The sequence below is a fragment of the Babylonia areolata genome, chromosome 27, assembly GCF_041734735.1.
Source record: "Babylonia areolata isolate BAREFJ2019XMU chromosome 27, ASM4173473v1, whole genome shotgun sequence".
Lineage (NCBI taxonomy): Eukaryota > Metazoa > Mollusca > Gastropoda > Neogastropoda > Buccinidae > Babylonia > Babylonia areolata.
The window spans coordinates 1023111-1095029 of NC_134902.1; the positions used below are offsets into that span (position 1 = coordinate 1023111).

The 71919-nt window shown below is 45.7% G+C and overlaps 2 protein-coding genes across 2 annotated transcripts; one reads left to right on the forward strand and one right to left on the reverse strand.

Annotated features, from left to right (window-relative positions):
* Window positions 1–7018: 7018 nt before the first annotated feature.
* On the reverse strand, window positions 7019–52523 carry LOC143301455 (elongator complex protein 4-like). The gene is made up of 10 exons (XM_076615756.1): window positions 52338–52523; window positions 50236–50271; window positions 49022–49143; window positions 48385–48522; window positions 47009–47133; window positions 45373–45497; window positions 44349–44512; window positions 10795–10903; window positions 9708–9814; window positions 7019–7157 (listed from the first exon to the last, which is right to left on the reverse strand). The coding sequence occupies exons 1-10, from the start codon at window positions 52465–52467 to the stop codon at window positions 7050–7052; spliced, it is 1164 nt and encodes a 387-aa protein (XP_076471871.1). The 5' UTR covers window positions 52468–52523; the 3' UTR covers window positions 7019–7049.
* Window positions 52524–57592: 5069 nt separating this feature from the next.
* LOC143301625 (F-box only protein 47-like) lies at window positions 57593–67396 on the forward strand. The gene is made up of 9 exons (XM_076616041.1): window positions 57593–57761; window positions 58047–58214; window positions 58735–58811; window positions 60838–61024; window positions 61498–61668; window positions 62918–63073; window positions 64983–65125; window positions 65968–66127; window positions 67299–67396. The coding sequence occupies exons 1-9, from the start codon at window positions 57593–57595 to the stop codon at window positions 67394–67396; spliced, it is 1329 nt and encodes a 442-aa protein (XP_076472156.1).
* Window positions 67397–71919: the final 4523 nt, after the last annotated feature.

Sequence of the window (71919 nt, forward strand, 5' to 3'; positions counted from 1 at the left end):
CATAGATCTGTAGTAAGTGCATGGAATGATTTACCTGGGGTAGTAGGTAGAGGTCTGTAGTGACACCTGGAATGATTTACCTGGGGCAGGTAGAGGTCTGATGTGGATGCTGCACAGTTTGTGACATGAATTATGTTAATATCACTCAGAGTTAACTAGCAGAAAAGTGTAGATGTTTGATCCGCTCAGAGCTAACTAGCAGAAAAAAGTGTAAATGTTTGATCCACTCACAGTTAACTAGCAGAAAAGTGTAGATGTTTGATCTGCTCAGAGCTAACTAGCAGAAAAATGTGTAGATGTTTGATCCACTCAGTTAACTAGCAGAAAAGTGTAGATGTTTGATCTGCTCAGAGTTAACTAGCAGAAAAGTGTAGATGTTTGATCCACTCACAGCTAACCAGCAGAAAAATGTTGATGTTTGATCCACTCAGAGTTAACTAGCAGAAAAGAGTGTAGTTGATTATTATAGAAATTGCATTGCAAACCAGAAAGCTGGCCATTACTTTAATTGTGATAGGTGTGGTGTCATTAGATCTGTTAAAAACCTCACTGGTGTCCAATTCTCAGAGACTCCCCCCTCATGTTATTGAAGTGGTTTTGGAAATGCTGGATCTGAATCTTTCTGTTTCAACAACTTGTGTGACCTGACACACCCGGCCCCTGTGGGTCAGTGTGTACTTTTGACACGCGTCATTTTCAGCTTGTGTCATGATCTGATTAATCAGTATTCGCCGTGGTCCTGTGTTTGTCATGGACTGGGACACACCCCTACTGCAGAATTCAGACTGATCTAGTTCAACATGAACAGTGACACACCCCACTGCAGAATTCAGACTGATCTAGTTCAACATGGACAGTGACACCCCCCCACTGCAGAATTCAGACTGATCTAGTTCAACATGAACAGTGACACCCCCCCACTGCAGAATTCAGACTGATCTAGTTCAACATGAACAGTGACACACCCCCACTGCAGAGAGAATTCAGACTGATCTAGTTCAACATGAACAGTGACACACCCCCACTGCAGAGAGAATTCAGACTGATCTAGTTCAACATGAACAGTGACACCCCCCCCACTGCAGAGAGAATTCAGACTGATCGAGTTCAACATGGACAGTGACACCCCCCCACTGCAGAGAGAATTCAGACTGATCGAGTTCAACATGGACAGTGACACCCCCCCACTGCAGAGAGAATTCAGACTGATCTAGTTCAACATGAACAGTGACACCCCCCCACTGCAGAATTCAGACTGATCCAGTTCAACATGAACAGTGACACACCCCCACTGCAGAGAGAATTCAAACGAACACAACAGTTATCTGTAGCTCCATCAGGTGATGACAGTAATCCATAACTCAGGGTGGGGGGGGGATGTTCTATGGCTGTGGGGTATGCAGACCTCATTCTCAGGAAAGGATGCACCAAGCATCATTTCACCTAGTCTCTGTGTGTGTGCACATAGTCCAGCAGTGTTTTTAAATGTGAAATTACAGAATCTAAAAATGAAATTACAGTTTTTAGACGAGATATTATAGTGTTTATCTAGATGTGAAATCACTGTTTTTAGATGTGAAATTACTGTAGGAAATGAGTGGTATTTTATGGTGTGAGTTGTGGCCATATTTGATGTGATTGGGATTATAATTCCCTGACACTGTTTGGTCACAATCTCTGTGGGTAGTGGACATGTTTGTTCTCACTCCGTTCATGTGACGATTTTTTTTTGGGGGGTGCGGCCATGTTCGGTGTTTATCCACAACACATGGTGGACATGTTTGATGCTAATTCACAATACATAGTGGATATGTTTGGCGTTTGCCCACAGTTTATGGTGGACGTGTTTGATGTTGATTCACAGTAGATAGTGGATATGTTTGACGTTAATTCACAATACATAGTGGATATGTTTGATGTTAATTCACAATACATAGTGGATATGTTTGATGTTAATTCACAATACATAGTGGATGTGCTTGGTAGTTGCCCACAGTACATTGTGAAGTCTTCTTGGGTTGCTGTTTGGTATATTTGTTTTTTGTGGGTGTCCCTGTGCCAGTTTTATTGGTTTATTTTGGGTCAACTTTTACATCCATTCTCTAGTCATCATTGTATGTTTATTGTGATTTTAAGTTTAATTCTGTGATCTTTGTATATTCTGTTATCTTATCTCTATGGTTCTGTGATATTGTCCATTTTGATGGGGCATTTAGATGTGTGGAATTTATCAGTGTCTTCATTCTTACACTTTGATGTGCAAGAAGGAAACATGTATGTATACCTCTAGGTATGTTTACCTCTGCCACTTGTGACCGGCTGTGTCAGCTGCGTAAGCTTTCACTCACACAATCACTGTCAGTGCTATAATTGATGTGTGTACATACATATGTAATTCTATACATATACATGCAGTTGTTGACTGGTGGGCAGGTACAGTGAGCCACAAGTTCAGTTACACACCTACACCCCCCCCCCCCTCCCTCACCACCGCTACAGTTCACTCTTTATGGATGGTCTGGTCATTAGTCTTTTGACTTGCATGGAATTAAAAAAACAAAAAAGCCAAGTTTACTTGCATGCAGTGTGCATTTGCGCATGTAAAAGAATCCACTTCAACAAAAACGTTGTAGTTTTGTGTGTAGGAATGGTGATGAAACACACATAATAGTTCTGGGTATGATTGGTGGTATAGCACCCAGTGATATAGTTCTGGGTATGATTGGTGGTATAGCACACAGTGATATAGTTCTGGGTATGATTGGTGGTATAGCACACAGTGATATAGTTCTGGGTACGATTGGTGGTATAGCACACAGTGATATTGTTCTGTGTGTGGTTGGTGGTATAGCACACAGTGATATTGTTCTGTGTGTGGTTGGTGGTATAGCACACATGATATTGTTTGTGTGGTTGGTGGTATAGCACACAATATGATATTGCTCCGTGTGTGGTTGGTGGTATAGCACACAATATATTGCTCCATGTGGGGTTGGTGGTATAGCACACAATATATTGCTCCGTGTGTGGTTGGTGGTATAGCACACAATATATTGCTCCGTGTGTGGTTGGTGGTATAGCACACAATATGATATTGCTCCGTGTGTGGTTGGTGGTATAGCACACATTATGATATTGTTCTGTGTGTGGAATTGTTAGCAGAACACTCACACATTTTGTGTGTAGAAGTATTGGTAGAACACACACACACACACAGAGTTTTGAGTGTATATTGTTAGAACACAGTTTTATGTGTAGAAAGATTGTTACACACACACACACACACACACACACACACACAGTTTTCTGTGTAGAAAGACTGTTAGAACACACAGTTTTATGGTAGAATGATTGCCAGAGGATTGAAAGCTGATACAGTGCACATCTTCACAGTTGGCACAGTCATGGTTTCCCTCTGTGACAATGTCAGATTTTATATTGGAAACTGGATGTTTTGAAGTGTTGTGCGCTGAACACTGTATCATCAGATTTAAATGGCACTGTGTTCTTTAAGCTGGATTGTTTTACAAATCATCAAGGACATTGGTTGTTTCAATGTACTTATTTTTTTCTCTTTGATTGTTGTCCATTCATTCTACTGACTTAAGTTTTCTTCATTGTCTTCTAATGTGTAACAAATGTTATTAAAATTGGTAAAGAATGAGATATCAAATATGTTTCTGCTTTCTCAGAGTGGGAGAGTTTGTGTGTGTGTTTATGAGTCAGTGTGTGTTTATGTGTCAGTGTGTGTGTGTTTATGTATCGGTGTGTGTATGTGTGTGTGTGTGTACACAGAAGTTAGCTGAGCAACAGTGGTGTGTTGTCATGGGCTTTTGAAAGAACTAGAAGGCAGCTGTCAAACAGAGTTCAGAGACGTGTACAGATTTCTCCAGCGACACAGTCACCTCGTAGAGACAGCATGACTGATGACACACATCACTTCATTCACACACATCAGTCAAAAGGTGTTGGGGAAACATAAGTCATTTGATTTTTATCAAGCATTCCTGACAATTTCAGCTCTTCCCACACAATGTAAACCATCAGACTACATTGTAAAACCTTTCGGCTTTGTGAAATCTTGCAACATTGTAAAACTTCCTGACATGAGACAAACGTCAGGAGGGAATCTCGCAATCTGTCCGTCTCTCTTGCTCTCTTTACACACACACACGCTCACACGCACACACACACACACACACACACACACACACGACAGGAAAGAGGATGACAAGCAAGGTGCTGTGAATGGACCATCATCAATATCATTTTCCTACACTTCATTGCTGGAAAAAACTATGTCCATCCTTTCAACAATACCTAACTGATAGCGATCGTTACATGATGCCCACCCTGACCACAGAGCGCTTGGTTTGAAGTCCATAATATTCCAGTTTTTCAAACTCTCTTCCGCTTCCATTCTCTCTGTCTCACCTCTACAATCAATCACAAGAAGCTGAGCACCAATTCTCCATGACGTTCCCCATGTAAGTCACAGCACACAGGTGTCCTCACATCACGTCTGTGAACTATCTGACAGGTCCCACAGTCTGTGAACTATCTCATCTGACAGGTCCCACAGTCTCTGAACTGATGTGATCTGACAGGTCCCAGTCTGTGAACAATCTGACAGGTCCCACAGTCTGTGAACTGATGTGATCTGACAGGTCCCACAGTCTGAACTGATGTGATCTGACAGGTCCCACAGTCTGAACTATCTGATCTGACAGGTCCCACAGTCTGAACTATCTGATAGGTCCCACAGTCTGTGAACTATCTGACAGGTCCCAGTCTGAACTATCTGACAGGTCCCAGTCTGTGAACTGATGTGATCTGACAGGTCCCACAGTCTGTGAACTATCTGATAGGTCCCACAGTCTGTGAACTATCTGACAGGTCCCACAGTCTGTGAACTATCTGACAGGTCCCACAGTCTGTGAACTGATGTGATCTGACAGGTCCCACAGTCTGTGAACTGATCTGATCTGACAGGTCCCACAGTCTGAACTGATCTGATCTGATCTGACAGGTCCCACAGTCTGTGAACTATCTGATAGGTCCCAGTCTGTGAACTATCTGACAGGTCCCACAGTCTGTGAACTATCTGACAGGTCCCACAGTCTGTGAACTATCTGACAGGTCCCACAGTCTGTGAACTGATCTAATCTGACAGGTCAGTGATCACTGTACTGACAACAGGCCGGTGCTGACAGTGTGAGGGTCACATGCTGTGTGATGTCCTGTGTGTGATGTCCAGTGTGTGAAGTCCTGTAGGGGGAACAGGGGGTGGGGGGGGGTTGATATCCTGTGTGTGATGTTCTGTGAGTGATGTCCTATGTGTGAGGGTAATGTCCTGTGAGTGATGTCCTGTGAGTGATGTCCTGTGTGTGAGGGTGATGTCCTATGTGTGATGTCCTGTGTGTGAGGGTGATGTCCTGTGAGTGATGTCCTATGTGTGATGTCCTGTGTGTAAGGGTGATGTCCTATGTGTGATGTCCTATGTGTGAAGGTGGTGTCCTGTGTGTGATGTCCTGTGTGTGAGGGCAATGTTCTGAGTGTGATATCCTGTCTCAGATGTCCTGTGTGAGATGTCCTGTGAGATGTCCTGTGTGTGATGTCCTGTGTGATATCCTGTCTGAAATGTACTGTCTAAGATGTCCTGTGTGCGATATCCTGTCTGAGATGTCCTGTGAGTGACGTCCTGTCTGAGATATCCAGTGTGCAATGTCCTGTGTGAGATGTCCTGTGTGTGTTGTCCTGTGAGTGATTTACTGCGAGTGATGTCCTATCCGAGATGTCCTCCGTGTGATGTCCTGTATGTGATATCCTGTCTGAGATGTCCTGTGAGTGATGTCCTGTGTGTGATGTCCTGTCTGAGATGTCCTGTGTGTGATGTTCTGTCTCAGATGTCCTGTGTGCGATATCCTGTCCTGTCTCAGATGTCCTGTGAGTGATGTCCTGTCTGAGATGTCCTGTGTGTGATGTCCTGTCTGAGATCTTCTGTGAGTGATGTTCTGTGAGTGATGTCCTGTCCGAGATGTCCTGTGTGTGATGTCCTGTCTGAGACGTCCTGTGTGTGATGTCCTGTGAGTGATGTCCTGTCTGAGATATCTAATGTGCAATATCCTATCTGAGATGTCCTGTGAGTGATGTCCTGTCTGAGACGTCCTATGTGTGATGTCCTGTCTGAGATCTTCTGTGTGAGATGTCCTGTGTGTGATGTTCTGCGAGTGATGTCCTGTGTGTGATGTCCTGTGTGTGATGTCCTGTGTGTGATGTCCTGTGTGTGATGTTCTGTGAGTGATGTCCTGTGTGAGATGTCCTGTGTGAGATGTCCTGTTTGAGATGTCCTGTGTGAAATGTCCTGTGAGTGATGTCCTGTGTGAGATGTCCTGTGAGTCCTATGTGTGATATCCTGTGAGTGATGTCCTGTGAGTCCTGTGTGTGATGTCCTGTGTGTTATGTCCTGTGAGTCCTGTGTGTGATGTCCTGTGAGTGATGTCCTGTGTGTGATGTCCTGTGTGTGATGTCCTGTGAGTCCTGTGTGTGATGTCCAGTGAGTGATGTCCTGTGTGAGATGTCCTGTGAGTCCTGTGTGTGATGTCCTGTGAGTCCTGTGTGTGATGTCCAGTGAGTGATGTCTTGTGAGTGACGTCCTGTGAGTCCTGTGTGTGATGTCCTGTGAGTGATGTCCTGTGAGTGTGATGTCCTGTGTGTGATGTCCTGTGAGTCCTATGTGTGATATCCTGTGAGTGATGTCCTGTGAGTCCTGTGTGTGATGTCCAGTGAGTGATGTCCTGTGTGAGATGTCCTGTGAGTGATGTCCTGGAGTCCTGTGTGTGATGTCCTGTGAGTGATGTCCTGTGTGTGATGTCCTGTGAGTGATGTCCTGTGTGTGATGTCCTGTGAGTCCTGTGTGTGATGTCCTGTGTGTGATGTCCTGTGAGTGATGTCCTGTGAGTCCTGTGTGTGATGTCCTGTGTGTGATGTCCTGTGAGTGATGTCCTGTGTGTGATGTCCTGTGTGTGATGTCCTGAGTGAGGGTGAAGCTAGAAGTCCAGAGGGTTGGTGCCAGCAGCCCAAGAGGATGACGAGGTGTGGGGGTCTTCCTGGTCCCGACTTGCAGCAGTCGACAGTTCTGGAGGCAGGTGGAGTTTCTGGAATGTCAACCATGTCCTCATCAGTTACCATGGAGACCCTCATGAAATGTCAACCATGTTTTCATTAGTTACCATGGCGACCCTCATGAAATGTCAACCATGCCCTCATCAGTTACCATGGAGACCCTCATGAAATGTCAACCATGTTTTCATTAGTTACCATGGCGACCCTCATGAAATGTCAACCATGCCCTCATCAGTTACCATGGTGACCCTCATAAAATGTCAACCATGTCCTCATCAGTTATACCTGTCACCCAATGTGATCCTCATGAAATGTTAACATATTTTTTAATTCATATTTTGTGTGTTCCGACAGACACAGAATGTGTGCTCCCACAGACTTTCCAACTCTTGCCTGTAGTTTGAAAGATTGTACTGAGCATGTGGATGAGTGAGAACAAGTTGAAGATGGATGAGGATGAGGAAAATAAAAAGACACTGGCACCAAATCAGAAATTCACCAGGTCACCTCTACCCATCTCTAACTGTGACATACCATTCCAGTAGTCTTGTTAGAAACCTTGGTGTCTACTTCAATGAAATTCTCCAATAACTACATGTCACTTATGCTGTACTCTGCTGTGTCAGCTATGTATGTTTGGCAAAATTATCTCCTTCCTTTCCACTACAGCTGCCAACAAACTTGCTGTTTCTTTCATACTGTCCAGATGAGACTACCATAGCTCTCTCCTAGCTTGTCCCCGATAACAAACAAAATAAACTTCAACATATTCTGAATCATGCTGCCTGACTTGTGCTATGTAAGCCCAGACATGAGAGTGCAACATCACTGCTCACAATGCTTCACTGGCTTCCTGTGAAGAATAGAATCCAATACAAAATTGCTTCTTCTGCTTTCAGAATTGCTATTATAACGACATGCCACCATATCTTTCTAAACTTCTCCATCTAAACCGTCCTTCTAGGACACCATGCTTTGTTGACATCTCTCTGCTGACAGTTCCAGTTCTTCCTCGAGACCTTGGGTCAAAAAATCTTTCCCTCCTGATGTGTGTTTGTGCTGGTTTCTGTTTTTCTGGGTGTGTTGCAAAGGTGTTATGTGGAGCTGTTGTGCATGACTGGTTTGAAGGACTGTGGTTTGAGATGTGCACTGTTTGGACACTGTCATGGATGACTGATCTCAAGGACTGTGGTTTGAGATGTGCACTGTGCACTGTCATGGATGACTGATCTCAAGGACTGTGGTTTGAGATGTGCACTGTTTGGACACTGTCATGGATGACTGATCTCAAGGACTGTGGTTTGAGATGTGCACTGTTTGGACACTGTCATGGATGACTGATCTCAAGGACTGTGGTTTGAGATGTGCACTGTGCACTGTCATGGATGACTGATCTCAAGGACTGTGGTTTGAGATGTGCACTGTTTGGACACTGTCATGGATGCGACTGGTTTCAAGTTTTGTGACTGGTTTCGAATGTTGGGATTGGTTTTTTTAAGGACTGTGTTCGAATACTGTGATTGGTTTTAAGGACTGTGATTGGTTTCAAATACTGAGATAGGTTTTATGTATTGTGACTGGTTTAATGTATTGGGATTGGTTTTAAAGACTGATTGGTTTCAAGTATTGTAGCTGGTTTTAAGTACTGGAATTGGGTTTTAAGTACTGGAATTGGGTTTTAAGTATTGGGATTGGTTTCAAATACTGGGATTCTGTACACATTGTTGAGAAGTTGAGTGGGGGTGGGGGGGGGGGGGGATGGTGAGACTGACTACAAGAACTGTTATCCCAGATGTGTATTACTTGGGCATAGTGATGTATAAGAACTGATCTCAGAAGTGCATTACTTGGGCACTGTGATTAATGTTAAGTTATTGTGATAAATGTGAATCTTTTTGTGTTTTTTTGTATTGTCATATTAATGTTAAGTTATTGTGATATGATATGCGAGTTATTTAGGTACTGTGATGTAACACTGAGATGTATGACATGTATAATGAGTGTTGTGTGTATGAACATAACTCAGTGTTTGTAATATTGTGATGCATGATATATATGATCAGTGTTGTGTTGAGTGTGTATGAACATAACTCAGTGTTTGTAATATTGTGATGCATGATATATATGATCAGTGTTGTGTTGAGTGTGTATGAACATAACTCAGTGTTTGTAATATTGTGATGCATGACATTTATGATGAATGTTGAGTATGCATGAACATAGCTCAATGTTTGAAATATTGTGATGTATGATACATATGATGAGTGTTGTGTTGAGTATGCATGAACATAACTCAGTGTTTGGTTAGATCGTGCAGGGTTATCCATCGACGTTTTCAAGTCAGTGTTTAAATGCAAGTTTTAAACGTCAGTTTTTACATTATACTGCACAAATGAGCATGTTATGTATGGAAAGGTGCTGTATGATTTATTATTACTATTATAAACATACTGATGTATATAAAATATTAAAAAAACTCCCTATAATTATTATCACAAACATGCACACACGTATGTAAAACACACTAGAGTTATCATGATCACAAACATACACACACATGTATACAAACAACACATCCTCACCTCTACCGTGAACTTTTTTCGCCGACAGCGGAAGGCCAGGTCCAGTGTTTCTGGCAGGTGTGGAGCCACCTGGTTCACACAGGGAACCTTCACCAGGTGGAGTAAACCTGCCATCAGTTCACACAGCATCAATAAACACACCATCAGCTGTAGTAAACCTGCCACCAGGTCACACAACATCAATAAACACACCATCATCAGCTGTAGTAAACCTGGCAATAGTTCACACAACATCAATAAACACACCTTCATCAGCTGTAGTAAACCTGGTATCAGTTCACACAGCATCAATAAACACACCATCAGCTGTAGTAAACCTGCCACCAGGTCACACAACATCAATAAACACACCATCATCAGCTGTAGTAAACCTGGCAATAGTTCACACAACATCAATAAACACACCTTCATCAGCTGTAGTAAACCTGGTATCAGTTCAACACAACATTGATAAACACACCATCAGCTGTAGTAAAACTGCCATCAGTTCAACCCAACACTGCCCTGTCCACATTGTCCACACCAAACCAACACTGCCCTGTCCACAATATCCTCAATGTCCACACCAAACCAATACTGCCCTGTCCACAATGTCCACACCAACCCAACACTGCCCTGTCCACATTGTCCACACCAAACCAACACTGCCCTGTCCACAATATCCTCAATGTCCACACCAAACCAACACTGCCCTGTCCACAATGTCCACACCAACCCAACACTGCCCTGCCCACAATGTCCACACCAACCCAACACTGCCCTGTCCACAATGTCCACAATGTCCACACCAAACCAACACTGCCCTGTCCACAATGTCCACACCAACCCAACACTGCCCTGTCCACAATGTCCACACCAAACCAACACTGCCCTGTCCACAATGTCCACACCAACCCAACACTGCCCTGTCCACAATGTCCACACCAAACCAACACTGCCCTGTCCACAATGTCCACACCAAACCAACACTGCCCTGTCCACAATGTCCACACCAAACCAACACTGCCCTGTCCACAATGTCCAGGGTGAGTTGTTGTCAAGAATCATTTACCTGAAGAAAGGTGAGTTGTTCTAGAAACCATCTTACCTGAGTAGTCCCTGAAGGCCGGGTTTTTGGTCTTGAGGGAAGTGGAGAAACTTTGCAGTCTGACAACAGTGTCACAAAGCTGCTGTACTCGTTTCACTACAGCCACAGTCTGAAACACCACCGCCTGGTTTTAACTCAACGTGTGGGTGGTGGTGGAGATGGTGGTGGTGGTAGAGGTAACCACTAACTAGGCCTTCAGACCTAATGTGCTGCCATCAGTCATGTTGTGCATGTGCAGGCCTTTACACCTAATGTGTTGTCATCAGTTATAATGTGTGCGTGCAGGCCTTTAGACCTGATGTGTCGTCATCAATATCTGTTGCGTATCCTATTAATTTCACTTGCAAATGTGTTTCTACTTGTATTTAATTCATATTCCTATCAATGCCTTTCAGTCTAATCATAAGGATTCCTCTATCAATTGGCAAGAGCCAAAACCGCCACTAAAATGTTCACTATCTATCAAACATGACACAGTAACATAACCTGAAAGTGGTAGGTGTGTATGGTGAGCAGACAGTGTGTAGCTGAAAGAGGTACGTGTGTATGGTGAGCAGACTGTGTGTAGTTGACACAGGTAGGTGTGTATGGTGAGCAGACAGTGCGTAGCTGAGAGGTAGGTGTGTATGGTGAGCAGACAGTGTAGCTGAAAGAGGCAGGTGTGTATGGTGAGCAGTGTGTAGCTGACACAGGTATGTGTATATGGTGAGCAGTGTGTAGCTGAAAGAGGCAGGTGTATATGGTGAGCAGTGTGTAGCTGAAAGAGGTAGGTCTGTATGGTGAGCAGACTGTGTAGTTGACACAGGTAGATGTGTATAGTGAGCAGACAGTGTCGCTGACAGAGGTAGGTGTGTATGGTGAGCAGTGTGTAGCTGAAAGAGGAAGCTGTGTTTGGTGAGCAATGTGTACCTGAAAGAGGAAGGTGTGTATGGTGAGCACTGTGTACCTGACACAGGTAGGTGTATATGGTGAGCAGACAGTGTGTACCTGACACAGGTAGGTGTGTATGGTGTGTTTGGTGAGTAGTGTGTACCTAACAGGTAGGTGTGTATGCTTAGCAGACAGTATGTAGCTCAAAGAGGTAGGTGTGTATGGTGAGTAGACAGTGTGTACCTGGAAGAGGTAGGTGTGTATGTTGAGCAGACAGTGTGTAGCTGACACAGGTAGATGTGAATGGTGAGCAGAGAGTGTCTACCTGAAAGAGGTAGGTGTGTATGGTGAGCAGACAGTGTGTAGTTGACAAAGGTAGGTGTGTATGGTGAGCAGACAGTGTGTAGTTGACACAGGTAGGTGTGTATGGTGTGCAGAGGGTGTATAGTTGACACAGGTAGGTGTGTATGGTGAGCAGACAGTGTGTAGTTGACAAAGGTAGGTGTGTATGGTGAGCAGACAGTGTGTAGTTGACACAGGTAGGTGTGTATGGTGAGCAGAGGGTGTATAGTTGACACATGTAGGTGTGTATGGTGAGCAGTGTGTAGTTGACACAGGTAGGTGTGTATGGTGAGCAGACAGTGTGTAGTTGACACAGGTAGGTGTGTATGGTGAGCAGTGTGTAGCTAACACAGGTAGGTGTGTATGGTGAGCAGACAGTGTATAGTTGACACAGGTAGGTGTGTATGGTGAGCAGTGTGTAGCTGAAAGAGGTAGGTGTGTATGGTGAGCAATGTGTAGCTCAAAGAGGAAGGTGTGTATGGTGAGCAGACAATGTGTAGCTCAAAGAGGAAGGTGTGTATGGTGAGCAGACAGTGTACTTGAGACAAGTAGATGTGTATACTGAGCAGACAGTGTAGCTCACAGAGGTAGGTATGTATGGTGAGCAGTGTGTATCTGAAACAGGAAGGTGTTTATGGTGAGCAGTGTGTAGTTGACACAGGTAGGTGTATATGGTGAGCAGACAGTGTGTACCTGACACAGGTAGGTGTGTATGGTGAGCAGTGTGTAGCTGAGAGTTAGGTGTGTATGGTCAGCAGACAGTGTGTAGCTGACAGAGATAGGTGTGTATGGTGAGCAGACAGTGTAGCTGACACAGGTAGTGTATATGGTGAGCAGTGTTTAGCTGAAAGAGGCAGGTGTGTACGGTGAGCAGACAGTGTGTACCTGACACAGGTAGGTGTGTATGGTGAGCAGACAGTGTGTAGCTGACACAGGTAGGTGTGTATGGTGAGCAGTGTGTAGATAAAAGAGGTAGGTGTCTATGGTGAGCAGTGTATAGCTGAAAGAGCAAAGTGTGTATGGTGAGCAGACAGTGTAGCTGACACAAGTGGGTGTGTATAGTGAGCAGACAATGTGTACCTGAAATAGGAAGGTGTATATGGTGAGCAGTGTGTACCTCACACAGGTAGGTGTATATGGTGAGCAGACAGTGTATCTGACAGGTGTGCATGGTGAGCAGTGTGTACCTGACACATTTGTGTATGGTGAGCAGACAGTGTTTAGCTGACACAGATAGGTGTCTATGGTGAGCAGTGTGTACCTGACACAGGTAGGTCTGTATGGTGATCAGTGTGCAGCTGAGAGGTAGATGTGATCGTGAGCAGACAGTGTGTAGCTGAAAGAGGTAGGTGTGTATGGTGACCAGTGTAGCTGAAAGAGGTAGGTGTGTATGGTGACCAGTGTAGCTGAAAGAGGTAGGTGTGTATGGTGACTAGTGTAGCTGAAAGAGGTAGGTGTGCATCGTGAGCAGACAGTGTCTAGCTGACAAAGGTAGGTGTGTATGGTGAGCAGACAGTGTAGCTGACACAGGTAGGTGTGTATGGTGAGCAGTGTGTAGCTGACAGAGGTAGGTGTATGGTGATCAGTGTGTAGCTGACAGAGGTAGGTGTGTATGGTGATCAGACAGTGTAGGTGAAAGAGGTAGGTGTATATGGTGAGCAGACAGTGTGTAGTTGACACAGGTAGGTGTGTATTGTGAGCAGACAGTGTAGCCGACACAAGTAGATGTGTATAGTGAGCAGACAGTGTAGGTGACATAGGTAGGTGTGTATGGTGAGCAGTGTGTAGCTGAAAGAGGCAGTTGTGCATGGTGAGCATACAAGGTGTTCCTGAAAGAGAAAGGTGTGTATGGTGAGCAGTGTGTACCTGACAGATAGGTGTGTACGGTGAGCAGACAGTGTGTACCTCAAACAAGTAAGTGTGTATGGTGATCAGACAGTGTATAGCTGAAAGAGGTAGGTGTGTATGGTGAGCAGACAGTGTAGATGAAAGAGGTAGGTGTGTATGGTGAGCAGTGGGTAGCTGAAAGAGGAAGGTGTGTATGGTGAGCAGACAATGAGTACCTAAAAGAGGAAGGTGTGTATGGTGAGCGGTGTGTATGGTGAGCAGTGTATAGCTGACACAGGTAGGTGTATATGGTGAGCAGACAGTGTGTACCTGACACAGGTAGGTGTGTATGGTGAGCAGTGAGTACATGACACAGGTAGGTGTGTATGGTGAGCAGACAGTGTGTACCTGACACAGGTACGTGTGTATGGTGAGCAGTGTGTAGCTGAAAGAGGTAGGTGTCTATGGTGAGCAGACAGTGTCTAGGTGAAACAGGTAGGTGTGTATGGTGAGCAGACAGTGTAGCTGAAAGAGGCAGGTGTGTATGGTGAGCAGACAGTGTGTAGTTGACACAGGTAGGTGTCTATGGTGAGCAGACAGTGTGTAGCTGACAGAGGTAGGTGTGTATGGTGTGCAGACAGTGTGTAGCTGACAGAGGTTGGTGTGTATGGTGAGCAGACAGTGTAGCTGACACAGGTAGTGTATATGGTGAGCAGTGTTTAGCTGAAAGAGGCAGGTGTGTACGGTGAGCAGACAGTGTGTACCTGACACAGGTAGGTGTGTATGGTGAGCAGTGTGTAGATAAAAGAGGTAGGTGTCTATGGTGAGCAGTGTATAGCTGAAAGAGCAAAGTGTGTATGGTGAGCAGACAGTGTAGCTGACACAAGTAGGTGTGTATAGTGAGCAGACAATGTGTACCTGAAATAGGAAGGTGTATATGGTGAGCAGTGTGTACCTCACACAGGTAGGTGTATATGGTGAGCAGACAGTGTATCTGACAGGTGTGCATGGTGAGCAGTGTGTACCTGACACATGTGTGTATGGTGAGCAGACAGTGTTTAGCTGACACAGATAGGTGTGTATGGTGAGCAGTGTGTACCTGACACAGGTAGGTCTGTATGGTGATCAGACAGTGTGCAGCTGAGAGGTAGATGTGTATCGTGAGCAGACAGTGTGTAGCTGAAAGAGGTAGGTGTGTATGGTGACCAGTGTAGCTGAAAGAGGTAGGTGTGTATGGTGACCAGTGTAGCTGAAAGAGGTAGGTGTGTATGGTGACTAGTGTAGCTGAAAGAGGTAGGTGTGCATCGTGAGTAGACAGTGTCTAGCTGACAAAGGTAGGTGTGTATGGTGAGCAGACAGTGTAGCTGACACAGGTAGGTGTGTATGGTGAGCAGTGTGTAGCTGACAGAGGTAGGTCTGTATGGTGAGCAGTGTAGCTGAAAGAGGTAGGTGTGTATGGTGAGCAGACAGTGTGTACCTGACACAGGTAGGTCTGTATCATGAGCAGACAGTGTAGCTGAAAGAGGTAGGTGTGTATGGTGAGCAGTGTGTACCAGACAGAGGCAGGTGTGTATGGTGAGCAGTGTGTACCAGACAGAGGCAGGTGTGTATGGTGAGCAGTGTGTAGCTGACCCAGGTAGGTGTGTATGGTGAGCAGACAGTGTAGCTGACACAGGTAGGTGTGTATGGTGTGCAGACAATGTTGCTGAAAGAGGTAGGTGTGTATGGTGAGCAGACAGTGTGCAGCTGAAAGAGGTAGGTGTGCATGGTGAGCAGACAGTGTAGCTGACAGAGGCAGGTATGTATGGTGAGCAGTGTGTAGCTGACAGAGGTAGGTGTCTATGGTGAGCAGTGTGTAGCTGAAAGAGATAGGTGTGTATGGTGTGCAGACAGTGTAGCTGAAAGAGGTAGGTGTGTATGGTGAGCAGACAGTGTAGATGAAAGAGGTAGGTGTGTATGGTGAGCAGTGGGTAGCTGAAAGAGGAAGGTGTGTATGGTGAGCGGTGTGTATGGTGAGCAGTGTATAGCTGACACAGGTAGGTGTATATGGTGAGCAGACAGTGTGTACCTGACACAGGTAGGTGTGTATGGTGAGCAGTGTGTACATGACACAGGTAGGTGTGTATGGTGAGCAGACAGTGTGTACCTGACACAGGTAGGTGTGTATGGTGAGCAGACAGTGTGTAGTTGACACAGGTAGGTGTCTATGGTGAGCAGACAGTGTGTAGCTGACAGAGGTAGGTGTGTATGGTGTGCAGACAGTGTAGCTGAAAGAGGCAGGTGTGTATGGTGAGCAGACAGTGTGTAGCTGACAGGTGTATGGTGTGCAGACAGTGTAGCTGACACAGGTAGTGTATATGGTGAGCAGTGTTTAGCTAAAAGAGGCAGGTGTGTACGGTGAGCAGACAGTGTGTACCTGACACAGGTAGGTGTGTATGGTGAGCAGACAGTGTGTAGCTGACACAGGTAGGTGTGTATGGTGAGCAGTGTGTAGATAAAAGAGGTAGGTGTCTATGGCGAGCAGTGTATAGCTGAAAGAGCAAAGTGTGTATGGTGAGCAGACAGTGTAGCTGACACAAGTAGATGTGTATAGTGAGCAGACAATGTGTACCTGAAATAGGAAGGTGTATATGGTGAGCAGTGTGTACCTCACACAGGTAGTTGTATATGGTGAGCAGACATGTATCTCACAGGTGTGCATGGTGAGCAGTGTGTACCTGACACATGTGTGTATGGTGAGCAGACAGTGTTTAGCTGACACAGATAGGTGTGTATGGTGAGCAGTGTGTACCTGACACAGGTAGGTCTGTATGGTGATCAGACAGTGTGCAGCTGAGAGGTAGATGTGTATCGTGAGCAGACTGTGTAGCTGAAAGAGGTAGGTGTGTATGGTGACCAGTGTAGCTGAAAGAGGTAGGTGTGTATGGTGACCAGTGTAGCTGAAAGAGGTAGGTGTGTATGGTGACTAGTGTAGCTGAAAGAGGTAGGTGTGCATCGTGAGCAGACAGTGTCTAGCTGACAAAGGTAGGTGTGTATGGTGAGCAGACAGTGTGGCTGACACAGGTAGGTGTGTATGGTGAGCAGTGTGTAGCTGACAGAGGTAGGTCTGTATGGTGAGCAGTGTAGCTGAAAGAGGTAGGTGTGTATGGTGAGCAGACAGTGTGTACCTGACACAGGTAGGTCTGTATCATGAGCAGACAGTGTAGTTGAAAGAGGTAGGTGTGTATGGTGAGCAGTGTGTACCAGACAGACGCAGGTGTGTATGGTGAGCAGTGTGTACCAGACAGAGGCAGGTGTGTATGGTGAGCAGTGTGTAGCTGACCCAGGTAGGTGTGTATGGTGAGCAGACAGTGTAGCTGACACAGGTAGGTGTGTATGGTGTGCAGACAACGAGTACCTAAAAGAGGAAGGTGTGTATGGTGAGCGGTGTGTATGGTGAGCAGTGTATAGCTGACACAGGTAGGTGTATATGGTGAGCAGACAGTGTGTACCTGACACAGGTAGGTGTGTATGGTGAGCAGTGAGTACATGACACAGGTAGGTGTGTATGGTGAGCAGACAGTGTGTACCTGACACAGGTACGTGTGTATGGTGAGCAGTGTGTAGCTGAAAGAGGTAGGTGTCTATGGTGAGCAGACAGTGTGTAGCTGACAGAGGTAGGTGTGTATGGTGTGCAGACAGTGTAGCTGAAAGAGGCAGGTGTGTATGGTGTGCAGACAGTGTAGCTGAAAGAGGTAGGTGTGTATGGTGAGCAGTGTGTAGCTGAAAGAGGTAGGTGTGTATGGTGAGCAGACAATGTGTACCTGAAAGAGGAAGGTGTGTATGGTCAGCTATGTGTACCTGACACAGGTAGGTGTATATGGTGAGCAGACAGTGTGTACCTGACACAGGTAGATGTGTATGGTGAGTAGTGTGTACATGACAGGTAGGTGTGTGTGGTGAGCAGACAGTGTAGCTCGAAGAGGTAGGTGTGTAGTGAGTAGACAGTGTGTACCTGAAAGTAGGTCTGTATGGTGAGCAATATGCAGCTGAAAAAGGTAGGTGTGCATGGTGAGCAGACAGTGTGTACCTGACACAGGTAGGTCTGTATGGTGAGCAGTGTGTAGCTGGCACGGTTAGGTGTGTATGGTGAGCAGACAGTGTGTAGCTGACACAAGTAGGTGAGTATGGTGAGCAGTGTGCACCTGAAAGAGGCAGGTCTGTACGGTGAGCAGACAGTGTGTACCTGACACAGGTAGGTGTGTATGGTGATCAGATACAGTGTGTAGCTGAGAGGTAGGTGTGCATGGTGAGCAGACAGTGTAGCTGAAAGAGATAGGTGTGTATGGTGAGCAGACAGTGTAGCTGACAGATAGGTGTGTATGGTGAGCAGTGTACCTGAAACAGGTAGGTGTGTATGGTGTGCAGACAGTGTAGCTCAAAGAGATAGGTGTGTATGTGAGCAGACAGTGTAGCTGAAGGAGGTAGGTGTGTATGGTGTGTAGACATTGTGTACCTGACACAGGTAGGTGTGTATGGTGAGCAGACAGTGTATAGCTGACAAAGGTGTGTATGATGAGCAGTGTGTACCTAAAAGAGGCAGCTGTGTATGGTGAGCAGTGTGTAGCTGAAAGAGACAGGTGTGTATGGTGAGCAGACAGTGTACATGATCAAGGAAGGTGTGTATGGTGAGCAGTGTGTAGCTGAAAGAGGTAGGTGTGTATGGTGTGCAGACAGTGTAGCTGACAGAGATAGGTGTGTATGGTGAGCAGACAGTATAGCTGACAGAGATAGGTGTGTATGGTGAGCAGACAGTATAGCTGACACAGGTATGTATGGTATGCAGACAATGTAGCTGAAAGAGGTAGGTGTGTATGGCGAGGAGTGTGTAGCTGACAGAGGCAGGCGTGTATGGTGAGCAGACACAGCATGTAGCTGACACAGGTAGGCGTGTATGGTGAGCGGTGTGTAGGTGACACAGGTAGGTGTATATGGTGTACAGACAGTGTGTAGCTGACATAGGAAGGTGTGTATGGTGAGCAGACAGTGGAGCTGAAAGAGGTAGGTGTGTATGGTGTGTAGACATTGTGTACCTCACACAGGAAGGTGTGTATGGTGTGCAGAAAGTGTGTAGCTGAAACAGGTGTGTATGGTGAGCAGTGTCTACCTGAAAGAGGCAGGTGTGTATGGTGAGCAGACAATGTTTAGCTGACACAAGTGTGTATGCTGAGCAGTGTGTAGCTGAAAGAGGCATGTGTGTATGGTGAGCAGTCTGTAGATGAAAGAGGTAGGTGTGTATGGTGAGCAGAAAATGTGTAGCCGAAAGAAGAAGGTATGTATGGTGAGCAGTCTCAATGAAAGAGATAGGTGTGTATGGTGAGCAGACAGTGTAGCTGACACAGGTAGGTGTATGGTGAGCAGACAGTATAGCTGGCACAGGTAGGTATGTATGGTGAGTAGTGTGCAGCTGACAGAGGCAGGTGTGTATGGTGAGCAGTGTGTAGCTGACAGAGGTAGGAGTGTATGATGAGCAGTGTGTAGCTGACAGAGGCAGGTGTGTATGGTGAGCAGTGTGTAGCTGACAGAGGTAGGTGTGTATGGTGTGCAGACAGTGTAGATGAAAGAGGTAGGTGTGTATGGTGAGCAGTCAGTGTAGCTGAAAGAGGTAGGTGTGTATGGTGAGCAGTGTGTAGCTAAAAGAGGAAGGTGTACATGGTGAGCAGACAGTGTAGCTGAAAAAGGTAGGTGTGTATGGTGAGCAGTGTGTAGCTGAAAGAGGAAGGTGTGTACGGTGAGCGGTGTGTATGGTGAGCAGTGTATAGCTGACACAGGTAGGTGTGTATGGTGAGCAGTGTGTAGCTGAAAGAGGAAGGTGTGTACAGTGAGCGGTGTGTATGGTAAGCAGTGTATAGCTGACACAGGTAGGTGCATATGGTGAGCAGTGTGTACCTGACACAGGTAGGTGTGTATGGTGAGCAGTGTGTACATGACACAGGTACGTGTGTATGGTAAGCAGACAGTGTGTAGCTGACAGAGGTAGGTGTGTATGGTGAGCAGTGTGTAGCTGAAAGAGGCAGGTGTGTACGGTGAGCAGAGTGTGAACTGACACAGGCAGGTGTGTATGGTGATCAGACACAGTGTGTAGCTGGGAGGTAGGTGTGTATGGTGAGCAGACAGTGTGTAGGTGAAAGAGGTAGGTGTGTATGGTGAGCAGTGTAACTGAAACAGGTAGGTGTATATGGTGAGCAGACAGTGTAGCTGAAAGAGACAGGTGTGTATGGTGAGCAGACTGTGTATCTGACAGAGGTAGGTGTGTATGGTGAGCAGACAGTGTAGCTGACAGAGGTAGGTGTGTATGGTGATCAGACAGTGTAGGTGAAAGAGGTAGGTGTATATGGTGAGCAGACAGTGTGCAGTTGACAAAGGTAGGTGTGTATGGTGAGCAGACAGTGTAGCTCACACAAGTAGGTGTGTATAGTGAGCAGACAGTGTAGGTGACAGAGGTAGGTGTGTATGGTGAGCAGTGTGTAGCTGAAAGAGGCAGGTGTGTACGGTGAGCAGACACTGTGTACGTGACACAGGTAGGCCTGTATGGTGATCAGACACAGTGTGCAGCTGAGAGGTAGGTGTGTATCGTGAGCAGACAGTGTATAGCTGACAGAGATAGGTGTGTATGGTGAGCAGTGTGTAGCTGAAAGAGGCAGGTGTGCATGGTGAGCATACAATGTGTACCTGAAAGAGGAAGGTGTGTATGGTGAGCAGTGTGTACCCAACACAGATAGGTGTATATGGTGAGCAGTGTGTACCTCACACAGGTAAGTGTGTATGGTGAGCAGTCTGTAGCTGACACAGGTAGGTGTGTATGGCGAGCAGTCTGTAGCTGACAGAGGCAGGTGTGTACGGTGACACAGGTAAGTGTGTATGGTGATCAGACACAGTGTATAGCTGAGAGGTAGGTGTGTATGGTGAGCAGACAGTAGCTGAAAGAGGTAGATGTGTATGGTCAGCAGTGTAGCAGAAAGAGGTAGGTGTGTATGGTGAGCACACTGTATAGCTGAGAGGTAGGTGTGTATGGTGAGCAGACAGTAGCTGAAAGAGGTAGGTGTGTATGGTGTGCAGACAGTGTAGCTGACAGAGACAGGTGTGTATGGTGAGCAGACAGTATAGCTGACACAGGTAGGTATGTATGGTGAGCAGTGTGTAGCTGACAGAGGCAGGTGTGTATGGTGAGCAGTGTGTAGCTGACAGAGGCAGGTGTGTATGGTGAGCAGTGTGTAGCTGACAGAGGCAGGTGTGTATGGTGAGCAGTGTGTAGCTGACAGAGGTACGTGTGTATGGTGTGCAGACAGTGTAGATGAAAGAGGTAGGTGTGTATGGTGAGCAGACAGTGTAGCTGAAAGAGGTAGGTGTGTATGGTGAGCAGACTGGAGCTGACAAGTAGGTGTGTACAGTGAGCAGACAGTGTAGCTGACAAGGTAGGTGTGTATGGTGAGCAGTGTGTAGCTGAAAGAGGAAGGTGTATGGTGAGCAGACAATGAGTACCTGAAAGAGGAAGGTGTGTATGGTGAGCGGTGTGTATGGTGAGCAGTGTATAGCTGACACTGGTAGGTGTATATGGTGAGAAGACAGTGTGTAGCTGACACAGGTTGGTGTGTATGGTGAGCAGACAGTGTGTAGCTGACACAGGTTGGTGTGTATGGTGAGCAGTGTGTAGCTGAAAGAGGCAGGTGTGTAAGGTGAGCAGACAGTGTGTACCTGACACAGGTGTGTATGGTGATCAGAAACAGTGTGTAGCTGGGAGGTAGGTGTCTATGGTGAGCAGACAGTGTGTAGGTGAAAGAGGTAGGTGTGTATGGTGAGCAGACAGTGTAGCTGAAACAGGTAGGTGTGTATGGTGAGCAGACAGTGTAGCTGAAAGAGGTAGGTGTGTATGGTGAGCAGACAGTGTAGCTGACACAGGTAGGTGTATGGTGATCAGTGTGTAGCTGACAGAGGTAGGTGTGTATGGTGATCAGACAGTGTAGGTGAAAGAGGTAGGTGTATATGGTGAGCAGACAGTGTGTAGTTGACACAGGTAGGTGTGTATTGTGAGCAGACAGTGTAGCCGACACAAGTAGATGTGTATAGTGAGCAGACAGTGTAGGTGACATAGGTAGGTGTGTATGGTGAGCAGTGTGTAGCTGAAAGAGGCAGTTGTGCATGGTGAGCATACAAGGTGTTCCTGAAAGAGAAAGGTGTGTATGGTGAGCAGTGTGTACCTGACAGATAGGTGTGTACGGTGAGAAGACAGTGTGTACCTCAAACAAGTAAGTGTGTATGGTGAGCAGACAGTGTATAGCTTAGAGTTAGGTGTGTATGGTGAGCAGACAGTGTAGCTGACAGATAGCTGTAAGAGGCAGGTGTGTACAGTGAGCAGACAGTGTGTACCTCACACAAGTAAGTGTGTATGGTGATCAGACAGTGTATAGCTGAGAGGTAGGTGTGTATGGTGAGCAGACAGTGAAGCTGACTGAGATAGGTGTGTATGGTGAGCAGTCTGTAGCTGTAAGAGGCAGGTGTGTACAGTGAGCAGACAGTGTGTACCTGACCCAAGTAAGTGTGTATGGTGATCAGACAGTGTATAGCTGAGAGGTAGGTGTGTATGGTGAGCAGACAGTGTAGCTGACAGAGATAGGTGTGTATGGTGAGCAGACAGTATAGCTGACATGTAGATGTGTATGGTGTGCAGACAGTGTAGCTGAAAGAGGTAGATGTGTATGGTGAGCAAACAGTGTAGCTGAAAGAGGCAGGTGTGTATGGTGAGCAGACAGTGTACCTCACACAGGTAGGTGTGTATGATGAGCAGTGTGTAGCTGAAAGAGGTAGGTGTGTATGGTGTGCAGACAGTGTAGCTGACAGAGAGGTGTGTATGGTGTGCAGACAGTGTAGCTGACAGAGACAGGTGTGTATGGTGAGCAGACAGTATAGCTGACACAGGTAGGTATGTATGGTGAGCAGTGTGTAGCTGACAGAGGCAGGTGTGTATGGTGAGCAGTGTGTAGCTGACAGAGGCAGGTGTGTATGGTGAGCAGTGTGTAGCTGACAGAGGCAGGTGTGTATGGTGAGCAGTGTGTAGCTGACAGAGGCAGGTGTGTATGGTGAGCAGTGTGTAGCTGACAGAGGTACGTGTGTATGGTGTGCAGACAGTGTAGATGAAAGAGGTAGGTGTGTATGGTGAGCAGACAGTGTAGCTGAAAGAGGTAGGTGTGTATGGTGAGCAGACTGGAGCTGACAAGTAGGTGTGTACAGTGAGCAGACAGTGTAGCTGACAAGGTAGGTGTGTATGGTGAGCAGTGTGTAGCTGAAAGAGGAAGGTGTATGGTGAGCAGACAATGAGTACCTGAAAGAGGAAGGTGTGTATGGTGAGCGGTGTGTATGGTGAGCAGTGTATAGCTGACACAGGTAGGTGTATATGGTGAGCAGACAGTGTGTACCTGACACAGGTAGGTGTGTATGGTGAGCAGACAGTGTGTAGCTGACACAGGTTGGTGTGTATGGTGAGCAGTGTGTAGCTGAAAGAGGCAGGTGTGTAAGGTGAGCAGACAGTGTGTACCTGACACAGGTGTGTATGGTGATCAGACACAGTGTGTAGCTGAGAGGTAGGTGTCTATGGTGAGCAGACAGTGTGTAGGTGAAAGAGGTAGGTGTATATGGTGAGCAGACAGTGTAGCTGAAAGAGATAGGTGTGTATGGTGAGCAGACAGTGTAGCTGACACAGGTAGGTGTATGGTGATCAGTGTGTAGCTGACAGAGGTAGGTGTGTATGGTGATCAGACAGTGTAGGTGAAAGAGGTAGGTGTATATGGTGAGCAGACAGTGTGTAGTTGACACAGGTAGGTGTGTATTGTGAGCAGACAGTGTAGCCGACACAAGTAGATGTGTATAGTGAGCAGACAGTGTAGGTGACATAGGTAGGTGTGTATGGTGAGCAGTGTGTAGCTGAAAGAGGCAGTTGTGCATGGTGAGCATACAATGTGTTCCTGAAAGAGAAAGGTGTGTATGGTGAGCAGTGTGTACCTGACAGATAGGTGTGTACGGTGAGAAGACAGTGTGTACCTCAAACAAGTAAGTGTGTATGGTGATCAGACAGTGTATAGCTTAGAGTTAGGTGTGTATGGTGAGCAGTGTAGCTGACAGATAGGTGTGTATGGTGAGCAGTCTGTAGCTGTAAGAGGCAGGTGTGTACAGTGAGCAGACAGTGTGTACCTCACACAAGTAAGTGTGTATGGTGATCAGACAGTGTATAGCTGAGAGGTAGGTGTGTATGGTGAGCAGACAGTGAAGCTGACTGAGATAGGTGTGTATGGTGAGCAGTCTGTAGCTGTAAGAGGCAGGTGTGTACAGTGAGCAGACAGTGTGTACCTGACCCAAGTAAGTGTGTATGGTGATCAGACAGTGTATAGCTGAGAGGTAGGTGTGTATGGTGAGCAGACAGTGTAGCTGACAGAGATAGGTGTGTATGGTGAGCAGACAGTATAGCTGACATGTAGATGTGTATGGTGTGCAGACAGTGTAGCTGAAAGAGGTAGATGTGTATGGTGAGCAAACAGTGTAGCTGAAAGAGGTAGATGTGTATGGTGAGCAAACAGTGTAGCTGAAAGAGGCAGGTGTGTATGGTGAGCAGACAGTGTACCTCACACAGGTAGGTGTGTATGATGAGCAGTGTGTAGCTGAAAGAGGTAGGTGTGTATGGTGTGCAGACAGTGTAGCTGACAGAGAGGTGTGTATGGTGAGCAGACAGTATAGCTGACACAGGTAGGTATGTATGGTGAGTAGTGTGTAGCTGACAGACGCTGGTGTGTACGGTGAGCAGTGTGTAGCTGAGAGGTAGGAATGTATGGTGAGCAGTGTGTAGCTGACACAGGTAGGTGTGTATGGTGAGCAGTGTGTAGCTGACACAGGTGGGTATGTATGGTGAGCAGACAGTGTGTAGCTGACACAGGTAGGTATGTATGGTGAGCAGACAGTGTAACTGAAAGAGGTAGGTGTGCATGGGGAGCAGACAGTGTAGCTGACACAGGTAGGTGTGTATGGTGTGCAGTGTAGATGAAAGAGGTAGGTGTGTATGGTGAGCACTCAGTGTAGCTGAAAGAGGTAGGTGTGCATGATGAGCAGACAGTGTAGTTGAAAGAGGTAGGTGTGTATGGTGAGCAGACAGTGTAGCTGACAAGTAGGTGTGTATAGTGAGCAGATAGTGTAGCTGACAAGGTAGGTGTGTATGGTGAGCAGTGTGTAGCTGAAAGAGGAAGGTGTATGGTGAGCAGACAATGAGTACCTGAAAGAGGAAGGTGTGTATGGTGAGTGGTGTGTATGGTGAGCAGTGTATAGCTGACACTGGTAGGTGTATATGGTGAGAAGACTGTGTACCTGACACAGGTGTGTATGGTGAGCAGACAGTGTGTAGCTGACACAGGTTGGTGTGTATGGTGAGCAGTGTGTAGCTGAAAGAGGCAGGTGTGTAAGGTGAGCAGACAGTGTGTACCTGACACAGGTGTGTATGGTGATCAGACACAGTGTGTAGCTGGGAGGTAGGTGTCTATGGTGAGCAGACAGTGTGTAGGTGAAAGAGGTAGGTGTGTATGGTGAGCATACAGTGTAGCTGAAACAGGTAGGTGTATATGGTGAGCAGACAGTGTAGCTAAAAGAGATAGGTGTGTATGGTGAGCAGTCTGTAGATGAAAGAGGTAGGTGTGTATGGTGAACAGAAAATGTGTAGCTGAAAGAGGAAGGTATGTATGGTGAGCAGACAGTATAGCTGAAAAAGGTAGGTGTGTATGGTGAGCAGTGTGTAGCTGAAAGAGGAAGGTGTGTACGGTGAGCGGTGTGTATGGTGAGCAGTGTATAGCTGACACAGGTAGGTGTGTATGGTGAGCAGTGTGTAGCTGAAAGAGGAAGGTGTGTACAGTGAGCGGTGTGTATGGTAAGCAGTGTATAGCTGACACAGGTAGGTGTATATGGTGAGCAGTGTGTACCTGACACAGGTAGGTGTGTATGGTGAGCAGTGTGTACATGACACAGGTACGTGTGTATGGTAAGCAGACAGTGTGTAGCTGACACAGGTAGGTGTGTATGGTGAGCAGTGTGTAGCTGAAAGAGGCAGGTGTGTACGGTGAGCAGAGTGTGAACTGACACAGGCAGGTGTGTATGGTGATCAGACACAGTGTGTAGCTGGGAGGTAGGTGTGTATGGTGAGCAGACAGTGAAGCTGACTGAGATAGGTGTGTATGGTGAGCAGTCTGTAGCTGTAAGAGGCAGGTGTGTACAGTGAGCAGACAGTGTGTACCTGACCCAAGTAAGTGTGTATGGTGATCAGACAGTGTATAGCTGAGAGGTAGGTGTGTATGGTGAGCAGACAGTGTAGCTGACAGAGATAGGTGTGTATGGTGAGCAGACAGTATAGCTGACACAGGTAGGTATGTATGGTGAGTAGTGTGTAGCTGACAGGCTGGTGTGTACGGTGAGCAGTGTGCAGCTGAGAGGTAGGAATGTATGGTGAGCAGTGTGTAGCTGACACAGGTAGGTGTGTATGGTGAGCAGTGTGTAGCTGACACAGGTGGGTATGTATGGTGAGCAGACTGTGTAGCTGACACAGGTAGGTGTGTATGGTGAGCAGACAGTGTGTAGCTGACAGAGGTAGGTGTGTATGGTGAGCAGTGTGTAGCTGACAGAGGTAGGTGTGTATGGTGAGCAGTGTGTAGCTGACAGAGGCAGGTGTGTATGGTGAGCAGTGTGTAGCTGACAGAGGCAGGTGTGTATGGTGTGCAGTGTGTAGCTGACAGAGGTAGGTATGTATGGTGAGCAGTGTGTAGCTGACAGAGGTAGGTATGTATGGTGAGCAGACAGTGTAACTGAAAGAGGTAGGTGTGCATGGGGAGCAGACAGTGTAGCTGACACAGGTAGGTGTGTATGGTGTGCAGACAGTGTAAATGAAAGAGGTAGGTGTGTATGGTGAGCACTCAGTGTAGCTGAAAGAGGTAGGTGTGCATGGTGAGCAGACAGTGTAGCTGACAAGTAGGTGTGTATAGTGAGCAGATAGTGTAGCTGACAAGGTAGGTGTGTATGGTGAGCAGACAGTGTAGCTGACAAGTAGGTGTGTATAGTGAGCAGATAGTGTAGCTGACAAGGTAGGTGTGTATGGTGAGCAGTGTGCAGATGAAAGAGGAAGGTGTGTATAGTGAGCAGACAGTGTAGATGACAAGGTAGGTGTGTATGGTGAGTAGTGTGTAGCTGAAAGAGGAAGGTGTATGGTGAGCAGACAATGAGTACCTGAAAGAGGAAGGTGTGTATGGTGAGCGGTGTGTATGGTGAGCAGTGTATAGCTGACACTGGTAGGTGTATATGGTGAGAAGACTGTGTACCTGACACAGGTGTGTATGGTGAGCAGACAGTGTGTAGCTGACACAGGTTGGTGTGTATGGTGAGCAGTGTGTAGCTGAAAGAGGCAGGTGTGTAAGGTGAGCAGACAGTGTGTACCTGACACAAGTGTGTATGGTGATCAGACACAGTGTGTAGCTGGGAGGTAGGTGTCTATGGTGAGAAGACAGTGTGTAGGTGAAAGAGGTAGGTGTGTATGGTGAGCAGACAGTGTAGCTGAAACAGGTAGGTGTATATGGTGAGCAGACAGTGTAGCTAAAAGAGATAGGTGTGTATGGTGAGCAGTCTAGATGAAAGAGGTAGGTGTGTATGGTGACCAGAAAATGTGTAGCTGAAAGAGGAAGGTATGTATGGTGAGCAGACAGTGTAGCTGACAGAGGTAGGTGTGTATGGTGATCAGACAGTGTAGGTGAAAGAGGTAGGTGTATATGGTGAGCAGACAGTGTGTAGTTGACACAGGTAGGTGTGTATGGTGAGCAGACAGTGTAGCCGACACAAGTAGATGTGTATAGTGAGCAGACAGTGTAGGTGACATAGGTAGGTGTGTATGGTGAGCAGTGTGTAGCTGAAAGAGGCAGTTGTGCATGGTGAGCATACAAGGTGTACCTGAAAGAGAAAGGTGTGTATGGTGAGCAGTGTGTACCTGACACAGATAGGTGTGTATGGTGAGCAGTGTGTACCTGACACAGATAGGTGTGTATGGTGAGCAGACAGTGTGTACCTCACACAAGTAAGTGTGTATGGTGATCACTGTATAGCTGAGAGGTAGGTGTGTATGGTGAGCAGACAGTGAAGCTGACAGATAGGTGTGTATGGTGAGCAGTCTGTAGCTGTAAGAGGCAGGTGTGTACAGTGAGCAGACAGTGTGTACCTGACACAAGTAAGTGTGTATGGTGATCAGACAGTGTATAGCTGAGAGGTAGGTGTGTATGGTGAGCAGACAGTGTAGCTGACAGAGATAGGTGTGTATGGTGAGCAGACAGTATAGCTGACACATGTAGATGTGTATGGTGTGCAGACAGTGTAGCTGAAAGAGGTAGATGTGTATGGTGAGCAAACAGTGTAGCTGAAAGAGGCAGGTGTGTATGGTGAGCAGTGTGTACCTCACACAGGTAGGTGTGTATGGTGAGCAGTGTAGCTGAAAGAGGTAGGTGTGTATGGTGAGCAGACAGTGTAGCTGAAAGAGATAGGTGTGTATGGTGAGCAGACAGTGTAGCTGACAGATAGGTGTGTATGGTGAGCAGTGTACCTGAAACAGGTAGGTGTGTATGGTGTGCAGACAGTGTAGCTCAAAGAGTTAGGTGTGTATGTGAGCAGACAGTGTAGCTGAAAGAGGTAGGTGTGTATGGTGTGTAGACATTGTGTACCTGACACAGGTAGGTGTGTATGGTGAGCAGACAGTGTATAGCTAACAAAGGTGTGTATGATGAGCAGTGTGTACCTAAAAGAGGCAGCTGTGTATGGTGAGCAGTGTGTAGCTGACACAGGTAGTTTTGTATTGTGGGCAGTGTGTAGCTGAAAGAGACAGGTGTGTATGGTGAGCTGACAGTGTACATGATAGAGGAAGGTGTGTATGGTGAGCAGTGTGTAGCTGAAAGAGGTAGGTGTGTATGGTGTGCAGACAGTGTAGCTGACAGAGATAGGTGTGAGCAGACAGTATAGCTGACACAGGTATGTATGGTATGCAGACAATGTAGCTGAAAAAGGTAGGTGTGTATGGCGAGGAGTGTGTAGCTGACAGAGGTAGGTGTGTATGGTGAGCAGACACAGCATGTAGCTGACACAGGTAGGCGTGTATGGTGAGCGGTGTGTAGGTGACACAGGTAGGTGTATATGGTGTACAGACAGTGTGTAGCTGACATAGGAAGGTGTGTATGGTGAGCAGACAGTGGAGCTGAAAGAGGTAGGAGTTAATGGTGTGTAGACATTGTGTTCCTCACACAGGAAGGTGTGTATGGTGTGCAGAAAGTGTGTAGCTGAAACAGGTGTGTATGGTGAGCAGTGTCTACCTGAAAGAGGCAGGTGTGTATGGTGAGCAGACAATGTTTAGCTGACACAGGTGTGTATGCTGAGCAGTGTGTAGCTGAAAGAAGAAGGTATGTATGGTGAGCAGACAGTGTCGCTGAAAGAGATAGGTGTGTATGGTGAGCAGACAGTGTAGCTGACACAGGTAGGTGTATGGTGAGCAGACAGTATAGCTGACACAGGTAGGTATGTATGGTGAGTAGTGTGTACCTGACAGAGGCAGGTGTGTATGGTGAGCAGTGTGTAGCTGACAGAGGTAGGAGTGTATGGTGAGCAGTGTGTAGCTGACAGAGGCAGGTGTGTATGGTGAGCAGTGTGTAGCTGACAGAGGTAGGTGTGTATGGTGTGCAGACAGTGTAGATGAAAGAGGTAGGTGTGTATGGTGAGCAGTCAGTGTAGCTGAAAGAGGTAGGTGTGTATGGTGAGCAGTGTGTAGCTAAAAGAGGAAGGTGTATATGGTGAGCAGACAGTGTAGCTGAAAAAGGTAGGTGTGTATGGTGAGCAGTGTGTAGCTGAAAGAGGAAGGTGTGTACGGTGAGCGGTGTGTATGGTGAGCAGTGTATAGCTGACACAGGTAGGTGTGTATGGTGAGCAGTGTGTAGCTGAAAGAGGAAGGTGTGTACAGTGAGCGGTGTGTATGGTAAGCAGTGTATAGCTGACACAGGTAGGTGTATATGGTGAGCAGTGTGTACCTGACACAGGTAGGTGTGTATGGTGAGCAGTGTGTACATGACACAGGTACGTGTGTATGGTAAGCAGACAGTGTGTAGCTGACAGAGGTAGGTGTGTATGGTGAGCAGTGTGTAGCTGAAAGAGGCAGGTGTGTACGGTGAGCAGAGTGTGAACTGACACAGGCAGGTGTGTATGGTGATCAGACACAGTGTGTAGCTGGGAGGTAGGTGTGTATGGTGAGCAGACAGTGTGTAGGTGAAAGAGGTAGGTGTGTATGGTGAGCAGTGTAACTGAAACAGGTAGGTGTATATGGTGAGCAGACAGTGTAGCTGAAAGAGACAGGTGTGTATGGTGAGCAGACAGTGTGTATCTGACAGAGGTAGGTGTGTATGGTGAGCAGACAGTGTAGGTGAAAGAGGTAGGTGTATATGGTGAGCAGACAGTGTGCAGTTGACAAAGGTAGGTGTGTATGGTGAGCAGACAGTGTAGCTCACACAAGTAGGTGTGTATAGTGAGCAGACAGTGTAGGTGACAGAGGTAGGTGTGTATGGTGAGCAGTGTGTAGCTGAAAGAGGCAGGTGTGTACGGTGAGCAGACACTGTGTACGTGACACAGGTAGGCCTGTATGGTGATCAGACACAGTGTGCAGCTGAGAGGTAGGTGTGTATCGTGAGCAGACAGTGTATAGCTGAAAGAGGTAAGAGTGTATGGTGAGCAGACAGTGTAGCTGAAAGGGTTAGGTGTGTATGGTGTACAGACAGTATAGCTGACAGAGATAGGTGTGTATGGTGAGCAGTGTGTAGCTGAAAGAGGCAGGTGTGCATGGTGAGCATACAATGTGTACCTGAAAGAGGAAGGTGTGTATGGTGAGCAGTGTGTACCTGACACAGATAGCTGTATATGGTGAGCAGTGTGTACCTCACACAGAAGTGTGTATGGTGAGCAGTCTGTAGCTGACACAGGAAGGTGTGTATGGTGAGCAGTCTGTAGCTGTAAGAGGTAGATGTGTATGGTGAGCAGTGTAGCTGAAAGAGGTAGGTGTGTATGGTGTGCAGACAGTGTAGCTGACAGAGATAGGTGTGTATGGTGAGCAGACAGTATAGCTGACACATCTAGATGTGTATGGTGTGCAGACAGTGTAGCTGAAAGAGGCAGGTGTGTATAGTGAGCAAACAGTGTGTATCTCACACAGGTAGGTGTGTATGGTGAGCAGACAGTATAGCTGACACAGGTAGGTATGTATGGTGAGTAGTGTGTAGTTGACAGAGGCAGGTGTGTATGGTGAGCAGACAGTGTAGCTGACACAGGTAGGAGTGTATGGTGAGCAGTGTGTAGCTGACAGAGGCAGGTGTGTATGGTGACCAGTGTGTAGCTGACAGAGGTAGGTGTGTATGGTGAGCAGACAGTGTAGCTGAAAGAGGTAGGTGTGTATGGTGTGCAGACAGTGTAGATGAAAGAGGTAGGTGTGTATGGTGAGCAGTCAGTGTAGCTGAAAGAGGTAGGTGTGTAAGATGAGCAGACAGTGTAGCTGAACGAGGTAGGTGTGTATGGTGAGCAGTGTGTAGCTAAAAGAGGAAGGTGTGTATGGTGAGCAGACAGTGTAGCTGAAAAAGGTAGGTGTGTATGGTGAGCAGTGTGTAGCTGAAAGAGGAAGGTGTGTACGGTGAGCGGTGTGTATGGTGAGCAGTGTATAGCTGACACAGGTAGGTGTGTATGGTGAGCAGTGTGTAGCTGAAAGAGGAAGGTGTGTACAGTGAGCGGTGTGTATGGTAAGCAGTGTATAGCTGACACAAGTAGGTGTGTATGGTGAGCAGTGTGTACATGACACAGGTAGGTGTGTATGGTAAGCAGACTGTGTAGCTGACACAGGTAGGTGTGTATGGTGAGCAGTGTGTAGCTGAAAGAGGCAGGTGTGTACGGTGAGCAGAGTGTGAACCTGACACAGGCAGGTGTGTATGGTGATCAGACAGTGTGTAGCTGGGAGGTAGGTGTGTATGGTGAGCAGACAGTGTGTAGGTGAAAGAGGTAGGTGTGTATGGTGAGCAGTGTAACTGAAACAGGTAGGTGTATATGGTGAGCAGACAGTGTAGCTGAAAGAGACAGGTGTGTATGGTGAGCAGACAGTGTGTATCTGACAGAGGTAGGTGTGTATGGTGAGCAGACAGTGTAGGTGAAAGAGGTAGGTGTATATGTTGAGCAGACAGTGTGCAGTTGACAAAGGTAGGTGTGTATGGTGAGCAGACAGTGTAGATGACAAGTAGGTGTGTATAGTGAGCAGACAGTGTAGGTGACAGAGGTAGGTGTGTATGGTGAGCAGTGTGTAGCTGAAAGAGGCAGGTGTGTACGGTGAGCAGACACTGTGTACGTGACACAGGTAGGCCTGTATGGTGATCAGACACAGTGTGCAGCTGAGAGGTAGGTGTGTATGGTGAGCAGACAGTGTATAGCTGAAAGGGTTAGGTGTGTATGGTGTACAGACAGTATAGCTGACAGAGATAGGTGTGTATGGTGAGCAGTGTGTAGCTGAAAGAGGCAGGTGTGCATACAATGTGTACCTGAAAGAGGAAGGTGTGTATGGTGAGCAGTGTGTACCTGACACAGATAGCTGTATATGGTGAGCAGTGTGTACCTCACACAGAAGTGTGTATGGTGAGCAGTCTGTAGCTGACACAGGAAGGTGTGTATGGTGAGCAGTCTGTAGCTGTAAGAGGTAGATGTGTATGGTGAGCAGTGTAGCTGAAAGAGGTAGGTGTGTATGGTGTGCAGACAGTGTAGCTGACAGAGATAGGTGTGTATGGTGAGCAGACAGTATAGCTGACACAGGTAGGTGTGTATGGTGATCAGACAGTGTGTACCTGACACAGGTAGGTGTGTATGGTGAGCAGACAGTAGCTGAAAGAGGTAGATGTGTATGGTGAGCAGTGTAGCTGAAAGAGGCAGGTGTGTATAGTGAGCACACAGTGTATAGCTGAGAGGTAGGTGTGTATGGTGAGCAGACAGTAGCTGAAAGAGGTAGATGTGTATGGTGAGCAGTGTACCTGAAAGAGGTAGGTGTGTATGGTGTGCAGACAGTGTAGCTGAAAGAGGTAGGTGTGTATGGTGAGCAGTGTGTAGCTGACAGAGGCAGGTGTGTATGGTGAGCAGTGTGTAGTTAACAGAGGCAGGTGTGTATGGTGAGCAGTGTGTAGCTGACAGAGGTAGGTGTGTATGGTGAGCAGACAGTGTAGCTGAAAGAGGTAGGTGTGTATGGTGAGCAGTGTGTAGCTGAAAGAGGAAGGTGTGTATGGTGAGCAGACAATAAGTACCTGAAAGAGGAAGGTGTGTACGGTGAGCGGTGTATGGTGAACAGTGTATAGCTGACACTGGTAGGTGTATATGGTGAGAAGACAGTGTGTACCTGACACAGGTAGGTGCGTATGGTGAGCAGACAGTGTGTAACTGACACAGGTAGGTGTGTATGGTGAGCAGTGTGTAGCTGGAAGAGGCAGGTGTGTACAGGGAGCAGACAGTGTGTACCTGACACAGGTGTGTATGGTGATCAGACACAGTGTGTAGCTGGGAGGTAGGTGTGTATGGTGAGCAGACAGTGTAGCTGAAAGAGATAGGTGTGTATGGTGAGCAGACAGTGTAGGTGAAAGAGGTAGGTGTATATGGTGAGCAGACAGTGTGTAGTTGACACAGGTAGGTGTGTATGGTGAGCAGACAGTGTAGCCGACACAAGTAGATGTGTATAGTGAGCAGACAGTGTAGGTGACAGAGGTAGGTGTGTATGGTGAGCAGTGTGTAGCTGAAAGAGGCAGTTGTGCATGGTGAGCATACAATGTGTACCTGAAAGAGAAAGGTGTGTATGGTGAGCAGTGTGTACCTGACACAGATAGGTGTGTACGGTGAGCAGACAGTGTGTACCCCACACAAGTGTGTATGGTGATCAGACAGTGTATAGCTGAGAGGTAGGTGTGTATGGTGAGCAGACAGTGTAGCTGACAGAGATAGGTGTGTATGGTGAGCAGTCTGTAGCTGTAAGAGGCAGGTGTGTACAGTGAGCAGACAGTGTGTACCTGACACAAGTAAGTGTGTATGGTGATCAGACAGTGTATAGCTGAGAGGTAGGTGTGTATGGTGAGCAAACAGTGTAGCTGACAGAGATAGGTGTGTATGGTGAGCAGACAGTATAGCTGACACATGTAGATGTGTATGGTGTGCAGACAGTGTAGCTGAAAGAGGTAGATGTGTATGGTGAGCAAACAGTGTAGCTGAAAGAGGCAGGTGTGTATGGTGAGCAGACAGTGTGTACCTCACACAGGTAGGTGTGTATGGTGAGCAGTGTGTACCTCACACAGGTAGGTGTGTATGGTGAGCAGTGTGTAGCTGAAAGAGGTAGGTGTGTATGGTGTGCAGACAGTGTAGCTGACAGAGATAGGTGTGTATGGTGAGTAGTGTGTAGCTGACAGGCTGGTGTGTATGGTGAGCAGTGTGTAGCTGACAGAGGTAGGAATGTATGATGAGCAGTGTGTAGCTGACAGAGGCAGGTGTGTATGGTGAGCAGTGTGTATCTGACAGAGGTAGGTATGTATGGTGAGCAGTGTGTAGCTGACAGAGGTAGGTGTGTATGGTGAGCAGTGTGTAGCTGACAGAGGTAGGTGTGTATGGTGTGCAAACTGTGTAGATGAAAGAGGTAGGTGTGTATGGCGAGCAGTCAGTGTAGCTGAAAGAGGTAGGTGTGTATGATGAGCCGACAGTGTAGCTGAAGGAGGTAGGTGTGTATGGTGAGCAGACAGTGTAGCTGAGAAGTAGGTGTGTATAGTGAGCAGATAGTGTAGCTGACAAGGTGTGTATGGTGAGCAGTGTGTAGATGAAAGAGGAAGGTGTGTATAGTGAGCAGACAGTGTAGCTGACAAGGTAGGTGTGTATGGTGAGCAGTGTGTAGCTGAAAGAGGAAGGTGTATGGTGAGCAGACAATGAGTACCTGAAAGAGGAAGGTGTGTATGGTGAGCGGTGTGTGTGGTGAGCAGTGTATAGCTGACACTGGTAGGTGTATATGGTGAGCAGTGTGTACATGACAGGTAGGTGTGTATGGTGAGCAGACAGTGTGTAGCTGACACAGGTAGGTGTGTATTGTGAGCAGTGTGTAGCTGAAAGAGGCAGGTGTGTACAGTGAGCAGACAGTGTGTACCTGACACAGGTAGGAGGAGTTTGTATTATACTCCATGTTTGGTGTTAAATATACTTACCATGTCAAACTGATGCAAACTAGGCCTATTGGTTTGCTCTGCTTGGCCAAATTTCGCGCGGCTAACAGTGAAAAGATGGGCCCACCGCTCTCAGCCAATCAAACGCCTCTAAAAACTATAAGCGCTTAATCATTCCGTGGCCATGAACAAAAATGCCCCATGAGAACCACGGCGGAGACGCGGGGACGGACGGGCGGGCATTCGAGTTTGACATGGTAAGTATATTTAACACCAAACATGGAGTATAATACAAACTCCTCCTTTTGGTGTCATATACTGTACCATGTCAAACTGATGCAGAATTTAAAGCAAATGGAGGCGGGCAACGCCTACTGGTTCATATGGGGAGCCCTTGTAACTGAGACGGCAGTGTTAGCCGCGACAAAGGAAATCCCCTTGGAACCGTCAGCCCTGGTCATACGGAAATTCCTGAGGTAGAAGTTGATGAAGGGATTCTCAGACGGCCAGAAGGCTGCCTCCAAGACATGCTGCGTTGGCACTGAGTGCTGGAAGGCAGCCGAAGTAGCTATGGCCCGCACTTCGTGTGCCCTGGGATGAAGACAGCTGATATCCCTGTGTGCATGAGAGTAGGCTCTACGAATGACTTGGGAAACCTGGCGGGAAATGGTGCCTGCAGCGATGTCTTTCTTGTAATTCTCATTGAGGGAGATGAGCAGACCCCTCTGAGAAGAACGCCTATGGCGAGACCTATCCCAATAATATTTGAGACACCGAACAGGACAGGTGCCTATCCTCATCATCTTGGGCAAGGATATCAGACAAAGGTCTGACCCTCGGAGAGGGGGAAGGAACCTCAGGGTCTTGGTTCTTAGCCAGAAACTCTGGAAGGAAACGAATAGTGATGGAACCATCTCTGTGGAAGGCCAGATCTTGTGGCATTTCACTAAGCCCGTGCAGCTCACTTCTACGACTGCCTGTGGCCAGCCACAGAAGGAAAGTGGTCTTGAGGGTGAGGATGTCAACAGGAATAGTCCCCAATGGTAGGAAGGGCTGTTTTCGAATGAAATCCAGCACCAGGAACAAGTCCCAGAGGGGCACTCTTCTGGGGTCTCTAGCTTCCTTCAGAGGGGCACCCCTAGCCACCTCTCTGAGCAGGCAATCCACTTCAAAGGCGGAACCACCTAGCTGTTTGCATTGTGGTACAGAAGGCAGACCTGTACCCTCGCACAGAACTAGCAGACAGGATGAACCGAGGAGCAGAGAGCCAGAAAGTTGGCCAGCTGCATGCTCGTAAGGTTCGTAGGGGTAATGCCCTGAGCTGTACACCACCGCAACCATATCTTCCAGCGAAAGTCATACAAAGTCTCCATTCCCTGCCTCCTTGCTCTGGTGACTATGGAGAGGAGGTCAGAGGAGGCAGACCCCTGGGTCAGCACAGCCGACACAGAGGCCGACCGAGGGGTCGAGGACTTCAATGGTGATGCTGACAGTTCCGACCGCACAGCAGCCATGCGTGCTGGTGGAGCAGTTGAGGATTGGAATGCGGAGTGCCCGAGTGAGGCTGCCTCAGCAGATGAGATTTGGTTTCAAGTTCCAGGGGTGGGAACATGTGTCAGGGACTGAAGGTCCGGAAACCAGGTCTGGGCTGGCCATTTCGGCGCAATGAGGATCGGCTGCGGGTGTTCCAATCTGTCTTTCCGTATCACCTTGGACAGAATTGGAAAGGGAGGAAACGCGGAGGCAATCAGACTGCTCCAATCTAGAGAGAGAGCATCCACTGCCCACGCTTCTGGGTCGGCAACCGAAGACACGGAAGTGGGAAGTCTCTTGTTGAACAAGGTCCACCATCGGCCGAAACCACTGTTCCCACACCCCCTGAAGGCTGTCCTTGTCCAGGGTACACTCTGTGCGCATGACACTCTTGGGCCTGCTAAGAGCATCTGCCAAGAAGTTGGTTTTTCCTGCTCAGTGTCTCGCTGAAAGTGCAATGCCCTTGCTGTGGCACCAAACGGAGGAGAGCCTCAGTCCGCATTGAGAGGTCTGCCGAGTGCGCTCCCCCCATTTGTTCACATAACATGCGACCGTCGTCTTGTCCGTGAACAAGCGGATGGTCTTGCCAGTGGCCTCCCCCATGAAGTGCAGGAGAGTCCTGCGAACTGCCTCCAGTTCCAGAACATTGATGTGGCATAGGCGCTCCTCCGGGGACCAAGTCCCTGCTGCATAGAGTGAGTCCATGTGGGCTCCCCAGCCCAGGGAGGAGGCGTCTGTGAAGAGTGCCACCTGAAGAGTAGGTGGGGCTAAGGGCACCCCCTGTGTCCAAAGGGGGTGATTAACCACTCTGATGTCACCTCGAGGAACCACTCGCCCAGACATATCTGGGTATCCCATGGCTGAGTGCTCTGGGACTGGCGTAACCTCAGTACCCTCTGGAGAGGGCGCTTGAGAACCCTGTCCAGGGGAATGAGAGGTGCCGTGGACTCCATCATGACCAAGAGGGAAGAAAGTGTCTGCGCTGTATCTTGGGAGGAGTGGCGCCAGTGGCTGAGGAGGCCTGCCAGACGGTACCAGTGATCTGGCGCCAGAGAGACTATCATAGACCGCATGTCGAATCTCATCCCTAAGAAGTCGAAGGACTGACATGGGGACAGATCGCATATCTGCTGGTCCATGAGGAAGCCCAGTTGGGAGCAAAGGTCTAGAAGTCTGGCCGTATGACTCAGGCACCGGGCCTGCGACTGGGCCAGGATAAGCAAGTCGTCCAGGTACACACAGAGACAAATGGATTCCGAGCGGACGATGGACACCAATTCCCGCACCACCTTGGTAGACAGGAAAGGGGCAAGGGACAGACCAAATGGGAGGGCCGGGAACTGGATCCCCTTGTCCCTCCACACGAACCTCAGGTACCGACGGGATGCCGAATGGATGAGTATATGAAAATAAGCATCTTCCAGATCGATAGAGGTAGGCCAATCACCTTGTTGGATGGTCTCCCGAATCTGTGCCTGTGTGTCCATCTTGAGTTTGATTTTGGGGAGGAATTTGTTGAGGGGGGACAAGTCCAAAACTGGTCTCCACCCTCCCGAGACCTTTGGAATCACCAACAACCAGCCGTAAAAACCGGGGCCCGGGTCCGAGAGTTGAGATATAGCCCCATGAGGAGTGGGTGCGATATCTCTTTTTCTAGGACGTTCTCCTGCTCCGTTGAGCTGGGCACCTAAGGAGGAAGAGTGGATCTTTAGAGGGGGGAGATCCTCCACCCAAGACAGCATGTACCCCGACTCTAGCACCGACATAATCCCGTCGTTGAGTCCCAGAGCACACCACTGATGTGCATGCCGGGACAAGTTTCCTACTTGGAGGGGCTGAACGACTGGCGGTGCTGAATCGGGGCCCAGTCATTGGGGGTGCTGCCTTCTGGCCTTGGGCATGGCCGGTCGGCTTGGACAGACCTAAGGTGGTTTATTCCTCTGCCACTGATTCGGCACACGCTGCCTTGACAGGCGGCGTGGTATATGGAGGGGCCCTGGTGGCCAGTCTCTTCAATGGCATAGAACCCTGGAGCCCATGAGAGGTGTGGGCCAAATATGAGGCCACCTCCCTGTTTGTCTCTGCCCTGTGGCTGACAAAATGGAGCGGGAACTGGCCGAAGAGGGAGTGCTGCTGTGCTGGGATGGACCGCAGGGCAGCCCTCTCCTCCACAGGAATGTTAGAGAGGCTGAAAATGGCATCACGCCGCGCTAGCACAGTATTGAAGTGAAGGCTGGTAGCTGTGTCTGCAGCTGCCGTGAGACCAGATGCTACCCTATTGCCAAAAGCGTGTAACCTCTGGTCGGTGAAGAGGCCCGGCGGGACAGAGGAAGGAGACCCCTTGTCCTGATTAACTGGACACTGTTCGCACAGGTCATTGGCCCTGTGAAGGAACGTGTCGAAGGTGTACGCCGTGGAAACCTCGAGGGGGCAGCGGCGGGCCAATTTGTCCCACTCTGCTAACGTTTTAAAGGATAGGTTAGCTGAAGTGGGGAAGGTGGTGCGCTGTGAGACCAACATCCTGTCCTGTGCGGAGGGCTCTGCTCCGCTGTAGGCAGGGTGGTCCTGCGTGTACCAGGACCACAACCCTCCCTTGTAGGAATCTTTAAGAAACTTTCCCGGGGAAAAGGCGCCCGGGGCAGAGAGGGACTCCCTGCCTAGAGGAGGGATGGAAGCAGCACCCCTGACAGTGCGGGCTGACTTAATAAGCCATACCTGCACCATTTCTGGCACTCTGAGTTGCCTTGTGGTTCTGGAGTTAGAGTCACATGGCGTAAGGAGGGTCAAAGGTAACAAAGTAGCCTGAGGGACTGCTTCGGCATACGTGACCCTATTGGGGAGGGTCAGTTCGAGCTCGGCAAAGTCCGGGTTTGGTTCAGGCTGGTCCCTAGGGAGGCAAGGGCTCAATCTGTCCCCCCTGGGATGTGGGCGAAGAGTGCTCATCTGCTTGTTCGTCCTCATCCGAAGACAGGGGCTCCCACTCTTGTTCGCAGTCCATCCCCTGCTGGGTGCCATCCCAAGTGGATGTACCCACTGGGGCGTCCTGTGAGCTGTGGTCAGCCCATCGGGATGAGCTGGGACGATCCCGAGCCGGGACCATGGCCGCCACTGTTATGTCCTTGACACCTGAAGCGGGTGGGGAGCGTGTGGACCGTAGGTCCAACCATGCTTGGGATGGTGGGTGCCACACCTTTTCAGAGAGGGCGTCCCTGGATGCAAGAGTGACCCACGAGTGCTGTGTGGGGACAAACACCCACTCATCTCACTGTAGGACCGAGGGCTGGGCAGGTGGGGACTGCCGGCTCCGCCGGGCCGAGTAGGGCCCCTGAGCAGCCGTCGGTCCTGACAAGGAGGCCGTTGTGACCGTGGTGGTCACCTGTGGGTTGACAGAGGCCCGATTTGTGGACAGAGTGGCAATATTGGTCGAGGAACTCGACCTGACCGACAAGAAGTCGATCCCACTTGTCGGGGCTGTGTGTGTCACCCTGTGAGATGTGCTGGGTTGGGTCCGGTGGGGAGCGGACAAGGGGCTGGCCCTTGGTGCTCCCAGCAACCCAGTGTGCATCCTAGATGCGCCCCAGTACGGGTAGAATGGGGGTAACTACCCGTGGGCACCAGCCATACTGTGACCCAAACCCCAAGGGTCACTGGTGCATTGACCTCCATGAAGGGAACAACCTGGCCAAGTCGGAGGGAGGTCAGGTCCGACTTGGGTGTCAGTCCCGCCCGAAGACGAGCGGGCTGACTGCCCGGAACCGCCTGACACGCACGGGCCTCCCCCAGCAGGGGAGACCGGCCGGATAGCGGGAAGACCTGCAGAGCAGGTTGCCACGCGCCCCGAATCCCCTCCCGTGGGGAGACTGGGGTGGCTTGGCCCGGGGTGGGCAAAGTAGAGATCCCCCCCCGGAACCAAATTTTTCTCCCCCCCCAAAAGGAGGTGGGGGAGGGGGGTCGACAGAGAAGGGAGGAGGGGGAACAACAATGGGGCACGTGAGGGCCGTCTCCGAGTGGGGACCCGGGTAATGGCCGGGCGCGGCCTCCCCTCGGGAGTCCGCGCCTAGCTGCGAGTCCCCACAGCACGGAGATGACTTGCCATTCCCCCCTCTCCCTGCCTCGCGCTGGGACACCTCGGGAGGCGACGCTCGTACCTCTTTCCCCCCGGTCCCCTTCATGACCGTTTTACTGGTACGAACGTCGCCTCCGCGATCAGCGTCTAACGACGCATCGCCGCGGTCCGTATCGGGAGGAATCATGAGCTCCGGGCCTGGGAGAGTCTCTTACCGAGTCTCAATCCCAGCATCATGATTCCCTGCCTTCGTGGTATGGCACACGAGGCATGGAACCCGCGCTTAGGCACCCAGCGAAAATCCGACCCCCAACAGAGAAAGGAAAGACAGGATCGACTTAGAGGCAGAAAAAATCGAACGAATCGAGGGTGCCGAGTCGAATCGAGTACACAGAATGTAAGAATACAATAAACACAAGCCGCATGCAACAAAATAAGGCCAAAAGGATACGCTGAACAGCCGAAAAAAGCGTAAGACGAGACAGAGCGTAAACCTGACAAGATGGCGTGGAGAGCCTTGGCCAAAGGAATGGTTAAGCGCTTATAGTTTTTAGAGGCGTTTGATTGGCTGAGAGCGGTGGGCCCATCTTTTCACTGTTAGCCGCGCAAAATTTGGCCAAGCAGAGCAAACCAATAGGCCTAGTTTGCATCAGTTTGACATGGTACAGTATATGACACCAAAAGGTGTGTATGGTGATCAGACAGTGTGTAGGTGAAAGAGGTAGGTGTGTATGGTGAGCAGTGTGTACCTGACAGAGGTAGGTGTATACGGTGAGCAGACAGTTTGTAACTGACACAGGTAGGTGTGTATGGTGGTCAGATACAGTGTATAGCTGAGAGGTAGGTGTGTATGATGAGCAGACAGTGTGTAGCTGAAAGAGGCAGGTGTGTATGGTGAGCAGTGTGTAGCTGACAGATGTAGGTGTGTATGGTGTGCAGACAGTGTAGCTGACACAGGTAGGTGTGTATGGTGAGCAGACTGTGTAGCTGGCACAGGTAGGTGTGTATGGTGAGCAGACAGTGTGTAGCTGATACAGGTAGGTGTGTATAGTGAGCAGACAGTGTAGCTGACAGAGGTAGGTGTATATGGTGAGCAGACATGTACCTGACACAGGTAGGTGTGTATGGTGATCAGACACAGTGTGTAGCTGACACAGGTGTGTATGGTGAGCAGACAGTGTGTAGCTGACACAGGTAGGTGTGTATGGTGAGCAGACAGTGTAGCTGACACAGGTAGGTATGTATGGTGAGCAGACAGTGTGTAGCTGACACAGGTAGGTGTGTATGGTGAGCAGACAGTGTGTAGCTGACACAGGTAGGTGTGTATGGTGAGCAGACTGTGTAGCTGACACAGGTAGGTGTGTATGGTGAGTAGTGTGTAGCTGACAGAGGAAGGTGTGTATGGTGAGCAGTGTGTAGCTGACAGAGGCAGGTGTGTATGGTGATCAGTGTGTAGCTGACAGAGGTAGGTATGTATGGTGAGCAGTGTGTAGCTGACAGAGGTAGGTATGTATGGTGAGCAGACAGTGTAACTGAAAGAGGTAGGTGTGTATGGTGTGCAGACAGTGTAGATGAAAGACGTAGGTGTGTATGGTGAGCAGTCAGTGTAGCTGAAAGAGGTAGGTGTGTATGGTGAGCAGTCAGTGTAGCTGAAAGAGGTAGGTGTGTATGATGAGCAGACAGTGTAGCTGAACGAGGTAGGTGTGTATGGTGAGCAGACAGTGTAGCTGACAAGTAGGTGTGTATAGTGAGCAGATAGTGTAGCTGACAAGGTAGGTGTGTATGGTGAGCAGTGTGTAGATGAAAGAGGAAGGTGTGTATAGTGAGCAGACAGTGTAGCTGACAAGGTAGGTGTGTGTGGTGAGCAGTGTGTAGCTGAAAGAGGAAGGTGTATGGTGAGCAGACAATGAGTACCTGAAAGAGGAAGGTGTGTATGGTGAGCGGTGTGTATGGTGAGCAGTGTATAGCTGACACAGGTAGGTGTATATGGTGAGCAGTGTGTACATGACACAGGTAGGTGTGTATGGTGAGCAGACAGTGTGTAGCTGACACAGGTAGGTGTGTATGGTAAGCAGTGTGTAGCTGAAAGAGGCAGGTGTGTACATTGAGCAGACAGTGTACCTGACACAGGTAGGTGTGTATGGTGATCAGACACAGTGTGTAGCTGGGAGGTAGGTGTCTATGGTGAGCAGTGTGTAGGTGAAAGAGGTAGGTGTGTATGGTGAGCAGTGTGTACCTGACACAGGTAGGTGTGTATGGTGAGCAGACAGTGTGTACCTGACACAGGTAGGTATGTACAGTGAGCAGATACAGTGTATAGATGAGAGGTAGGTGTGTATGGTGAGCAGACAGTGTGTACCTGAAAGAGGCAGGTGTGTATGGTGAGCAGACAGTGTAGCTGAGACAGGTAGGAGTGTATGGTGTGCAGTGTAGCTGAAAAAGGTAGGTGTGTATGGTGAGCAGTGTGTAGCTGACAGATGTAGGTGTGTATGGTGAGCAGTGTGTAGCTGACAGATGTAGGTGTGTATGGTGAGCAGTGTGTAGCTGGCACAGGTAGGTGTGTATGGTGAGCAGACAGTGTGTAGCTGGCACAGGTAGGTGTGTATAGTGAGCAGACAGTGTAGCTGACACAGGTAGGTGTGTATGGTGATCAGACACTGTGTAGCTGACACAGGTGTGTACGGTGAGCAGACAGTGTGTAGCTGACACGGGTAGGTGTGTACAGTGAGCAGACAGTGTGTAGCTGACACAGGTAGGTGTGTACGGTGAGCAGTGTGTAGCTGACAGGTATGTATGTATGGTGAGCAGACAGTGTGTACCTGACACAGGTAGGTGTGTATGGTGAGCAGACAGTGTAGCTGACACAGGTAGGTGTGTATGGTGAGCAGACAGTGTGTAGCTGACACAGGTAGGTGTGCATGGTGAGCAGACAGTGTGTTGCTGACAGGTAGGTGTGTATGGTGAGCAGACAGTGTAGCTGACACAGGTGTGTACGGTGAGCAGACAGTGTGCAGCTGACACAGGTAGGTGTGCATGGTGAGCAGACAGTGTGTAGCTGACACAGGTAGGTGTGTATGGTGAGCAGACAGTGTGCAGCTGACACAGGTAGGTGTGCATGGTGAGCAGACAGTGTGCAGCTGACACAGGTAGGTGTGCATGGTGAGCAGACAGTGTGCAGCTGACACAGGTAGGTGTGCATGGTGAGCAGACAGTGTGTAGCTGACAGAGGCCGAGAGGTATGGAGAGCAGACAAAGTGTCGAGTAATGGCCTAGAGGTAACGCATCCCCCTTGGAAGCTAGAGAATGTGACCGCACTGGTTCAAATCACGGCACAGTCGCCAGTATTTTCTCCGCCTCCACTAGACCTTGAGTGGTGGTCTGGACGCTAGCCATCCGGATGAGACGATAAACCAAGGTCCCATGTGCAGCATGCACTTAGTACACGTAAAATAACCCACTGCAACAAAATGGTTGTCATGGCAAAATTATGTAGAAAAATCCACTTCAACAGGAAAGACAAAAAAAACACAAAAAAACGGGGGGTGGCGCTCTCAGGGTAGCGACGCACTCTCCCTAGGGACAGTATCCCAAATTTCACACAGAGAAACCTGCTGTGACAAAAAAGAGGAATACAATACCTGAAAAAGGTAGGTGGGTATGGTGAGCAGACACACGGAAAAGGAGGTGCGTAGCGTGGCTCTCAACGCTAGCAGGAACTGCAAGAGTGATGCCTCCTCCTCTTCTGTGTGCTCAGTGGCGCCACCTGTCGATCCCCACAGTGTTGACCCCAGGCCTGGAATGGCTGCAACAGTCATGTGACAGTCATGTGACACATCACCTGACACCTGCTGTGAAGTGTGCTGTGGTGTGGTGTGGTGGTGTGATGCGCGGTGGTGTGGTGTGGTGGGCGGTGGTGTGTGGTGGGCTGTGGTGCGCTGTGGTGCGGTGCGCTGTAGTGTGCTGTGCTGTAGTGTAGTGTGCTGTGCTGTGCTGTGCAATGGTGTGGTGTGGTGTGGTGTGGTGTGGTGTGGTGTGCTGTGGTGCAGTGCGCTGTAGTGTGCTGTGCTGTAGTGTGCTGTGCTGTGCAATGGTGTGCTGTGCTGTGGTGTGGTGTGGTGTGGTGTGCGATGGTGTGCTGTGGTGCGCGGTGGTGTAGTGTGCTGTGCTGTAGTGTGCTGTGCTGTGCTGTGCGATGGTGTGGTGTGGTGTGGTGTGGTGCACTGTGGTGCGTGGTAGTGTGGTGTGCTGTAGTGTGCTGTGCTATGCTATGGTGTGGTGTGGTGTGGTGTGGTGTGGTGTGGTGTGGTGCGCGGTGGTGTGTGGTGTGCTGTGGTGTGGTGTGCTGCGCGGTGGTGTGGTGTTGTGGTTTTGAACACTGCGGCGTCAAGTATCCACTGCTGCTTTCACCGTTTTCATTTCTGTTGCAGCTGCTTTGTGGTTTTTCATCATCAGTCCCGTGACCATTCTTGTGGACTGACCGCGCTGGGTCATGGTGGGTCAGTGAGGAACAACATGCATCACAGTAACTGTTCCAATTGTAACCAATCATGGACGTTTCCTTTATTGTTTTTAGCTCTCTCTCTCTCCAATGTAAACTTCACAACACATACAACACACACACTCTCACCTACTTCACAACACATACAACACACACACTCTCACCTATCCTCAAAATATTCCGTTTTTCACAGGCGGCTGAAGTGATGAAGTTTCCTTCCTCAATCCTCTTCCGGATCCTCTGCAGCACACACTGATAGCGACAGTGGGTGCTGTGTGTGTTGTCAAGGCTGTAAAACACATGACACCATGACAGACTGTAAAACCACAACATGACAAGCTGTAAAATCACACTTCTGTAAAAGCACACCATTACAGGCTGTAAAACCACACCATTACACACTGTAAAACCACACCGTGACAGGCTGTAGTAAAACCACACCACGACAGGCTGTAAAACCACACCACGACAGGCTGTAAAACCACACCACACCACAACAGGCTGTAAAACCACACCACGACAGGCTGTAAAGTGTTAAACCACATCATGACAGACTGTAAAACCACACCAAGGCAGGCTACAAAGTGTAAAACCACACCACGACAGGCTGTAAAGTGTAAAACCACATGACAGGCTGTAAAACCACACCAAGACAGGCTGTAAAGTGTAAAACCACATGACAGGCTGTAAAACCACACTAAGACAGGCTGTAAAGTGTAAAACCACATAATGACAGGCTGTAAAACCACACTAAGACAGGCTGTAAAGTGTAAAACCACATCATGACAGACTGTAAAACTACACCAAGGCAGGCTACAAAGTGTAAAACCACACCACGACAGGCTGTAAAGTGTAAAACCACATGACAGGCTGTAAAACCACACCACGACAGGCTGTAAAGTGTTAAACCACATCATGACAGACTGTAAAACCACACCAAGGCAGGCTACAAAGTGTAAAACCACACCACGACAGGCTGTAAAGTGTAAAACCACATGACAGGCTGTAAAACCACACCAAGACAGGCTGTAAAGTGTAAAACCACATGACAGGCTGTAAAACCACACTAAGACAGGCTGTAAAGTGTAAAACCACATAATGACAGGCTGTAAAACCACACTAAGACAGGCTGTAAAGTGTAAAACCACATCATGACAGACTGTAAAACTACACCAAGGCAGGCTACAAAGTGTAAAACCACACCACGACAGGCTGTAAAGTGTAAAACCACATGACAGGCTGTAAAACCACACCACGACAGGCTGTAAAGTGTAAAACCACATGACAGGCTGTAAAACCACACCAAGACAGGCTGTAAAGTGTCAAACCACATGACAGGCTGTAAAACCACACCATGATAGGCTGTCAAGTGTCAAACCACATCACGACAGGCTGTAAAGTGTCAAACCACATCACGACAGGCTGTCAAGTGTCAAACCGCATCACGACAGGCTGTCAAGTGTCAAACCACATCACAGCAAGCTGTAGTGTCAAACCACATCACGACAAGCTGTCAAGTGTCAAACCACATCAGCAGAGGGCTGACAGCATGCCATGGACATGGACAGACTCAGAACGTGTCATGCCACATTTGTTTTGTGAGGACTCTGGACAGTCCACTGACAGTGGGGGTGACAAACTGTACCTGAAGCACTCCCCTCACTGTGGGACAGCACACATGTATGTAATCAGGATTCCAGTCACGCATGTCTCTCCACACAGGCATGTATTTGTGCACGCATACATGCTACCATCTGCACAAATGATGGAGCACATGCACATCTGCAAGCTGTGACTCACTGTTGTTGTTCATAGGCCACAAGGTCAGAGAAGCCCGTGCAGTCCACGCTGACAGCACGCAGTCGGTCTGCCTCCATTGTCTGACTCAGGTTGAAGTAGTGACCTAAAGTACTGGTGCCTGCGCTCTGTTCAAAACACACACACATCATTGAACAGGTGATTACTGCGATACAATGTATTCATTTCACATATCATTGAACAGGTGGTTACTGTGATACAATGTATTCATTTCACACGTCATTGGACAGGTGGTTACTGTGATACAATATTTTCATTTCACACATCACTGAACAGGTGGTTACTGTGATACAATTATTTATTTCACACATCATTGGACAGGTGGTTACTGTGATACAATGTATTCATTTCACACATCATTGGACAGGTGGTTACTGTGATACAATGTATTCATTTCACACATCATTGGACAGGTGGTTACTGTGATACAATGTATTCATTTCACACATCATTGGACAGGTGGTTACTGTGATACAATTATTTATTTCACACATCATTGAACAGGTGGTTACTGTGATACAATGTTTTCATTTCACACATTGGACAGGTGGTTACTGTGATACAATGTTTTCATTTCACATATCATTGAACAGGTGGTTACTGTGATACAATTATTTATTTCATACATCATTGAACAGGTGATTACTGTGGTACAATGTTTTCATTTCAGATATCATTGAACAGGTGGTTACTGTGATACAATTATTTATTTCACACATCATTGAACAGGTGGTTACTGTGATACAATGTTTTCATTTCACACATCATTGAACAGGTGGTTACTGTGATACAATGTTTTCATTTCACACATTGAACAGGTGGTTACTGTGATACAATGTTTTCATTTCACACATCATTGAACAGGTGGTTACTGTGATACAATGTATTCATTTCACACATCATAAAACAGGTGGTTACTGTGATACAATTATTTATTTCACACATCATTGAACAGGTGGTTACTGTGATACAATGTTTTCATTTCACACATCATTGAACAGGTGGTTACTGTGATACAATGTATTCATTTCACACATCATTGAACAGGTGGTTACTGTGATTCAATGTTTTCATTTCACACATCAAAGAGGAAGTTACTCTGATAAGCTGTTTTTGTTTCTGAGAAAGCATTTTTTTTATAAACAGCTCTGAGATGAGCTCACACGATTATCAAGGCTGACACAGAGAGAGACAGACAGAGACACAGAGAGAGAGAGGGGTGCAAAGCCGACCTGTACTTTAGGCTGGTTCTGGTAGCGCCAGGCAATGAAGTATCAAGGCTGACTGACAGAGAGAGAGAGACAGACAGACAGACAGACAAACGGAAAGAGAGAGAGAGAGGGGGGTGCAAAGCTGACCTGTACTTTAGGCTGGTTCTGGTAGCGCCAGGCGATGGCCATCTTTCCCCCTGCATCCCCACAGCCCTGGGGGGGAGGGGGAGGAGGGGGAGGTTCAGTGCTGCGAGCCGACGAGTCCTCCACTGGGGCCGGCAGTCTCTGCACACACACACACACACACAGCATCGCTGTTAGCATCAACCACGTACATCTGGGCAACACACACAGCATGATACTGGTCACACCTGCCTATGATGCTCCCTTGGTCAGCCATTTTTCCACTCCCTTATTTTTCTTTGTGTGTGTGTTTTTGGGGTTGTTTTTTTCCGTTGTTTTGTTGTTTTGTTTGCTCATGTGCTGCAACTCCCTGGCTTACATGTGTGGCCATTTATTCCAAGCATATAGACAGCCATTCTCCGTTTTCGGGGGTTTCCTCTTTCTGTGACATACATTGAAACTGGACTCTCAATCATTCTGCGTGTGGAGTATACCTTGGAAGAGAGGGTGACAGAGGGGGAGGGATGATGAGACAGGGATACAGGCTGAGAGAGGGAGAGATATGTATACATGTATACATGCCCAAGGCCAGAGTTCAGTCAACCCTTCAAACTGTATCACACACACTCTCCCCTCCCTGTGAGGGGGATAAAGAACGTACCTGCAGCAGTCGCTGTGGGTCTTCACTGGCACTGACCACGCTCAGAGCATGCTGACTGACCACTCCCTCCGCCAGGAAATAGCGTGTCATCACCTCCGCATACCTCCCTCCCACATCCTCCTCTGTCAACACAGCCACACATCAAGTATATCAAGTCTGTCAACACAGCCACACATCAAGTATATCAAGTCTGTCAACACATCAAGTATATCAAGTCTGTCAACACATCAAGTATATCAAGTCTGTCAACACATCAAGTATATCAAGTCTGTCAACACATCAAGTATATCAAGTCTGTCAACACATCAAGTATATCAAGTCTGTCAACACAGCCACACATCAAGTATATCAAGTCTGTCAACACATCAAGTATATCAAGTCTGTCAACACAGCCACACATCAAGTATATCAAGTCTGTCAACACATCAAGTATATCAAGTCTGTCAACACATCAAGAATAGCAAGTCTGTCAACACAGCCACACATCAAGTATATCAAGTCTGTCAACACATCAAGTATATCAAGTCTGTCAACACAGCCACACATCAAGTATATCAAGTCTGTCAACACATCAAGAATAGCAAGTCTGTCAACACAGCCACACATCAAGTATATCAAGTCTGCCAACACATCAAGTATATCAAGTGGACCCCCCCTCCCCCTGCCCCCCTTTTTTTTCATCAAGTCAATGACTCATTAGCTTCAAATGTGGACAGGGTGCTAGTTCTGCCACTCTCCTACCACTGACTGGTAATGTCATGTTCAAAGCAAAAGCCTGTCAGTGCAAATGGCACTGACCAGTTTCTAGAGTCAATGCAATGCTCTTTGATTGGAAAATGTCATCAAGAAAGTTCCTATTCAGTCGGCTATGTTGGATATTATAATGAATTGACTGCATTGGGTGAGTGTAATTATGATATACAAAACATAATTTGATCATCGTTTTATTTTTCCAGAACTATACACACACACACACACACACACACACACACACAAATATAAAATAAAAACTGCTGTCAGATCATGGTGTCTTACAATTTTTCAGACAAAGCATGGCATTACATTTATGGTGATTACTCCAGCCACCTGCCCCCCAAAAATGTTGCTTCATCTAAAATTAAAAATATTGCTTCATCACAAACTGTCATAATAAATAGCTCCTGCACTTAAAGCAACAGCAACACACCAACAAAGAACAAAACAGATTTACATACCAATCAGCAGAACTGTTCCAACTGCCACGCCCCCTCCTGCACAGATAGAAAAGGGCTAAGCTGTAATGAAATGGAATTCACTCAAGCCAGTAAAATTACAATGGTTATGGTATGCACACCTACATGTGTTATTGTGATTATCAGATATGATTTGATATGATATGTGTAATAATATCGTACTTATTTGTAGCAGTGTACATATGCTGCGTTCAATTATTGTTGTATGGGTCATTTCCGCCCAGCCTCACTTCTGATTTATCCGTTGCTTACCTTCGCAGCTGAATAGATCTAAAAGTTGCCGAAGTCTTTTGTCTTCATTTATGTCTGAATCAGCTCAGACACAACTACCATTACAATATTGATATATGATATAATCTGATAAAATATGATATGATTTGATTATGTTACTGTGGCAACAGTGAGTCGAGTGAAGGAACATCCTTTTTTGTTTGACTGGATCCTTGATGAAGAGGAGTGATATCAAATTCCTACTCTTGAATGACTGACAAATTTGTGACTGACAACCAGCACGCTTTCTCTTATCTGAACAAAGCTATCCTGACAGCAACTTTTGCACCACAATCTATTATTTTCAAAGCATATCAGGATGTGTGTCATCGAGTGTGATGGACAAAGCATAAATTCAGTAACAGATTTTGGGTGTTTGGGTGTGAGGTGTTCTGATGGGGTGCCCAGGGGCAGGACTAAGGCCGAGTAAGGGTTGTTGTTCTTAACTTTTCAAAGTGACCCATTCATTTTGTGGTGAACGGGTCAAATGACCCATGGTAATGACCCATTACCATGTCTGCCAACAACAACTACAAGGAATGTGTGTCAACGACAACAAGGACCATGTGTCAACAACAACAAAGAACGTGTCTGCCAAAAACTACAAAGAATGTGCGTCAACAATGAAGAACATGTCTGTCAACAACAACAACAACAACGAACGTGTGTCAACAACAACAATACATGGCCTCATACGCAGACATTTGTTCATTTGGACAAGGACTCAATGAGATCCTTATTCATCGCATCAGTAAGACCGCACCTTGAGTTCGTGAACTGTGTTTGGGGGCCATATTATGAAAAAGACAAGAACCAAATTGAAAATGTACTACGTAGGGCTACGAAGTGTATTCCTGGACTACACAATGTGGACTATGAGAAGAGGCTGAAAGTCACTGGTATCCCCAGCATGAGCTATAGAAGAATAAAAGGCAATTTAATTGTGATATACAAGTACACCCATGGACTGTACAAGTGTGCCTCTCCTTTCGTACTAAATCTGAATGGACCCACCAGGGGTCACAGTTACAAACTCAAGAAACAGTTCTGCAGCACGAGTCTTCGACAAACCTTTTTCACGATCAGAGCAGTGGACACCTGGAACAACTTGGACGACAATGTGGTAAACGCAAAAACACTCAACAGCATCAAAAATATGATGGACCATGTCTTCAAAGACCACATGTTCTGCAGTGACCCTCGCCATCCACTCCAAACCACCCAAGTCGTGCCCGCTTCCACCCACCACTCAGTTACAGACTCGGCTGAAGCTCAGATATGTTCAAAAGATCATTTAGAATTAGCTCCACAGTTAGGTAACTTAGCTCTGATCAGAAGATCAGCAAAAGGCCTTGCGGCCTAATTTTTAAGCTGAAATACTATACACTACTATACTAAACAACAACAACGAAGAACGTGTGTCAACAACAACAACGAACGAGTGTCAACAACAAAGAACGTGTCAACAACGACGACGAAGAACATGTGTCAACAACAACAAAGAACGTGTGTCTACAACAACAAAGAACGTGTGTCAACAACAAAAAACGTGTGTCAACAACAAAACGACGAAGAACGTGTGTCAACAACAACAACAAAGAACGTGTGTCAACAACAACAACAAAGAACGTGTCAACAACAAAAAACGTGTGTCAACAACAAAACGACGAAGAACGTGTGTCAACAACAACAAAGAACGTGTGTCAACAACAACAACAAAGAACATGTCTACAACAACAACAAAGAACGTGTCTGTCAACAACCAAAAACATTGACTGTTACACGAAGGAACCAGACGATAAGTAAATCCATACCTAAAACTGAGTCTAAAGAAGGAATTCCGGTGGACACCAGTAGCTGGTTGTTATATATCGAAGGCTTTGCTCCCGGTATCTGTCGGAGTTTTGCTTTCACTTTTTTGTTAAAACTCGTGGACGCCGCCATGTTTCCAGAGTGTCTTTTTACCACAACCAGATATCATGTGACAGAACACGTTTCCGCTCTGCCATTCCGAGGGGGGGAAAGCCGACGATTTATACTCTTTTTTTTTTTCTTTTTTTTCTTTTTTTTTTTAAACCAATTCGGTCGTTTCTTTAAACAAATGACTCAGGACAATCAGAAAGAACGTGTGCGGAATACAGCGTTGATAAACGAAGATTTACTAAAAGAATCATTTGCTTTTCTGATATGGACTATGAAAATAGTTTGCAAGCACTTCAGTTACCTAGTTTAGAATAGTAGAAGACTGCGTGGTGATTTAATAGAGATGTATAAAATGATTCGTGGATTATATGACAGCAGAACTATAAACTCTTTGCTTACACTGAATGAGAACAGTGCTACAAGAGGCCATTCGGCCTACAAACTATTAAAAGTTTCAGTAAAAACTTCCAGATTTGCACATTTCTTTACTAACAGAGTAACAAATGTTTGGAATAATTTGTCACAAGACGTTGTTTCCGCAGGAACAGTGAATACATTTAAAAATTATCTTGATATTCATTTACAAAATTTTGAATACAAAACTCATTTACATATTTATTGATTTTTCAAGCATTGTACACTCATTGTTGAAAAATGCACCAGACATATGTGGGACTCTTTTTCTTCCCACTTCAAGCGGGCAAAAGGCCTTGTCAGGCCTGCACGCCTTGATATTGATATATGATAACAGCAGCAAGGTACAGCTAGATTTTCGCTACCCAAAATGAAACAGTACGCAGTAAAATGTATCTATTAATCTATTTATTGCTTATTTGTTATGATGATGATAATAATAATAATTATTATTATTATTATGAAAAAATACTTGCGTCGCCATTCTAGTTCTACTGAACCAGTGTTCAGAAACGTAAAAAGAAATAAATAAATAAATAAATAATAATAAAAACCCATGGAATTTCACAAAAATTTGGATTAAACGATGTCACCGAATTTCTCATTACCAAACTCGAAATTACTGACTCACCAGTACTTCAGATCAGCTTCCCTGAACCTCAGTCCACAGTTCAACAAGACGTATCACATTCTCTCTCAGAATGGTAACAGTGTCTGTTCTATGACTATCAGACCCCAAGGTCTATATATTTTGTCCCAGGTCACTCCTGTGACCAGTTCAGCTGTGCGCAAAGAGGGAAGTGGCAAGAATTTTGGTGCACTTCACAACACAACTCGTGAACACATATTCACCTCAGCGCCTAAAGACACATGCATCACGAGCCTTTCTCCAAATGTCAAGTTCAAATTAATACAGTAACACAGCCACACCATACAGGAAATCTGACCTTTCCAATAAGCACATTATGACAACGAACTTGGTGCCATCACACACACACACACACACACACACACACACACACACAAGAGGAACGGTAGAGGAAAGCGTTGGTTGGGTGCAGTGACAGATTTCAGTTTCAGTTTCTCGAGTCATTCAAGGAGGCGTCACTGCGTTCGGCCAAATCCATATACGCTGCACCATATCTACTAGGCAGATGCCTGACCAGCAGCATAACCCAATGTGATAGTGATGCGCTTTATCATGCCTTGAGCGCATGCATGTATTCACTGTTGTTGACCAGTCAGAGTGGAGTACCTTCTGCAGAAATTTGCCAGAGGACAACAGTACTCGTTGCCATGTTGTTGTTGTTGTTTTTTTTTTTTTTTTTTTTTGTTTTTGTTTTTTGATGTGTTATGGTTTGGTTTTGTTTTTTGTTTTGTTTTTTTAAGCTTTTTTTTATTTTCCCATTTTTATAACACATGGACAATTGACATGAAGGCATAAATGAATAAATACTTATATTGGGAAAAGAGAAAAGACAAATCTGACAAAAACATAGTAACAATAAGAAAGCAAAAACAAACAACATTAAAAAAACAAAAAACAAAAACAAAAAACTGAAAAACAACAACAACAAAAAAACATATAATTGATATACACATATAACATTCTAAGTAAAAACAACTGAGAATGTTTGAATAAGTCATTTTAAATAAGTCTTCAAAAAAAAGTAATAGATATCCATATCCCTACATATCAACTTGCACCATTTTTTCAACATCTAACTTAGTTGTGTTTTATTTCCATACATGGTTTGGAATATTGTTTTTATATGTTGTTTCTAATTAAAGGTAAGTATGGCAACCATTTTATTTTGAAGCTGTGTGTTTCACATGCGATCTTAGCGTTATATTCTTCGATTTTGTATCTTGAAACAATGTAATGTTCAAAAGCGTGAATATTTGGAAGGCATTTATCTAACTTACATTTATATATATACATCTTCCCCAGGAGGATTAATAAATCAAGCACTGAGTCTGTCTTCATATCAGCACGGAAACCAAACAGTATTATACATTCATTGAACTTCAAGCCATGGGTTCTTTTAAGTGTGCCAAGTAGTGTGTGCCGGCTGCAGTGCGCACTGGCACGGCCGGGTCCTCAGTTTATTGTCTCATTCAGATCATGTGACCAGACGCTCTGTTTGATTTTCCTGAGTCACGCTTGGGAGAAAAGCCAACCCTCAGAGCGGGATTCAGACCGCGGCGGGCTCTCGCGGACTGTATTGACGGGCATGATGATGAGCCTAACCATTCTCAGTGCCACCTTTTCCCTAAAGGTTGATAGAGATCTAAACTGAAGAGAATTCCACTTGAAAACAGAATGTGCTTGACTGATACTAAAAGGGCCAGCTGGTTTGGCCAATAGTCTCTTAAGAGGTTTTGGGTACTCGAAGGAGCTTAAACTTTCTCCAGAAAGAACGCCGGGGGACTGAGTCAGTCAATTGAGGGGGTGGAAGCTAGTATCACTGATGGGAGAGATCGTTCTTCAAAATGGCGATAAGCAGATATTACTTAAAAAAAGAAGAAGGTTAAAGCGGGTGAAAAGGCCATATCCCAGTAGTCTTTTACGGCCATCGGGGAAATGAGTTAATATCCACGTGTACAGGGCACGGCATTAGTTGGAACTGAGGCGGGGCCCAATCCTTTACTTCCGCCATTCCAGCCTGAGTTACCTTCCCCTCCACTGAAGTCCGGGCGGCATTCACATGCACTTGGGTGAACGAGGAAAATAGGAATAAAGTGACCGTCACGGTGCCTCCCTGGATTAAGTACTGACCAGAACAGCACATTGTTTTGAATGACTTAACCGTTGCCTTGCTCTTTCTTTCTCTCTCGTTTATATATATATATATATATATATATTAAAATATTAATTACAGTCTGGTCCAGTTTTATTTTCTATTGCATAATTATATAAATGTATATAAATCATATACATATATATATGTATATATATATATATATATACTTCAAGACATCAGTCAAATGACAGATGATCTGGGCCAGCCCGTAAACCTGGCCAATAAAATTAAGGTTCAGAACCGGCATGAAATACAATTATAACACTGAGTCTGGTACGTCAATTAAGTTGGTTGGCCCCTTTCCCTTTGACTGGCAGCGCGAATTTCAAATTCAAATTTGGCCAACGCAGGGATATTTTCTGAAACTTTCTAAGCTGTAGATTTTTGTGATGGATTTTTTGTTCAGATGTTAGGACAAGGCGAAATATACACCAAAGCAAAGTTTTAGCTGTGTTTGTAGCGTGTCGGTATGTTTATTTGTGTGTTGCAAATTCGATATGACAAAGCTCAAGATACACGTACCACGAGACATGCATTCGGCTAGTCTTTAATAAACAACCAACAAATGTTTTAAAAGAACAGTGGAGTGAAAGCAGTGGAATAGAGACCTAGATCTAAATACCCGGACAACTGTAACATTCGTTTCTTCCACGAATGTAGAAAGGAATCACAAGTTCAAATGTTGGTTCTTCAACGTAAAAAACAAAAAATAGCCCATCGAGCTTTGCCAATTTTATGCACGAGATTCCCGCACATCCTGGAAAACAATGTACAATGTTCCCATTAATTTTAACCATTGAATTTCAAACGGGGGAAAATCGTTTGTCCGAGCTATTATTCCCAAGTTTCACCCTGAGCTATAGGAAGGAATGGACACGGAAATAAAATATGAGTCAAGTTTGTCACAGGAATATGAATCTGTTCTGCCTGCAAGCTTTGCCATCGGTGTAGCAGACGATGCTTTTCCCCCAGAACTCAAGCAGACGACAGCTTCGAGTAAGTAGTCTGGTCTAATTTGTGGGGTTGATTTTTCATGATAAATTTGGTATTTCTTTTGTCACTGCCTATTCGTCAACTTGATGTGTTTACTGAATATCCAGCATGTGCTTAATGCTTCAAATTCCATCAGTATATTCGTACATGATGTTGACACAATTGAGTAATTTCACTTTATGGAACCGGGCATGCCAGCCCACAAATGAATCCTTCACTCAGCAGCAGATGATTGCTACGGTATGTCAGTCTCGATTCGAACAGTACGGCAATACACAAATGAAAAATTGAGCATGGGTTATACGATCAGTATTGATAGTTAAATCGGGAAAATGGTGTTCTGTCCCACAATGACCTGTGCAAGGACAGGTAGAGCTGATATTTAGATCAAGATCGACAGATGGTCAACAATAAAAGTGATCTGACAAGCCATGTGCAGTGTGGAAATCGGGCATGTCTCGACCAATATCATAACAGAACAGCAGCATCTAAATAAAGTATATAAAACAGATAGGTGTAAAAAGAGAAAATAATGCAGGAAAAAAAAGAGATCTAAATGTTCATGGACAGGGCCCAGTAAGAACAAAGTTCCCATCAATTTGGAATGCTGGTTAATAATCACATCAGAGGGGGAAACCCATTTATGGTTTCTGAAAAACCCATGTTTGCTGGATAGACTGGACAAATGTTTCAGGGCTTCAGCTGAATACAGTTTATGTATGTATAGACATTATAACACACACGCGCGCGCAAACACACACACACACACACACACACACCAAAATACAAAAAATGAGTAAGTGCACACTGTATCATGTACACACATCTGTGCTCACACACACACTCAGAGAGAGAGAATAGAGACTGAGCAAGGCTATCAATACAGCTTTGCCAATGGTGATTTTGTTTTTGATATGTTTTGTGATGTTGCAGACATGGACCTGACATCTTATTTCCCAATGTGCAAGAAGCCCCGGCGGTCCAGCCGTCTGATTGTGAAGGAAGTGGAGGAGAAGAAGGTGCAGGCCATCAGTCACAGTCCTCTCGGCTACTTCGACATCTTGCCGCTGGAACTCAAGTTCTATGTCCTGGGACACTTACCAAGTATGTTGTCTGATCTTTTGCCAAGTTTTCACATCAGGCTAGTTAACATTATAGCCAGGCATTGTGCTGCTTATTTGGTGTTGAATTGATCCTAACATGCACATTTTATTCGATCAAGAATCGGCTGAAATCAGCTTGATTTTGGTGTGAACTGCATCAGCAAAAACTCACATTTCATGTAATGATATGCATGTTTCTATAAGGAAAGCTTTGTACTTTTTGTATTAGCTTTAAATAGGTGACAAAATGATTCTGAAGTAACTGGATATTTGTCTGCCTTTGCAGTTGAAGATCTGAGTCTGTTGACTATCACATCCAAAGCCATGCGTAACCTGATAGAGTGTTACCGTGTCACAACGTTCACTTTCCGGGGCCTGGGGGTCCATTCCCGTGCTCATGCTGTCATGGATGTGGAACGACAGGCAGAGTGGCTGGCACGATATAAAAAACTAGGTAAACATCACATCAAAAAACAATTTGCTCATGGACTAATGTTTATGGACTGAAGTTTTGCAAGAAAATCATTGTTTAGCAGGATCCCCTTTCAAAGCTTATGCACCATTCAGTAGCTGCAATGATAATTTAAGTGAACAATTATTTTTGAAAAAATTAGTGTATGCACCATTCTATAGCTGCAATGATAAATCATGTGGACATATCTCTCAATATCTGTAATGCTAAACAGATATTTTGGAGGTTTTCAGAGACCAAAAGCAAATTTTTAGTTGTTTCAACTGCAAGAGCAGATTGATTATCAAATACTTTGCACATGCATGGTAAATGGATGTAAACTCTTCAGTATTGATAGGAATTGTTCAGTACCAAAGAAATAATGGTTTATTACAGCTTGTAAATATAGAATACATATGACCTGTTTGGTTGGGTTGTCTTTTCCAACTGCCTGAACATGTCTGCTCTTTATGCTGAATCAGTATGAACTCATTGTCAAAACTAACCACTGTGCTCTGTGCAGGTTTACTGATAAAGAGATCCACTTGCCTTTACGCCACAAAAGACAGACTGAAAATTGTGAATGATTTTTTGACAAGAGTAAGTATATTTGATGATGTGAGAAAAAGTGAAAGTTATCCAGATGAGAAGAGCAAGAAAACTCTAACAGTACCATGTTTGTATTCTGTGAATTGGTCGGTTCTCTGTTTGTAGTACAGGCTCTTATGTATTCAGCACTGAAGCAGCCATGGTCTTTTGTGGGTTTGTTTGTGTTTTTTTGGTTTAAAAAATATATTTGGGGCTATATAGTATTGAGTTAGGAGCAGTATTGACAGAACTGATAATTACAATGATAATCACCAGCAAGCGTGATCTTCATTTCATCTAATCAAACTTGAACCTGCGACGCTTTATAACAAGTGTCCTAATTCTGAATTGACAATGCATTGTCCTTTTCTTTGTAATCATAAAGGGCAGCTGTACACAATGAAACAAAGGCCTGGCGTAACACCCACAGACAATGACACAAATTACTCCATGGACCCAAACCATGTTTTGTGTGGGTGTGGGTGCTGGTATCCATCAGTACTGTCTCATTTAGTGTTGACAGATTCAGAATGTAAGACTATCCATGGCACCATTTGTGACAAGTGGTTTGTGTCAGGTACATTACTGATTTCAGTTTCAGTAAGCATTATCAAAATGATACCTGGTTACATCTTCTCCACTATGATTCACTGATGCAAACTCCATCAGGTATTTAGATCTAATTCCAGGACAGAAACTAAAGTAGCTCTGAGTGACAATGCACCAGCAAATAAATTATTCAAAGCTTTTTTTGAAAACTGCATTTTTTATACTCCAGTTTTGAAATGAAGGTTTGGTGCACATATTTAAAGTTTAATTATTGTGGATGTTGACATAATTTGAGTTTTTGACAGATTGTAATTTTTAAAATATTACTTTTGTTCACAGTATATAGGCAAGCACATTGCAACTCCAAGTTGGTACTGTTATGTACAAGAACATCAGTCAAGTAATGTTTTGCCGATAATGTGTAAGAATACAGAAAGTTGATAACAATAAGAAGAACAATAAGAAGAATTTTATTCATAAAGCGCCTTTCCATGTAATTGCGCATTTGCACTGTATGGTGTAAAAACCAATGTTTAAAACATACATTTAAACACTAGAATGATAAACTGACATGCATGACCCGGTACAGATAGCCAACCAAACACTCAAGCACTAATTTATGTTCATATACACACAAAAAGAATCACCAGAGACAATGCAGCACTCATCTTATATATCATACATTACATTAAGTGAATAATGTGCATAACATATCACAATGCTTAAAACTAATCCTGATATCAAATACATAAAAACCATATCACAAGACTTAAAATCCACTCTTAACCCTTAAAGCCATTCACATACATCACAATAAACTAAGAATGTACATTTTAAAGAGCGAAATTTAAAAAGTCATGTTCTTCCTACAATACATCGCCATACATAGAAAACAGAAACAAACGCTTATTCAAATGCATCATGAGAAATGAAGTTTAAATAGGTGTGTCTTTAAATTATTTTTAGAAGTTGAAAAACGCTTAGTTTTTTGTGGGGACAGAGGTAGGTAGTTCCAGACAGTGGAAGCAAAGACAAACATTTTTTGCCAAAGGTCTCCAGGAACTATCATCAGAGAGGTGTCAAGTGACCAAGAATGCTGGAGACGTTGGAGAAGATCTGAAAGATCTGGTGGCATATTGTGATAGAGACACTGAAAGCAGAGACGAGCAATTTTGTATTGAATTCTCACCTTCACAGGAAGCCAGTGGAGTGTTCTGAGTAGTGTTGGTGCGCTCTTGTGCCTGGGTTTATGGAGCATGAGTCAGGCTGTATGATTCAGAATGTGTTGAAGTTTATTTCGTTTATTATCAGGGAGACCAGTTGGAAGAGAGTTACAGTAGTCTAATCTAAATAGTATTAAAGAAACAGCAAGGTTTTTGGGAGCACACATTATGATAGACATTTGGTACTGTTATGTAAAAGAACTCGAGTCAAGTCACACATGCTGTAGCATTATGCCTCAGAACATGGGCCAAGTCATTTGTTACAGATGATGTGTCAGAACACAGAAAGTTGCAAGGATCGAACACGTTGCATCGGAGAGCTGTGCTTTGGCAAGTTCCTGCACACCCTGATTGCTGGCTGGGATGACAGTGAATGTCAGCGCACCTTTGATTCCTTGTGTCAGCACACTTCTATTTTCAAGCATATCAAGGTTGTCGTCAGCTCCAGACCAGGTATGGTACAGGTGTAGAAAGGTACCAGTTCTGTAAGATGCACAAACAAGACATTTTTTTTTCAATGGTGTTTATATAAACAAAATCGTGCCAATATGTGTGCTGTTTCCTTTCACACAAAATGACTATTACATTATTTCTTTCACACAAAATGACTATTACATTGTTTCCTGTTTCACTACGTCAGGAGCTCATGCCAGTATAGAGTACGACGTGCGCTGTTTCCTGTCACACAAAATGACTATTACATTATTTTTCACACAAAATGACTAGTACATTGTTTCCTGTTTCACTACATCAGGAGCTTATGCCAGTATAGAGTACGACATGCGCTGTTTCCTTTCACACAAAATGACAATTACATTGTGTCCTCTTTCACTACATCAGAAGCTCATGCCAGTGTAGAGTATGACATGCGCTGTTTCCTGTCACACAAAATGACAATTACATTGTGTCCTGTTTTGCTACACCAGGAGCCCATGCCAGTGTAGAGTACGATGTGCGCTGTTTCCTGCGTCGTGTGTTTCTGGACCCCGGCAGCAGCGTGGCAGACAAGGCATTCTGGCTGACCCGCATCCTCAAACCCTGGCCTCTGGTGCAACAGGCCAGACTCCTCTATCTCCTTTACGGAGTTGCACATGAAGGTAGATATTTGTTCAAAGTAAGGTTGTTGTTTGGAGTTATTTTGCTATCACATATATAATCATTAAAAAAATTCATACAAAAAACTATGCAAAATCATGTTTTCTTTCAGTATGTGTAATTTGTGTTGAATCCATATGCACCCTTTTCAGAAGAAATTTACTCAGGCACACTGATTCATTCAGATGTCCATTGATAAAAATTACAAAGTGAAGGGACGCTCAGCAGACATGCCTGCTACGTTGTTTTTTGCCATTTGGACAGATTTGATTTTATCAATGTGCTAATTAGTTCAATTAGTTACCTAACTGCTCTTACTTTATTGTGTGTAAAAGGTGCCGTGCAGTATTATCTGATATGTGGATCTGTTGATTCATTGTACAGTATTGTGTGTGTTAAAGGTGCCGTGCAGTGGTATCTGATGTGTGGATCTGTTGATTCATTGTACAGTATTGTGTGTGTTAAAGGTGCCGTGCAGTGGTATCTGATGTGTGGATCTGTTGATTCATTGTACAGTATTGTGTGTGTTAAAGGTGCCGTGCAGTGGTATCTGATGTGTGGATCTGTTGATTCATTGTACAGTATTGTGTGTTAAAGGTGCCGTGCAGTGGTATCTGATATGTGGATCTGTTGACTCATTGTACAGTATTGTGTGTTAAAGGTGCCGTGCAGTGGTATCTGATATGTGGATCTGTTGACTCATTGTACAGTATTGTGTGTTAAAGGTGCCGTGCAGTGGTATCTGATATGTGGATCTGTTGATTCATTGTACAGTATTGTGTGTGTTAAAGGTGCCGTGCAGTGGTATCTGATGTGTGGATCTGTTGATTCATTGTACAGTATTGTGTGTGTTAAAGGTGCCGTGCAGTGGTATCTGATGTGTGGATCTGTTGACTCATTGTACAGTATTGTGTGTTAAAGGTGCCGTGCAGTGGTATCTGATATGTGGATCTGTTGATTCATTGTACAGTATTGTGTGTGTGTTAAAGGTGCTGTGCAGTGGTATCTGATGTGTGGATCTGTTGATTCATTGTACAGTATTGTGTGTGTTAAAGGTGCAGTGCAGTGGTATCTGATATGTGGATCTGTTGATTCATTGTACAGTATTGTGTGTGTTAAAGGTGCCGTGCAGTGGTATCTGATGTGTGGATCTGTTGATTCATTGTACAGTATTGTGTGTGTTAAAGGTGCCGTGCAGTGGTATCTGATGTGTGGATCTGTTGATTCATTGTACAGTATTGTGTGTTAAAGGTGCCGTGCAGTGGTATCTGATGTGTGGATCTCCTGTGGATACATCCTACATTGTACAGTATTTCGGTGGCATTGCCTGTGCTTTGAACACATTACATCGACAAAATCAAGAGTGGACCGAAGATGAAGTCATTAGTATTCTTGATGAAATGACCAGTAAGTTGGCTCCATGACGGCATTTGGTCTGTATACTGATTTTATTAACTTGTCTGATATTATTACAATACAACACAAAGTTCTTATAATCTCAACATAAAAGCCTGGCTTTAAGTTTCTAGGACTGTGTAGGATGTACATGTTCAGAATAGCTGATAAAATAGAATAAAACGAGGGGGCAATTTTGTGCACCATGATAATGTATTGTATTATACAAATTATTCCCTGAAAATTTGTTGTGTTTTCCTATTAAAATGGATTTTTCTACGGAATTTTTCCAGGGACAACCCTTTTGTTGCCATGTGTTCTTTTACATGTGCTAAGTTCATGCTGCACATTGGACTTCGTTTATCATCTCATCCATTTGAACCAGTGTGCTCAGATTCTCTTGCTTCTTCGACAGACGTGTTACCACTAGGCCATCACTCCACAAGGGACAGTACTCAAAATATTTCAGCAAATCCTTGAGGGAAAGTTTTTTGTATCACACTTCTTGTTATCACAGTGAAAACAAAAAGAAAAGTGAAGACATGGAAGGTGAACATTCCATTGTTGACATAATGATAATAATTCTCATGATGACATGTAATGGTGTACATGCTTTGTCAGACAACAGAAAAATGATGACATAATGATTATCAGCATGATGTGTAATGGTGTACACACTTTGTCAGACAACAGCAAACTGACGACACAATAATTATCAGCATGATGTGTAATGGTATACAAACTTTGTCAGACAACAGCAAAATGATGATATAATGATTATCAACATGATGTGTAATGGTGTACACACTTTGTCAGACAACAGCAAAATGATGACACAATAATTATCAGCATGATGTGTAATGGTGTACACGCTTAGTCAGACAACAGCAAAATGATGACGTAATGATTATCAGCGTGATGTGTAATGGTGTACACACTCTGTCAGACAACAGCAAAATGATGACACAATAATTATCAGCATGATGTGTAATGGTGTACACGCTTAGTCAGACAACAGCAAAATGATGACGTAATGATTATCAGCGTGATGTGTAATGGTGTACACACTTTGTCAGACAACAGCAAAATGATGACACAATAATTATCAGCATGATGTGTAATGGTGTACACATACACGCTTAGTCAGACAACAGCAAAATGATGACACAATAATTATCAGCATAATGTGTAATGGTGTACACACTTTGTCAGACAACAGCAAAATGATGACACAATAATTATCAGCATAATGTGTAATGGTGTACACGCTTTGTCAGACAACAGCAAAATGATGACACAATAATTATCAGCATAATGTGTAATGGTGTACACGCTTTGTCAGACAACAACAAAATGAGGATGTGTCATAACATGCTGTGTGTCAGACATCAGCAAAATGAGGATGTGTCATAACATGCTGTGTCAGACATCAGTATAATGAGGATGTGGCATAACATGCTGTGTGTCAGACATCAGCAAAATGAGGATGTGGCATAACATGCTGTGTGTCAGACATCAGTAGGATGAGGATGTGTCATAACATGCTGTGTCAGACATCAGTATAATGAGGATGTGGCATAACATGATGTGTGTCAGACATCAGTAGGATGAGGATGTGGCATAACATGATGTGTGTCAGACATCAGTAGGATGAGGATGTGTCATAACATGCTGCGTGTCAGACATCAGTAGGATGAGGATGTGTCTTAACATGCTGTGTGTCAGACATCAGCAAAATGAGGATGTGGCATAACATGCTGTGTCAGACATCAGTAGGATGAGGATGTGGCATAACATGCTGTGTGTCAGACAACACCAAGATGACGATGTGATGATGATTAATATCATGATGTGTAATGGTGCACATGACGTCGTGTCACAACATGTGTCAGACAACAAAGGAGTGTGATGACTGTGTCAGGCTGTCCAGAGGAGTGGGTGGGGGAGAACAAGGCATCACTGCTCATCTCCTGTGGGGAGCAGCTCACCTCCAAGATGCTCATCAGCAAGGCCATCAACGGCCGTGTGGCCGAACTCAGCTCCATCATCACTGCTTTCTGTGTGGTCAGTTCTTTACTGCTGCTTCTCCCCCTCTCTGTGAAACACCTGGGAGTCTTTCATGCAGAAAAGACTTTAATCATTGTGCTGTGTTGTTCTCAATGCATTCTGATCTTTATGACTCTATTGATCCATGTTGTGTGTGTTGACAGGTGATAATTGATCCGTTTTGTGGTGTGTGTTGACAGGTGATAATTTATTTATGTTGTGTGTCTTGACAGGTGATAGTTTTTATCCATGTTGCGTATGTGTTGACAGGTAATGGTTGATCCATGTTGTGTGTGTTGACAGGTGTTAATTGATTGACATTGTGCATGTTGACAGGTGATGGTTGATCAGTGTTGTGTGTGTTGACAGGTGATGGTTGATCCATGTTGACAGGTTATGGTTGATCAGTGTTGTGTGTGTTGACAGGTGATAATTGATCCATGTTGTGCATGTTGACAGGTTATGGTTGATCAATGTTGTGCATGTTGACAGGTGATAATTGATCCATGTTGTGCATGTTGACAGGTTATGGTTGATCAATGTTGTGTGTGTTGACAGGTGATGGTTGATCCATGTTGTGCATGTTGACAGGTTATGGTTGATCAATGTTGTGTGTGTTGACAGGTGATAATTGATCCATGTTGTGCATGTTGACAGGTTATGGTTGATCAATGTTGTGTGTGTTGACAGGTGATGGTTGATCAATGTTGTGTGTGTTGACAGGTGATGGTTGATCAATGTTGTGTGTGTTGACAGGTGTTAATTGATCCATGTTGTGCATGTTGACAGGTTATGGTTGATCAATGTTGTGTGTGTTGACAGGTGATGGTTGATCCATGTTGTGTGTGTGCTGTACACAGGTGAGTGTCAAACACAGCTACGACCTGTCCTTTGTGATGAAACACGTGCACACAGTGCTGCAAGCCATGGAGAACAGCCGGGACAGACTGAACTTCGTCAATGGTCTGATGGACATGTTCAAAGAGCTGGTCTTTGATCTCCATGACTACAGTGATACAGGTCAGTTGTTGTGCCACATGAACGTTCACAGACTTCAGAATTCTGTGCATGTATACACACATGCACACACTCACATAAACACACACATACACAATTTTTTCACACTGTAGTCTGTTTTCTGTGCGGATGCATCTCTATCAGAATCATATTCATGTACATCTGCTTTGACCTCTTTGCACTAGCTACAAAATGTGAGCCGCTGGCCATGGGTAAGTCGATTCCAGACATGATAGCACTGCCCTGTTGGAATGAGTTCAGTTCAGCTGGATTCAGGTGTGTGGGTCAGAGAGTTGTGGAAATGTGTGAAATCACTTGAGACCACAATACACCCAGATTATTTTGCCTGGTGTACATATAACATTTCTGAAGTTTGCTGTCATGTCTGTTTTCAGTGATGACATACTGTGAGGTTTGCTGTCATGTCGGTTTTCAGTGATGACATACTGTGACGTTTGCTGTCATGTCTGTTTTCAGTGATGACATACTGTGACGTTTGCTGTCATGTCTGTTTTCAATGATCACATACTGTGACGTTTGCTGTCATGTCTGTTTTCAGTGATGACATACTGTGATGTTTGCTGTCATGTCTGTTTTCAGTGATGACATACTGTGACGTTTGCTGTCATGTCGGTTTTCAGTGATGACATACTGTGACGTTTGCTGTCATGTCTGTTTTCAGTGATGACATACTGTGACGTTTGCTGTCATGTCTGTTTTCAGTGATGACATACTGTGATGTTTGCTGTAATGTCTGTTTTCAGTGATGACATACTGTGACGTTTGCTGTCATGTCTGTTTTCAGTGATGACATACTGTGACGTTTGCTGTCATGTCTGTTTTCAGTGATGACATACTTTGAGGTCTGCTGTCACGTCTGTTTTCAGTGATGACATACTGTGACGTTTGCTGTCATGTCTGTTTTCAGTGATGACATACTGTGACGTTTGGTGTCATGTCTGTTTTCAATGATGACATACTGTGACGTTTGGTGTCATGTCTGTTTTCAGTGATGACATACTGTGACGTTTGGTGTCATGTCTGTTTTCAATGATGACATACTGTGACGTTTGCTGTCATGTCTGTTTTCAGTGATGACATACTGTGACGTTTGCTGTCATGTCTGTTTTCAATGATGACATACTGTGAGGTTTGCTGTCATGTCTGTTTTCAGACGATGAAGGGGATGACAGAGATCTGTTCTACCTGGTCACAGCCTTCACAGAATTTTCCAAGCATGTCATTCACTTGGCCTTCAAACAGCTGTTGTAATGTCACCACAACCACTGATAGGCAGAGCGAAACTTCAGAACTTTTACCTCAGCAACACATGTTTTGGTATTTTCATCACAACAGACAATGGATGTTCTGTTCCACAGAAATGGTTCTGATATATTACTGTTGTGTTCAGGAAGCAATGTGATGGAACCTGTGGTAAATTACATACACTATGTTAACTCTTACGAGGATACCATGCACTGAGGAAATGAATGCTTGCTGATTTTCACATTTTATTCAGTACTTCTGATTCTTTTCTTGCTTGTGTTTCTCTTTCAGTCTGTTACAAAGCTTACAAAGCCCTATTGCTTGAAATGAAAGACTTGTTATGTACAAAAGAAAGAAACTAGTGTCTATTGTTATGTACAAAAGAAAGAAACTAGTGTCTATATCTTATCTTCAATTTAGAAAGGAGTTTGTTTGAAACTACTGTTATGTTTGTGTGTGTGTGTGTGTGTGAGAGAGAGCGAGAGAGCATGTTGACATGACTGCTAAGTCGACAGTCTGTGGTATGTAGGTACTGAATATGTTGTTAGTGGATACTGAATGTGTAGTTAGTGGATACTGAATGTGTTGTTAGTGGATACTGAATGTGTAGTTAGTGGACACTCTTGTTGTGGATACTGAATGTGTTGTTAGTGGATACTGAATGTGTAGTTAGTGGACACTCTTGTTGTGGATACTGAATGTGTTGTTAGTGGACACCTGATGGAGTCATTGATGGCACAGCATGTATGATGCTTTGTGTAGCACTTCAGACAGTTGTCAAAAATTAGAAAATTTCAAATAATCAGTTGCAATTTTGTCCTGAAAAATGAAGTGTAGAATATTTGAAGCAGTAGTTTTTTAGTCTCTTCCTCTCTCTTTCCCTTTCTCCCCCTCTGTCTGTCTCTCCCCCTCTGTCTCTCCCCCTCTGTCTGTCTCTCCCCCTCCCCCTCTGTCTGTCTCTCCCCCTCTGTCTGTCTCTCCCCCTCTGTCTGTCTCTCCCCCTCTCTCTCCCTCTCTCTCCCCCTCCCCCTCTGTCTGTCTCTCCCCCTCTGTCTGTCTCTCCCCCTCTGTCTGTCTCTCCCCCTCTGTCTGTCTCTCCCCCTCTGTCTGTCTCTCCCCCTCTCTCTCCCCCTCCCCCTCTGTCTGTCTCTCCCCCTCTGTCTGTCTCTCCCCCTCTGTCTGTCTCTCTCCCTCTGTCTGTCTCTCCCCCCCTCTCTCCCCCTCCCCCTCTGTCTGTCTCTCCCCCTCTGTCTGTCTCTCCCCCTCTCTCTCCCTCTCTCTCCCCCTCCCCCTCTCTCTCCCCCTCCCCCTCTGTCTGTCTCTCCCCCTATGTCTGTCTCTCCCCCTATGTCTGTCTTTCCCCCTATGTCTCTCTCTCCCCCTCTGTCTGTCTCTCCCCCTCTGTCTGTCTCTCCCCCTCTGTCTGTCTCTCCCCCTCTGTCTGTCTCTCCCCCTCTGTCTGTCTCTCCCCCTCTGTCTGTCTCTCCCCCTCTGTCTCTCTCTCCTCCTCTGTCTGTCTGTCTCAGTGCCATCTGCTTAATTTGTTTGTGTATGTGCATGTTTGTGTGCGCGTGAGTGTGTGTGCATGCATGCGCGCGCGTGTGTGTAAACTTAGTGTGTTATGCACATGTATGAGTTTCCATGTTTGTTTGTTTCCACGTGAACCTGGTCCCAACCTTGGGATTACAGTTACCTTGTTTTTACACTATGTTGTTGACTTGTAAAGCTACATGTCTGTGCCTTCAAAAATACGTAGGCACTGACGTTCTTGCAACTGGTATAGAAAATATGTTACAGTTTGTAATGTAATGTTACTTTCATAACTTATTTCAAAAAGCATTTTTTCAGGTTAAAATGAAAGTAACAGTTGTTTTATTATCATACTGATGAAAGCATTTTTGCTCAGATGTGTTCTTACAATTGTTATCATCTTGTTGCTTGTTATGTTAAGGATAGGTGTTGATCAGTTTGAAAACAAATTTGTCTACAATAGTGACAGTTTGGTGCATTCAAACTCATGTGGGTGAAAGTGTTTCTCAATGAATTTTTGTACATTTATCACAAAGATGTTCTTATAACTGGTAGCATTTTATAATTGTTGATAGTTAAAACAGTTGATATTTGTTAAAGGAAATACCATAATAGCTTGCATTCTTCTCATGTTGACAGAAATAAACAGATGTTTGTTCTTATTATTGGTAGCATTTTATAATTGTTGATAGTTGATACGGTTGTTATTTGTTAAAGGAAATACCTTAATAGCTTGCATTCTTCTCATGTTCATGTAAATGAAAATAGATGTTTGTTATTATAATTGATAACATTTTATAATTGTTAATAGTTGAGACAGTTGATTGTTAAAGGGAGTGTCATAATAGCCTGTATTATTCTCATGTTGACAGAAATAATGATATATGTTTGTTCTTCCAATTGGTAGCATTTCATAATTGTTGACAGTTGACACAGTTCTTGTTTGTCAAAGGATGTACTGTAATTGCCTGTGTTTCTCATGTCAATGGAAATAATTTATAATAGATATTGTTTAAAATTGACTGAAGATGAATTACTACAATTGTTGATCTGTTCTTTCATGTTGAATGGATTTTAACAGACATGACATTTGGCCTGATTAATGTGATGATGATGAAGGATGTGAGAAAGCCTTTGGTGAAGTTTACGACATCTTGAACATCATAGGTCTGAACTAAAGTGACGTCAGATATGTTGATGACATGAAGTTGACAAACTGAAAGTCAAAGGTCTGAACTAAAGTGACGTCAGATATGTTGATGACATGAAGTTGACATATTGAACGGCATAGGTCTGAACTAAAGTGACGTCAGATATGTTGATGACATGAAGTTGTCATACCGAACGGCATAGGTCTGAACTAAAGTGACGTCAGATATGTTGATGACATGAAGTTGACATATTGAACGGCAAAGGTCTGAACTAAAGTGACGTCAGATATGTTGATGACATGAAGTTGACATATTGAACGGCATAGGTCTGAACTAAAGCGATGTCACATATGAATCGCAACATTTAGACTAGCAGAACTACTGGCTGTAAGATGAACCACAACATTTAGACCAACAGAACTACTGGCTGTAAGATGAACCACAACATTTAGACCAGCAGAACTACTGGCTGTAAGATGAACCACAACATTTAGACCAACAGAACTACTGGCTGTAAGATGAACCACAACATTTAGACCAACAGAACTACTGGCTGTAAGATGAACCACAACACTTAGACCAACAGAACTACTGGCTGTAAGATGAACCACAACATTTAGACCAGCAGAACTACTGGCTGTAAGATGAACCACAACATTTAGACCAGCAGAACTACTGGCTGTAAGATGAACCACAACACTTAGACCAGCAGAACTACTGGCTGTAAGATGAACCACAACATTTAGACCAGCAGAACTACTGGCTGTAAGATGAACCACAACATTTAGACCAGCAGAACTACTGGCTGTAAGATGAACCACAACATTTAGACCAGCAGAACTACTGGCTGTAAGATGAACCACAACATTTAGACCAACAGAACTACTGGCTGTAAGATGAACCACAACATTTAGACCAGCAGAACTACTGGCTGTAAGATGAACCACAACACTTAGACCAGCAGAACTACTGGCTGTAAGATGAACCACAACACTTAGACCAGCAGAACTACTGGCTGTAAGATGAACCACAACATTTAGACCAACAGAGCTACTGGCTATAAGATGAACCACAACATTTAGACCAGCAGAACTACTGGCTATAAGATGAACCACAACATTTAGACCAGCAGAACTACTGGCTGTAAGATGAACCACCACAACATTTAGACCAGCAGAACTACTGGCTATAAGATGAACCACAACATTTCGACCAACAGAACTACTGGCTATAAGATGAACCACAACATTTAGACCAACAGAGCTACTGGTGGTGGTGTGTCCATCGAGATCGATGATGACCATCGTTGTCATCCAGATGGGGGATGGGGGATGGGGGGAGGGTGGTGGTGGGGTGGGGGGAAGGATGCTCATGAATCTATCTGTGAGTGCGCAGATGGCTGAAAAGTCCAATCTGCGCACGAAATGTTCGCTGACAGTTGGGGCAGACAAAGACAGGCATATCATTGTCAGGGAGCTTGTTTGCCCGTGACTTTCTGGCCTGCCTCTTCTGAACAGCTGCAGCAGTCCTGTTGGCCTCGCACAACCTGGCGCCTTTGTGCACAGCAGCGCGCCATTTGTCACGGTCCACTGCAGATTCCTCCCAGGAGTCAGGGTTGATATCAAACGCTTTCAGAGAGACTTTCAGAGTATCTCTGAAGCGCTTCTTCTGACCTCCGTGTGATCTCTTCCCTTGTTGCAGCTCGCCATAGAAGAGCCTTTTGGGCAGCCGATGGTCTGGCATACGCACCACGTGTCCAGCCCAGCGAAGCTGGGACTGCATCAGGATGGTGAAGATGCTGGGAAGGGTGGCTTTTGCGAGCACCTCTGTGTCTGGGGTCTTGTCTTG

What these genes read in the sequence shown, in the direction of transcription:
- LOC143301455 (XM_076615756.1), bottom strand. Translation starts at nt 52,467, where the DNA reads ATGGCGGCGTCCACGAGTTTTAACAAAAAAGTGAAAGCAAAACTCCGA. An exon ending in AGAACCAGCCTAAAGTACAG is followed by an intron (nt 47,134 to 48,384) that starts GTCAGCTTTGCA and finishes TGTTTTGAACAG; the next exon opens with AGCGCAGGCACCAGTACTTT. An exon ending in GTGGCCTATGAACAACAACA is followed by an intron (nt 45,498 to 47,008) that starts GTGAGTCACAGC and finishes TGTGTTTTACAG; the next exon opens with CCTTGACAACACACACAGCA.
- LOC143301625 (XM_076616041.1), top strand. Translation starts at nt 57,593, where the DNA reads ATGGACCTGACATCTTATTTCCCAATGTGCAAGAAGCCCCGGCGGTCC. An exon ending in TGTCCTGGGACACTTACCAA is followed by an intron (nt 57,762 to 58,046) that starts GTATGTTGTCTG and finishes CTGCCTTTGCAG; the next exon opens with TTGAAGATCTGAGTCTGTTG. An exon ending in GGCACGATATAAAAAACTAG is followed by an intron (nt 58,215 to 58,734) that starts GTAAACATCACA and finishes TGCTCTGTGCAG; the next exon opens with GTTTACTGATAAAGAGATCC.